Raw genomic sequence first — 72,089 nt, 5'->3', positions numbered from 1 at the left:
AAAATCTAGGTTTGCTATGTACCTTGTGTCGAAACCATTTTTTGTAAGGGGGTCTACTTTGATTTTGAAAATGAAAACGAACATGAGAGTCGCCACCAATCCTTTTTGGTGAGGTGGGATCGGGTCACCTCAAAAAATGGTTGTTTTTAATAAACGGTTTGATTTATTAAAACAAAAATTTTAGTCCATGAAATTCAGAAAGACGGGTTCGGGAGTAGGTTACGCACGAGGAAGGATTAGCACCCTCGTAACGCCCAAAATTGGTACCTAGTTGATTACTTCATGTTTTTTAGTGCCGAGAAATGAAAATCTTGAAGAGATAAAAAATACTATCCTTTGTTAAAATATTGAAATTTTTTCGAGAAATGAGCATATTTCACGTTAATCGAGAAAGAGAATTACATCCCGTAAGTTAGGACACAATGTCTTAAATTCCCGATACGAGAATAAATGCCGAAAAATTTACTTATTTTGAAAGGTATTTGATTATCTCGGTTTAGAAAGAAATCATATTCCGTAAGTTGGAACACAATTTTTTCCTAACCGCTGAGATTATTTAAAATCCATTTTTTTTAAATGTTTGTTTATTCGAATTCATCGAGAAAATCGAAACCCCGTAAGATAGGAACGATGTTTTGAATCTCGAAATACAAAATATCGCTTAGTATAGAAAACAAAATTTTATGTATCGGGTAAAAATTAATGTAACACAAATTTGTAGTAAAAATATAAAAATATATCACGATGCTAATATGCGTAAAAAATAATAATAAATGCATTAATATGAATGACAATAAGAAGGATGAATATAAAATAAAATAAATAAATAAAACAAACAAGCTTATTATAACTAAAAAGAAAAATAATAAGTAAAAAATTAAATTTAATGAACAATGGTAAACAAATACATAAATAAATAGTATGTAAAACAATTTAAAAATAATAATAATAATAATAATGATAATAATATTAATAATGATAATACAAATAATAGAATACCTAAAGTTTGAAATTATATAAGAGGATATAAATAAATAATAAAACGAATAAAATAAAATAAGTGTATTTAAAAATAATAATAGGAAAACAAATACAAAATATATATAATAATAATAATAATAATAATAATGATGCTAAATTAATTAATTTAATAATAAAATGACAAAAATAACAAAAAAGACTAAATTTAACTTTAAAACAGAAATTTGGGGCAAATCAAAAATAAATAAAAAGGAAAATGACTAATCTGAACGCGAGAATAACAAGGAGCGACCAAAATGAGAAATAATCCCCACCCTCCAAAACGCGCAGCTTCAAGGTGGACCAATTTGTAACTTGAAATATATTATAGGGCAAAAATGAAAAAAAAAAGAACTTAATTGCAAAAACATTAAAAAGTGGAAGGGCTAAAGGTGCAATTAGCCCCAAAAGCAAAAACACGCGGATCCTCTCTGGCGGGTCGGGTCAACACGCGAATTTGAAAAGAAAACGACGTCGTTTTGGGTGTCTGAGACCAGTCCCAAAACGGCGTCATTTTGGGGCCTATATAAATCCAAAAATTCCAAAAAAAATCATTTCATCCCATTTTTTTTAAAAAAAAACATAAATTCTCATTTTTTTTTTTCTCCGCATGGCCAGTTTCGCTCAGCTCGTGAACCGCCATTGCTTGATCGCCGATCGTCGACGACGGTGCCGTCGTCCATGACGGTTGAAAAATCACAAATTTTGTCGTCACTGGTAGTCAAAAAATCGCAAATTTCTTTTTTTTCTCTGGTGGTCTAAAAAGGTAAGCCCTCTTCCTTTTTTTTATTATGTACATGTATTAAAAAAGAAAAAAATAGATTCGAGAAAGGAGAAAATAAAAAAGTAAAATGAACACCTTTAACCTTCTGAATCGGTTTCCTTTCTTTTTCTTTGCTTGATGTTTTTTTTTAATCTCTTTCCCTTTTTGATTTGATTCTCTGTATTTTTGTATTCAATCGTCTGTGTTTGCATTCAAAATTCGTATAGAGATCCCCATTACATTGAGTCTCTTTTTCGTTTGGTAGCCTCTTTCAATACAATATTATATATTTACTACTGTCTAACGTCTTTTCTACTGTCAATTTTGCAGGTGGCGGTGGCAAGTGGCGAAGATAGTGGTAACAGTGGACTAGGGGCGGCAGCAGACCTAGGTGCGACGCACCTAGGGTTTTTCTTTCTTTTTTTTCTGAAAATTTTTAAGATTTTGGGCTAAGTTTTCTTATTTGGGTTTGGGCTTAGTTGGTTGGGTTTAGGTTTGGGTTTGGGTTTGTATTAGTTTGGGTCTGATTTGGACTTTGGATTGTGTTTGAAATTGGGTTTCTGCTGTTGGTTTGGATCTTAATGGGCCTCGGGCTACATTGGGCTTGTACAGCTTCCCCTCTTTGCTCATTGTCGTGTAATAGAAATAGAGCAAAGACTTTTAAGAAAGACCAATTTTACTCGGTCTTGCCGAGTCTCGATTTCTCTAGGGTTTCTTTTTCCCAAGTGGCTTCGTTCCAGTCCACCGCATCTTGTTGCTTTGATCCACTCCATTGCCATTTTAGAGAGATAAGACTTGTAGTTCCAATCTACTCCGCTGCAACTTCAGGGAGATGAGATTTTTGGTTTTAGTATGCTCCACTACAATATTAAGGGGATAAGATTTTCTATGGTAGATTTAATCCAACCTACTACAATTTCATGGGTATTGGATTAGTCACTTCAATCTGCTCCACTGCTATTTCAGGGAGATAAGATTTATACTTTGATAGCTTTAATCTGTTCCACTACAACCTCAGGGAAATAAGATTTGCTGTCTTCTACCTGCTCCCCTACAACTTCAGGGAGATAAGGTTAGCCATCTTTAGTCTGCTCCACTGTAACTTCAAGGAGATAAGACTTCTAACTTCAACCTACTCCATTGTAACTTTAGGGAGATAAGGTTAGTGGTTGTAATCTGCTCCATTGCAACTTCAGAGAGATAAGATTCGCCATCTTCAGTCTGCTCTAGTACAACTTCAAGGACATAAGATTTGCCATGATAGATTTAATCTGACCCACTGCAACTTCAGGGGTATAGGACTTGTTACTTCAATCTACTCCACTGCAACTTCAAGGAGATAAGACTTGTAGCTTTAATCTGCTCTACTGAAACTTCAGGGAGATAAGGTTTATAACTTTAATCTGCTCTAGTGCAACTTCAAAGAGATAAGATTTTCTATCTTCAGTCTGCTCCACTGCAAATTCAGGGAGATAAAACTTGTGGCTTTAATTTGTTCCTCTACAAATTTAGGGAAATATGATTTATAGCTTTAATCTGCTCTACTGCAACTTCAAAGAGATAATATTTGCTATATTCAGTCTGCTCCACTACAACTTCAGGGAGATAAGACTTGTAATTTCAACCTACTCCACTGTAACTTCAGGGAGATAAGGTTTGTGGCTTTAATCTACTCCATTGCAACTTCGGGGAGATAAGATTCGTAACCCATCTTCAATCTACTCCACTATAACATCAGGGAGAAAGATTTGTTTATTTTTAACCTACTTCACTGTAATTTCAGGGAAATAAGGTTTGTGGCTTTAATCTGCTCTACTGCAACTTTAGGGAGATAAAATTTTCCATGATAACTTTAATCTATCCCACTATAATAGGATTTGTAATTGTTTGATCTGTCAACCATTTTTGGGGAACATGACTTGTAGAATCCATTTCATAGGCCTATTTATGCCAAGTGATTAAGATGCCATGATCAGAATGAACCAAATGCTCCTAACGAAATGTGTATGACTGATGTTTGCATGAATGCAGAATGTCATTTTTCGAGAATGATCCCTTTTTAATGCTTGGGTTGACATTGCTCGTTGTTCATCGAGGTTTTATCACTGACGTATTACACTGCCTTCTTGCTCAGCTGGTATCTTTGACAGAAAATCCAAAGAAATGGTCACAGTTTAGACTATTCTTTCTCAAATATTTCCAACTCTTCGGTTTGGTTAGTTCTAACTAGCGATCCTGTTTCAGGTCCCTGTACTATTTAGAAACTTTTTTTAGCAATATGCAAAACTCATTTTATCTTAACATTATGAGTCCATTAACCGTTATTTCATTGAAAAATGCTCGAAAAATATTGAAACAATGGACAAGACTGAAATTTATCAAAAGTAAAGCTTGAAATGAATGAAATTAATCAAAATAGCAAATTTTTCTAAAATACAAAGCGGATAAGATGAAAGTCGGTGCCTCAGATATCGCAGCACGAACTTCTTTGCACAACCTTCTTGAGGACCGTTTTGAGCTCAATTTTTTGTTTAAGGGATCTAGAGTACTTTGTCGATGCCCTAAGATGTAATGTTCTTCTTTTTGTAGAGACCCGACCATCATATGTTCAATCTTCAATCCATATTTGAGCTGCCTTTTTCTAGGTTTTCAACTCAAATCCCTTTGGTCTCAAGTGAGCCCTTTGCGAGTTTTCGCCTTGGCCTCTTTTTTTGTTTTTTTAGGAAAAGTATTTCTTGACTGAATCTGAATTCACAACATTAGGCAAGTTCTTGCCATCCATCTCGGTCAATATCAACGCTCCTCCAGAAAAGGCCTTCTTTACCACATAAGGTCCTTCCCAGTTTGGCATCCATTTTCCTCTAAAGTCCTTTTGTATAGGGAGGATCTTTTTCAATACTAGGTCTCCCTCGTGGAATTTTATAGGGTAAATCTTTTTGTTGTACGCTCGCATCATTCATTTTTTATACATCTGACCATGACGGATGGCTTTCAACCTTTTCTCTTCAATCAAATTTAGCTGATCATAGCGGGATTGAATCCATTCTGCTTGATCCAACTTTAATTTTCACAAAACTCGGAGAGAAAGAATCTTGATTTCAATAGGAAAAACCACCTCCATTCCATAAACCAATGAGAAAGATGTTGCCACGGTGGAGGTCTTGACAGACGTTTGATAAGCATAGAGGAAAAATGGTAACTTCTCATGCCAATCTTTATAAGTCTCAGTCATTTTTCCCACGATCTTCTTAATATTTTTATTGGCTGCCTCGACTGCACTGTTCATTTTTGGGCGATACGCTAACGAGTTGTGGTGTCTGATCTTAAACTTACTGCAGACTTCGGATATTGTGCTGTTGTTCAAATTCAATGCATTGTCAGATATGATCCTTTCTGGCATTCCATATAGACAAAATGATTTCCTTCTTTAGGAATTTGCTAACTGCCAACTTTGTAACATTAGCATATGAAGCGGCCTCTACCCACTAGGTAAAGTAGTCGATAACCACAAAGATGAATCAATGTCCATTTGAAGCTTTTGGCGAAATTGGCCTAATGACATCCATGCCCTACTTAGAAAAAGGTCATGGAGAAGTCATAACATACAGAGGCGAAGAAGGTATATGGATCTTGTCTCCATAAATTTGGCACTTATGGCACTTCTTGGCATAACTGATACAATCCCCTTCCATTGTAGACTAATAATACTCGAATCTCATGATTTTCCTGGCCATTGTAAAACCATTGGCATGTGTTCCACAGACACCCCCATGGACTTCTTCCAAGATTTTCTTAGCCTCGACAGCGTCTACACATCTTAGTAGCACTTGATCCTTTCTTCTTTTGTATAGGATCTCCCCATTCAAGACATAATATTTGGCCAGTCTTCTCAGCATCCTTTTGTCATTCTCAGTTTCTTGGTCAGGGTATTCACGATTCTTCACGTATCGCAGTATATCGTGGTACCAATGGTGATCGTCCTTTTCTTCTTCTTCTTTGATGTTGTAACAATGAGCCGGAACCTCATAAATACTCATCTGGATAGGTTTTACATCATTTTGTTTATTCACTTTAATCATGGAAGCCAAAGTAGCTAAAGCATCAGCCATCTGATTTTCATCTCGCGGTAATGTCCTCAAACTCTTCAATTAGCTCCAGAACCAGCCTTCGATAATTGATCAACTTGAGGTCTCTAGTCTCCCATTCTTCCTTAAGTTGATAGATCACTAGTGTAGAATCCCCATATACATCTAGCACTTTGATCTTACGTTCTTACGCGGATACCCATAATGCATGCTTTGTATTCCGCCATATTATTTGTGCAATCAAAATCCAATTTACTAGTAAAGGGAGAATGATATCCATTTGGGGATACCAGAACTGCCCCAATTCCATTACCCACAGCATTTAAGGCTCTGTCAAAATTTAGCTTCCAAGGATAACCTTCTTGAGAGTCTTCTTCAGTGGTTGCCACGTACATTAGATATTCATTGGAGAAGTCAAAGTTCAAAGGCTCGTAATCTTCTAAAGCTCTATTGGCTAGAAAATCTGCTATTGCACTCCCTTTTACAGCTTTCTGATTCACATAGACTATATCAAATTCGGAAAGCAGAACTTGCTACTGGGACATCTTTCCATTCAAAGCAATCGAATCCATCATGTACTTTAAAGGGTTTAGTTTCGAGATGAGCCAAGTTATGTGGTACAACATGTACTGTCTCAATCTTCGGGTTGTCCAGATTAAAGCACAACACAAATTCTCAATTGGCGAGTATCTCGTCTCACACTCAATGAACTTTTTACTGAGGTAGTATATCGCCCTTTCTTTCCTTCCTGACTCATCGTGTTGGCCAAGCACACATCCCATAGAATTTTTAAATACTGCCAAATCCAGTATCAGTGGCTTATCTGGATTGGGTGGCGTCAGCACTAGGGCATTGGACATGTATTATTTAACCTTGTCAAAAGTTTTCTAGCATTCGTCATCCCATACACCTGGATTGTGTTTCTTGAGAAGACGGAATATGGGGTCACATTTCTCATTTAGTTGTGAAATAAACTAGGTAATGTAATTTAACCTCCTTAAGAAACCTCAAAGTTCTCTTTAAGTACGCTTCGGAGGTAGCTTCTGTATAGCCTTGAGTTTATCCGGGTCAATCTCAATCCTCTTTTTGTTGACTAAGAATCCTAGCAATTTCCCTGACCTAGCCCCTAAGGCACGTTTTGCTGGATTGAGCTTTAACTGGAATTTCCTCAATCTCGAGAATAATTTCCTCAAGACTCGCACATGCTTCTCTTTTGTTCAGGATTTGGCGATCATATCATCGACATAAACTTTAATTTCTTTGTGCATCATATCATGGAATAGGGTTACCATAACTCTCTGATATGTCTCTCTCATATTTTTCAGTCAAAATGGCATCACCTTATAGCAAAATGTTCCTCACATGGTTACAAATGTGGTCTTATTCATATCTTCAAGATGAATCTTTATCTGGTTGTAACTGGAGAAGCCATCCATAAAGGAGAACAGTGAATAACCTGTCCTGTTGTCCACTAAGATGTCGATGTGAGGCAACGGGAAATTATCTTTCGGGCTAGCTTTATTTAAATCTTTATAGTCTACACACATTCATACTTTCATATCTTTCTTAGGGACAGGGACAATATTGGCTGCCCATTCTGAGTATTTGACCACTTGTAAGAAAATAGCATCGAATTGCTTTTTGACCTCTTCTTTTATTTTTAGCGAAACATCGGGCCTCATCCTTCAGAGCTTCTGTTGAACTGGCTTACACTCTTCCTTTATAGGGAATCGGTGTACCACGATATCAGTACTTAATCCAGGCATATCTTGATACGACCATGCGAAAACATCTTTGAATTCTTCGAGTAACTCAATGAGGTCTCACTTTGTCTCTGCGGGTAATGCAAGCTCCAATTTTCACTTCTTTTCCTTCTTCTAAAACCATAATCTTTGCTGACTCTTTATGAGGTAGAATCTATTTCTTATCTTGTTCCACCATCCTTAACAAATCAAGAGATAGGTTACAATCTCTGTCATCTTCAAAATCCGGAGGTTGCTCTAAACATATATCTCACTCAAATGGAGATTCAGAGTTAATAGCAGCATCGCTCATATCATTGACATCTGGAGACCTATTATAGGGATGAAGAAAAATCTAAAGAACAAAAGAATCTAAGATTAATTATTGTATGGTATGATCATGAACGAAATGAAAGAATAGAAGAATATTTGCTCGGAATAAGACAGAAAGATGCATTTCATTGAAATAAAGACATTGGACATAGGCTTATTTCACAAAAGGATTCTTATAACTCCTAGGCTTAAAGTAATAAGCGTGTTTTGAGTGTTACTATGAATTAGCTCTAAAAACTACAGGAATCTCTTCCGCAATCCAATTGTTCAGAACACTTCCAGGTACATAGGGGCAAATGCCTGATAAATTTTCTCCACCAATTCTTTCTTCTGATATGGCGTTGATGTTCATATTTCCTAACATTTCTTCAGTGGTCTCTTTTCTTGCCATCTTTCGTTCAGGGTGAATAGTTCCTCCTGACATGAAAGTTATGGATATATGGGGAAAGATCATCAGTTCCCACTTGACCTCTTCCCCACTCAGTCACGCTCTTCTCCTTTCTTATTTCTTCTCCAACTTATTCTTCCTTTGCTTCGCATCTAGCTTATATCCCAAGCCAAAGCGATCTCATTTTTCCATCAAAATTGGTACCTCAACTCTTTCTTGGAGATATTTCCCGAGTCTATTTCCTGATATGGCTCCCTTTTCAACCGTCAGTCGTAGGCCCATCTTCGTAGTTTTGGATATTTTGGGCATAAGGATCTTGTTTCCTTCGACAATGAAGGTTGCATTTACAAATTCCAACGATCGAAAAGAACATTCTATCGCTTCATCGTCTGCCCCTATGTATGGTGCGTCACTGGTTATGGATGCAATAATGTCTTCTTCTGCATTTATTGTTACCAGTCAACCCTCAATTATCAACTTTAGATTTTGATACAGTGATGATTGTACTGCCCCTGCAGAGTGAATCCAAGGCCTCCTTAGCAAGCAATTATAAGAAGGCTTGATGTCCACCACCAGGAAATCTACTTCATATGTGTTTGGACCAATCAAAAGAGATATCTCGATCCTTCCCATTACCTTTCTTTCGGTACCATTAAATGCTCTCACTATGTTCTGACATGTCTTAATATGAGATTTATACACAGGCAACCTACTCAGTGTAGACAAGGGTAAGACATTTAGGGCCAATCCATATCAATTAACACCCTTGGCAGTGTATATCTCTTGCAGCTGGTGGTAATATGCAAAGCCTTAGTCGATCCCATGCCCTTGGTGGTATTTCATCATCATTAAAAAAGATGAATTTATTAGTGCTTATGTTACTGACCAGACATGTAATATTCCGAAATAGGGCCTAAACGGAACAGTGGTTGCGAAACCACAAATTCAGGGTAAAAAAAAAATATATATATATATAATTTATTATTATTTTGAGGTTCATGGTATGATTACATGATTGTGTGAAAATTTCGTGATAAAATTCTATGCATAAAGTGCTTAAATTGAGGTTCGGGACTAATCGAATAATTTGCAAAACTTGCATTCTAGAAGTTTTTAGTATGAAATTATTTTGGAATATTAATTAGGAGATCTTAAATGGTAATTTGACCAATTTTAAGTTCATGGACAAAATTAGGACATGGAAGGAATTTTTGAAAGTTTAGTAAGGAGGGCATTTTGGTCATTTGGTTATTAACATTAATAAAAGGTAAAAAGATGATAAAATTGTATCATCTTCTTCAAGTTACCAGCAGAACCTTACCTCTCTCCATAGCTAGGGTTTCTTCAACTTTCAAGCTTCATAGTAAGTGATTCCAAGCCCGCTTTTAATGATCTTTACGTTTTGAAATCCGGTAGCTCGATAAAGCTTATGCTAGCAATAATTTAAGTTAGGAATCAAATTTGGAAAAATACCCATAGGTGAAATTTGTGTATTTTGATGTTTTATGATGGAATATGAGGTTTTAAATTATGTTAGACAACTTGTGCTACTTGGTTTTAAGCGAAAACGAGTAAAAGGCTTAATCGGTAAAAATACCTAATAGTCATAAGTACATGTTAGTGTGTGAATTTGATGTTGCCATAGAAGGAAAAATGATCAGCATGTCATAAAACATAAGAAAATAGGATGAAGTTTAATTTACGAGCCTTGGGGCAAAAGTGCAAATATGTGAAAGTTTAGGGCAAAATGTAATTTTCCAAAGTTTGAGTAAAGGGTTGTTTTGATAAATGTTGATATTAAATAAGCTAAATTTGCTATTATAGATCAAGAAGAGTGAAACTCGAGAGTAGATCGGGAAAAGAAAAGTAAAGGACTAAATTGTAAAGTTTAGTCACATTTTGTATCGAGGTAAGTTTCTGATAAATAAATGCAATATTCTTTTATTTTACATTATTATTGTCAATTTCAGCATTTATATATTTATGTTATGAAAATATTTAAAGTCGAATTTAAGGTGAAGTGACAGAGGAAAAGTGTTAGAAAGCCTGGTTGAACCCTAGGAATGTTAGGATATTAGGGTTGACAGTGATGAATCTAAATGAGCCATGTAAGTCCTTATTAGAAATATGGCTTTGGAGACATGATTGAGCCATGTAAGTCCATATTATATATGGCATTGGAGACAGAATAATTCATGTAAGTCCATGTCAAAGACATGGCATTGGCGAGATATTGATAGACAGAGCGACCCTAGTATCCTTAGTATTCCGAGTGGTTCAACGGGTCAGGATACGAGTTAAATTACAGTGAATTAACAGCAAAGGAAAAGTAGATTATACTTATGAAAAAGGAAAGGTCAGGTAAGAAAGAAGGTAAGGGAATAAAGAAGAAGATAGAAATTGAGAAGTAAAGAAATTTATGATGTTAGATGATATTATGCATAATTATCCATTATGTTGAATGTTGTGATTTATTTGCTTGTAAGCTTACTAAGCCTAGTGCTTAATCTCTTTATTTTCTTCTTCTTATAGTACTTATCTAGCCACTCGGGATCGAAGGAAAGCGTCGGAGGCCGATCACACTATCAAAGAAATAACTCGGTATAATTAGACGTTTTGTTTTGTGTATGGCATGTATAGAAACTTAGCCACTTTTGGTATAATATGAACAATGAATGATGTGTAAATACTTGCTAGTGATTAGCTAATAAAATGGCCGATGATATGCATGTTTATTAATATGTATGATTGAATGGTGATTATCACATGAAAATTATGAAAATGTGAAAGTAACCTAAAAGCAGATTCAAGTAATGTAAATGACGTAACTTTGAAAAATCACTAAAATTTCATAAACATAGTTTGAAGATGAATAATATATGAAATTAAATCTTATTATGTCTATTTTCTTATGGAATAATAAAAATAGGTAAAGGTATTATATTTCATGATATATCTGAGTTTTAGTGAAACAGGTCGAGCGATTTCGGAACCCTGTTTCAACTTTGGAAATTCACCATAAATTGTACAAAACTAACTAGAAGGTATACTTTATATGGTTATAATCCTTGTTGAGTCTAGTTTTAATAGAAACAAATGGCTTAGTGATATGAATTTTTTACAGGAAGAAACATGGTTCGTAGTAACAAGAGGTTAGTGCAGTCGAGTTTTGAAATAGGGGAAACTTTAACTAATAAACTGTACTAATTGGCCAAGTAAAAAATCTATGAAAAAAATTAGTAGATAGATATATGAGTCTAGTTTCATGAAAAATTTACGGATCTTAATTTCGAGTTTCAAACTCAAGATATGAATTTTAGGCGACACTGACGCAGAATGGCGATACATTCGAAATGCTTAAATAAACAATTTAAACCTATTTAAGGGATAGAATAAGTTTAGTAATGCCTCGTGCTCGATTCTCGCAAATGATCTCGGGTAAGGAGTGTTACATTTATTGGTATCGAGCAGGTTTAGTCGGTTCTCGGAACAGTTAGTGTGAGAAAAGTCTAACTATACATGCCATACTTGTATTTTGATAGTGTGACGACTCTCGACGATTTTTTTAAATATTTTGTTTTATAGTAATGGATCCGGGTGAGCGGTGATGATGATGTAGAAAGTAATGCGCTGCTTCACGTAAAGGCGGCGCCATCTGAGAATAGGCCAGTAGTAGTTGATCAGGGAGGAGTGACTCGAGAAGCTCTCTTCCGAGCTTTGAATGATTTGTTTACCGAGTTCGTTCATACGAATCCGGCAGTTAGACCTCCACCCTCTCATGATTCTCAGGCTACCCATTTAGCTCAAGCTTCCCGATCCACGTGTGCGGTGGTAAGAGAAAAACCACCAGTTGATAGAATCAGGAAACAAGGGGCAGAAGAGTTCCGAGCAACAAAAGATGATGATGCAGAAAGAGCAGAATTTTGGTTAGAAAATACTATCAGAGTCTTTGACGAATTATCTTGTACACCCGAGGAATGTATGAAATGTGTAGTATCACTTCTTAGAGACTCAGCCTACTACTGGTGGAAGACACTTGTATCAGTTGTACCGAAAGAGAGGGTCACTTGGGATTTCTTTCAGGAAGAATTTCGTAAAAAGTACATCAGTCAGAGGTTTATTGACCAGAAGAGAAAGGAATTCCTGGAATTGAAACAAGGCAATATGACGGTGACCGATTATGAGCGTGAATTTGTCAGGCTCAGTAAATATGCTCAAGAATGTGTGTCCACAGAGGCTATCCTGTGTAAAAGGTTTGAGGATGGGTTAAATGATGATATCCGACTGTCAGTGGGTGTCCTAGAAATAAAAGAGTTCGTTATTTTAGTTGAGAGAGCCTGTAAGGCAGAGGAGCTATTAAAAAGAAAAGGCAAAGTTGAGATAGAGACACAAGATACAAAGAAGAGACAGATGAGTAGATCATTTCAGGCTACATCCAAGAGGCCCAGAGAGTTTTCTACGGATCTAGCTTTTGGCGGGGCAATCTAGTCAGAATAGAGGTAGCAGATTTAAGGATCCGAAGGCTCAGACCACCTCGACTACGAGTGTAGGTAATGTCAGACAGGGTAGATCAGGGTGTCCACGGTGTGGTAGACTTCATTATGGTCCTTGTCGGGCAGGCGAAAATGTTTGCTATAAATGTGGTGCTCCAGATCATTTTGTACGAGAATGTCCAGAAGTGGCTAGCCGAGACGTAACACGAGTGCTAGATCGGAAATGCTCCTACTAGAGGCGATCACCGAGGCAACCGGAGTAGGAGTAGGTAATGAGGTACCTCTAGAGATTCTACTGTGAGACCGGATGTTAGAGCCCTGCAAGGACTTATGCTATTCGTGCACGCCAAGAGGCATCCTCCCCGATGTGATTACGGTACATTTTCTCTACATGATATTAATGTCATTGCTCGATTGATCCGGTTCAACTCATTCTTATGTTTGTATGAAATTGATGCCTAGTATAAGTATGCCTATAGAATCTACAGAATTTGTGATTAAAGTATCGAATCCATTAGGCAAGCATGTATTAGTAGATAAGGTATGTAGAAATTGTCCTTTAATGATTAGAGGCTACTGTTTTTCGGCCGATCTCATGCTATTGCCATTTGATGAGTTTGATGTGATTCTTGGTATGGATTGGTTGACTACACATGATGTGATAGTGAATTGTGGAAAGAAATTTATTGAGTTGAAGTGTGAAAATGGTGAAATTCTTCGGATTAATTGGAAGAGTCAGATAGTTCATTTCCTATAATTTCTGTTATGTCTGCTCAGAAATACTTGAGAAAAGGGTATGAAGCTTATCTTGCTTTTGTGTTGAACACTAAAGATCCAGAATTGAAAATTGAATCAATGCCTGTGGTATGTAAGTTTCCCGATGTGTTTCCGGAAGAACTATCAGGTTTGCCTCCTGTTAGAGAAGTTGAGTTTGGTATTGAGTTGATTCCAGGTACCACGCCCATTTCTATTGCTCCTTATAGAATGGCTCTATTGGAATTGAAAGAATTGAAAGCTCGATTGCGTGAATTAACAGATAAAGGCTTTGTAAGACCCAGTAGTTCACCATAGGGTGCACCAGTGCTATTTGTGAAAAAAAAGACGGATCGATGAGATTGTGCATAGATTATCGGCAACTTAACAAGGTAACAGTAAAGAACAAGTATCCATTGCCTAGAATTGATGATTTGTTTGATCAATTGAAGGGAGCTACTGTGTTTTCCAAGATAGATTTGAGATCCGGATACTATCAGTTGCGAGTTAAAGAGTCAGATGTCCTGAAGACTGCTTTCCGGACTAGGTATGGTCATTATGAGTTCCTTGTGATGCCATTTGGCTTGACTAATGCTCCTGCCATTTTATGGACTTAATGAACTGAATTTTAGACCATACTTAGATAAGTTTGTAGTTGTGTTCATTGATGATATTTTGATTTATTCTCATGATGAGACCGAGCATGCGAGCATTTGAGAACAGTTTACAAATTCGAGAGATAATCGGTTGTATGCCAAGTTCAAGAAAAGTGAGTTCGTTACGAGAAGTTGGTTTTCTTGGACATATTGTCTCGGTGAAGGTATTAAGGTTGATCTGAGTAAGATTTCAACCATTGTTGATTGGAAGCCTCCTAGAAATGTATCAGAAGTTAGAAGTTTTCTTGGTCTTGCCGGATATTACAGACGATTTGTGGAGGGATTTTCCATGATAGCTACACCGTTGACGAGACTGCTACGGAAGGATGTTAAGTTTGAAGATGGCACCTTATGAAGCTTTGTATGGACGTAAATGCCGCACACCTTTATATTGGACAGAGCTTAAAGAAAGCCAGATTTACGGGGTTGATCTAGTTAAAGAAACGGAAGAAAAAGTGAAAGTTATCAGAAATTGTTTAAAAGCAGCTTCAGACAGGCAGAAGTCGTATGCAGATTTAAAAAGAAAAGAGATCGAATATCAAGTTGGTGACAAAGTTTTTTTGAAAGTATCCCCGTGGAAGAAAGTTCTCAGATTTGGCAAGAAAGGCAAACTAAGTCCACGTTTTATTGGACCGTTTGAAGTGATTGAGAGAGTCGGACCATTAGCATATCGGTTAGCTTTACCGATTGAGTTAGAGAAGATTCATAATGTATTTCATGTGTCTATGCTACGTCGTTATCGTTTAGATCCGTCACATGTGATTTCTCAAACAGAGGTTGAGATTCAGCCAGACATGACTTACGGTGAAGAACCGGTAAAGATTCTAGCTCGAGAGGTAAAGCAATTAAGGAACAAAAGTATTGTACTTGTGAAAGTACTATGGAATGACATGGGGTAGACGAGGCTACATGGGAACCCGAAGAGGCTATCTAAAACAGTACCCATATCTCTTCACGGTAAGATTTTGGACGAAAATCCCTAAAGGGGGGAGAAATGTAACATTAGAAATAGGGCCTAAACGAATAAAGTGGTTGCGAAACCACAAATTCAGGTAAAAATATATATATATATATATATATATATATAATTTATTATTATTTTGAGGTTCATGGTATGATTACATGATTGTGTGAAAATTTCGTGATAAAATTCTATGCATAAAGTGCTTAAATTGAGGTTAGGGACTAAATCGAATAATTTGCAAAACTTGCATTCTAGAAGTTTTTAGTATGAAATTATTTTGGAATATTAATTAGGAGATCTTAAATGGTAATTTGACCAATTTTAAGTTCATGGACAAAATTAGGACATGGAAGGAATTTTTGAAAGTTTAGTAAGGAGGGGCATTTTGGTCATTTGGTTATTAACATTAATAAAAGGTAAAAAGATGATAAAATTGTATCATCTTCTTCAAGTTACCAGCAAAACCTTACCTCTCTCCATAGCTAGGGTTTCTTCAACTTTCAAGCTTCATAGTAAGTGATTCCAAGCCCCGTTTTTAATGATCTTTACGTTTTTGAAATCCCGGTAGCTCGATAAAGCTTATGCTAGCAATAATTTAAGTTAGGAATCAAATTTGGAAAAATACCCATAGGTGAAATTTGTGTATTTTGATGTTTTATGATGGAATATGAGGTTTTAAATTATGTTAGACAACTTGTGCTACTTGGTTTTAAGCGAAAACGAGTAAAAAGGCTTAATCGGTAAAAATACCTAATAGTCATAAGTACATGTTAGTGTGTGAATTTGATGTTGCCATAGAAGGGAAAAATGATCAGCATGTCATAAAACATAAGAAAATAGGATGAAGTTTAATTTACGAGCCTTGGGGCAAAAGTGCAAATATGTGAAAGTTTAGGGCAAAATGTAATTTTTCCAAAGTTTGAGTAAAGGGTTGTTTTGATAAATGTTGATATTAAATAAGCTAAATTTGCTATTATAGATCAAGAAGAGCGAAATTTGAGAGTAGATCGGGAAAAGAAAAGTAAAGGACTAAATTGTAAAGTTTAGTCACATTTTGTATCGAGGTAAGTTCTGATAAATAAATGCAATATTCTTTTATTTTACATTATTATTGTCAATTTCAGCATTTATATATTTATGTTATGAAAATATTTAAAGTCGAATTTAAGGTGAAGTGACAGAGGAAAAGTGTTAGAAAGCCGGTTGAACCCTAGGAATGTTAGGATATTAGGGTTGTGAGATGAACGAAATGAGCCATGTAAGTCCATATTAGAAATATGGCTTTGGAGACAGGATTGAGCCATGTAAGTCCATATTATATATGGCATTGGAGACAGAATAATTCATGTAAGTCCATGTCAAAGACATGGCATTGGCGAGATATTGATAGACAGAACGGCCTTAGTATCCTTAGTATTCCGAGTGGTTCAACGGGTCAGGATACGAGTTAAATTACAGTGAATTAACAGCAAAGGAAAAGTAGATTATACTTATGAAAAAGGAAAGGTCAGGTAAGAAAGAAGGTAAGGGAATAAAGAAGAAGATAGAAATTGAGAAGTAAAGAAATTTATGATGTTAGATGATATTATGCATAATTATCCATTATGTTGAATGTTGTGATTTATTTGCTTGTAAGCTTACTAAGCCTAGTGCTTAATCTCTTTATTTTCTTCTTCTTATAGTACTTATCTAGCCACTCGGGGATCGAAGGAAACGTCGGAGGTCGATCACACTATCAAAGAAATAACTCGGTATAATTAGACGTTTTGTTTTGTGTATGGCATGTATAGAAACTTAGCCACTTTTGGTATAATATGAACAATGAATGATGTGTAAATACTTGCTAGTGATTAGCTAATAAAATGGCCGATGATATGCATGTTTATTAATATGTATGATTGAATGGTGATTATCACATGAAAATTATGAAAAATGTGAAAGTAACCTAAAAATAGATTCAAGTAACAGCAATGACGTAACTTTGAAAAATCACTAAAAATTGCATAAACATAGTTTGAAGATGAATAATATATGAATGTCTATTTTCTTATGGAATAAGAAAAATAGGTAAAGGTATTATATTTCATGATATATCTGAGTTTTAGTGAAATAGGGTCGAGCGATTTCTGGAACCCCTGTTTCAACTTTGGAAATTCACCATAAATTGTACAAAACTAATTAGAAGGTATACTTTATATGGTTATAATCCTTGTTGAGTCTAGTTTTACTAGAAACAAACGTCTTAGTGATATGAATTTTGTACAGGAAGAAACATGGTTCGTAGTAACAAGAGGTTAGTGCAGTCGAGTTTTGAAATAGGGGAAACTTTAACTAATAAACTGTACTAATTGGCCAAGTAAAAAAATCTATGAAAAAAAATTAGTAGATATATATATGAGTCTAGTTTCAGGAAAAATTTACGGATCTTAATTTCGAGTTTCGGAACTCAAGATATGAATTTTTAGGCGACTACTGACGCAGAATGGCGATACATTCAAATGCTTAAATAAACAATTTAAACCTATTTAAGGGATAGAATAAGTTTAGTAATGCCTCATGCTCGATTCTGGCAACAGTCTCGGGTAAGGAGTGTTACAAGACAGTCTAGCTTGTTGATGTAGACATCATTAGCGACATAAGTTTCATTTAACACTTTCCGAGCTTAAAAGTAAAGCTACGATGTACCTCTGAGCTTAAGAGTAAAGCTAGCATTGATATGCGAGCTGGTTGTTTATGCAATTGCTCCATAATGCTATACTCGTTATGCTTTAAGAATTTCAAAAACTCTTTAGCCTCCTTTTCAATTATCGGCTCGTTAACAGGCAATTCAAGTCTAGCTGTCTTTTCCCTTTTTATTCCATCGCCAAGGCTTTTCCTTTTGCAAGCTCAGCTCTTGCATTTGATGGATCATAGCGCCTTCTATTGCACGTGTAGAAACCCACATTTTGACCTTCTGAAGCGCTAATTGGGTTCTCTTTTCCCGGTAACATCACGTTGCAGTTATAATTCTAGGGAACCCTCTTGCTGTCCTTGTAGGGAAAGGCTACAGGTTTCTAGATTATGACCCTCTACAGGTTTCTGGATTATGACCCTTGATGCAATTTGTACTCTGGCTGTATTGCTCTTTGGCTGTGAAATAATAACCACTAGGTGGTTGACTTTATGGACCTTCTCCGTTGATTTTTCTTCTGAGGCGCACACATATTCTCCTTCTAGGCCTTTGGTGTACTCAAAGAATTTTAGCTCCTTATTATCCATCAGACCTTATACTAAGGCCCTGAATTCAATACATCTTTGAATCTCATAACCTTTCTCATTATAGAACTCACAGTAGTTTCTTGCTTCTCGGGATTTCTCCCCTAAATCTTGTGTAATTAATCCACTTTCTACCATTTTCTTCCAAACCTCTCTCAATGGGGTTTTCACTTCTTCTATATTCATCTTGATTCTCTTTCCCGCATTCTCGATTATCACGTTTTCCTCTTTGTCAGAATGGTTGGGTAACAGATTCTCTGCACCAGATTGATCATCGAATCTCACAATGCCCATTTTGATAAGTTTTTTGATTAACTTTTTAAAAGCGGTGCAATTTTCGATCGACTGTCCCGTGATTCCTGCGTGGTATTCACATTGGGGATTCGCATCGTACCATTTTGGGAATGGAGGTTGCATATGTTTTAAGTAGAAAGGGGATACTACACGTGCATCAAACAAATTTTGGTACAACTCCCTATACGTCATCGGGATGGGTGTAAACTGGAGTTTATCCATATTTTATTTTATATTGGATTCTTGACTTGGGGGGCCTTGCTGGCTAGTAGGCACTGCCCTTAGCTGGCTTACAATAATCGGCTTTGAATAGCTATTTTCATACACACTCGCATTATTTACCTCATTTTCCTTCTTTCTCGGGGCCATTCTCTTGGCATTTTCCCCGGCTTCTATTTTTCCACATCTTATTACATTTTCTATCATCTCACCGGATATTATTATGTCTGAGAAACTCTTAGGTATGCTTCTCAGCATCTGATTAATGAATGGAGCCTTTAGGGTATTAATGAAGAGCATTGTCATTTCCTTTTCTAGCAGAGGTAGTTGGACTTGCATGGCGACTTCCCTCCACCTTTGAGCATATTGCCTGAAGCTCTTGCTTGGCTTTTTCTCCATGTTTTGCAGAGTGATTTTGTCAGGTACCATATCTGTTACATGACCATATTATTTCATGAAGGCTTGTGGTAGGTCCTTTGATAAACCGTAATTTATACATATTTCTATCCCATGCTTAACACATTTTATGGATGATTTTTCCTTAAAATTGGTGAATTCGATGCTCCTAATGCCTTAATTTCATATTTTATACTTAGGTGAGTATAGGAGAGTGAAAGTAATAAGAAACGAACCAAAAATGGAGGAAATGGGCCAACGTACGAAATCAACATGGCCTGGACCTCCTCACACGGGCAGACTACATGGTCGTGTCAATTTGGCAGAATCGAAGCACGACTCATACGATTGGACCACACGCTTGTGCCTATTTAACAGGCTTGACCATGGCCTGAAGTAATCACACACGGGCGTGTCCCTATCGAGCCCAAATTAAGTCCAATTCGAAAAAGTCCAATTTTGAGGGTTCTTAGGCATTCTAAATCCTATAAAGACACCCTAGAGGAGGAGAAAAAGGGGACACACAGAGAAGGAAGTAGGGAACTACTCAAGGAAAGCTGATTGATCCATCTCAGAAGCTGGATTCATCATCAAGACTGAAGATCTCCCCTCAATTTCCCTTCAGAAGTTTTGGGTTTTTCTTTATGTTTTGTATTCATTATTCTTCTGAGATGTTTACCTTTTTAGTTATAAACTAAAACCCCTCAATACCTAAAGGGAATGAAACCTAAGACAGATCTTGTTATTATTATCTGAATTGTATGATAAATATTTGACTTGCTCTTAATTATGTGTTCTTAATTCTTGTTTTGATATTCCAGGATATTGATTCAAGTTAAGCTCTTATTTAGAGGAGGAATAGACCCCGTCTAATAGTACATTTGTCATAATTAAGCAGAGTTGATTGCGCGCCTAGAGATAGGGTGACAAGATTTTGTCAGATTAGGAGGCAAGGAATTACTCAAGGAAAGCTGATTGATCCATCTTAGAAGTCGGATTCACCTTCAAGATGAAAGATCTCCCTTTAATTTCCCTCATGAGTTTTTGGGTTTTCTTTATGTTTTGTATTCATTATTCTTCTGAGATGTTTTCTTTTATAATTATGAACTAAAACCCTAAATACCTAAGGGGAATGAAACCTAAGACGGATCTTATTATTATTATCTGAATTGTATGATAAATATTTGACTTGTTCTTAATTATGTGTTCTTAATTCTTGTTTTAATATTCCAGGATATTGATTCAAGTTAATACTCTTATTTAGAGGAGAAATAGACCCTGTCTAAGAGTAAAATTGTCATAATTAAGCGGAGTTGATTGCACGCCTAGAGATGGGGTGATAAGATTTCACCGGTTTAGGGTGAAACCTAATAAGGGGATCCATAGATCAAGTTAATGCAACACTAGGGCGTTGATTAGAAAGAGATTTCAGTTAATCAACCCGGGGTTAGACGTTATTAGTCTCGAGAGAGATAATAATATAACTTAGGGATTTCTACGGATCAAGTCAAATGAATAAATCGTCTAGTTCAGAGTCAAATAACAAGTGAAGTCTAGGTGGATTTTTCCTTAGGTATTGTCTTAATTCAATCGTTTTTTTCAAAAGTAATTCCCCAATTCTATTTTCTGTGAATTCTTAGTTTAGTTAATTAGTTAGTTAAAACAACCCCATTATTCTTAGGCTAGATAATAAAAAGAAAGTCATTACTAGTACTTTTAGTTCCTTTGGGTTAAACAATCCAATCTTACTAAAGCTATACTACTGTTCGATAGGTACATTTGCCTTCATCGTGATAATAGTTAGTTTCAATAACGATTCATTATAAATATTTAAAACCTATCACGAATATCACGTATCATCCTTCCATGAATTAATTTGGGCACGGCTTAGCAGATTATACCATTTGGCCGCAGCCCCGGTCAGGCTGACTTGGAAACAGTGAATTAACAACTGATTATTATTGACATATCCTGTCATCTTACGACAGAATATCATAATGTGAGCTTCGGGTAGTTGGTCCCATTATATTTCTCAAACTCTGACGTCTTAAACTTGGGCGGGAGCACTAGATCTAGAACCAAGTTCAAGTCTTTAGCATCAATTCCACAATGGTAATCAGCACTTTCTAATGCATTAAATTTCTCTTCTAACCATCTACATCAATCTTCAAGTTGCTTTGGGAACTCCACTATCGCCTTTTCTATTTCTGCTACATCATCAAGATTAGGGACAATGGGATTTGCTAGATTGTCTCCTGGGTTAGAGCCTAAACCTGTCAGGAAACTTGTTGGTGTCGAGGTACCTGTCTAATATTGGGGCCTGATGTTAACGGATATCCTTTGTGGATATGCATTTGGTTGTGGTTGGGTGTTTTTTGGCGTAAAGCCTGGAGGATAAGCAGGGTCCTTGTTATTGTCCCCGGAATTGACCATAAGGCTCTTTCCTTTTTCTAGCCCTCCAGTCAGCAACTGGGTTAATTGGCTCATCATATTCTTTTGGGATTCTAGCATCTGATCCCTCATGTCTTGTTGAATTTTGGCCAATTGTTATTGCATCTGTATTTGCAGCTGATCTTGTATTTCTTTTTGCATTTACTCTAATCTTTCCAATCTTTGGTCCATTGCTTTAGTTTTCCTTCGTGTACCATAACGATATTCCAGGGTAACTGCCATGATTTTAGGGTCGATTTTAGGGTCTCTTTGTGAGATTTAATGCACATAATGCAATGTAATGCTAATGCATGAAATGTATACAAAAAAGGCACTGATTTTGATTCAATTTCATTAGAGTAACTTTTCTATAAAATAAATTTATTCACATAAAACGAATTACATATAAGGTCTTACCCTAATACTTAAGGCCTTGACCTTCCTAAGAAGCCAAGCTAACTCTCTGCCTCGATCTGACTCTGACTCGTATTTCAAACTGAGTACATCAGTCTGGACTGCTAAGGTTTGTAAATGATCAGCCACCTCTCTTACTTGAGTTAAAAATGCACCCATAACGTAATCCCTATCCCTAACCTGATCTTGAGATCAATGAAGCTGCTCTTGCCACTGCTCATTATTTGCTTCCAGGAGTTCAATTCGAAGTTCACAGTTTTATAGCGTGATTTTGAGTTCTTCTATCTTTTCTTTTAGCTCTTCAATTTTGTTCTGGCTAGCTTTCAACTTAATTACAGAGTTACGACTATGATACTAATGTAGGGATTTTTCTAACTCTGACACTCAAGTTTTTAACCCCACATTCTCATTTTGACTTTCTACCAAACTCCCTTACAGAATGTCTTCTCATGCTTGAGTATCTCATAATTTCCTTTCCCATTGACTGGCTCTACTTTTCCCTCTTTAATTTCTTGATGCCATTGTTCTGACGTTTTTCCCAGACCGGCAGTTCTTATTGACAATCGCAACTTCTTGTAATTCGTTTTCAAACTATTCAAATCTTCTTCAACTTTATTCTTCCCCTTTCTCAGCTTCTCGGATTATAGTTTCTGGACATCGACATCCAGTCCTAGCTATATTTTCTCCTCCTCCAATTGCTCTATCCTTTTTTTCTAGTTCCAATCTCTTTCTCTCAAAATCCTGTTTGATGATCTCTAGCTCGGACGGGATTACCTACAAGTGTTCTTCTATTGAATGAGTGTATTTTTGGTTTGATGTAGGGATGTTGTCGTTGGTTCTCTGACCCCACCACCGGTCGTACTCAGGGGTAGTCTTCGAGTTGGTAGCAAATCTTTTCATTTTACGAGTTCGGTTCCAGGCGTTCGATATTTCACGAACTTTCTTTTTGTAATTATCTCCCTTGTATTCAAACTCGCACTAAGCTAATCCTTGTGTTACTGGTGTAAACTGTTTTGATCTATATTGTATTAACACGAGCAGAGGGGCATATCCAATAGCCCCTATATTCTAAGTAGGAACCCAATCAAAATCTCCACACTGATATAAAATATCGTCAGGGACCATCCAAAAGGCTTTCCACTCGACGTCTTCGTCTCAAAAATTTTGGAGAATCATTATCCATTTCTCCTCCGTGATATCATCCCGTCTCAAGCATAGCCACTAACACTTTTAGTGGAAAAGATTCGATATGAGATATTTTTCACTTTCTAAAAATGGTTGTAGAACCACGTTAGTAAGAGTTGTGCGCATTTGATGAATCTCCTTTCACCATCTCTTCGGCAAGCATTCAAGGATCTAAAAGTTTCCACCAAATTACGGGAACATGTGTGACCTTTTTATCAAGACGGTGAAATAAATCAGAGACTGCCTCATCTATATGCCCTAAAGCCTTAGGAAAGATAACCAATCCGTAAATGCTTAACATGAAGATATCAACCTTTTTCTTCACATCAGGATATGATAGTATCAAATCTCTCAAATTTCTCTAATAAATGTACTTACTATCACCTTTCTGCTTGATTCGGGTTGCAACCCACTGTTCCCTCATTCTCGTGATGTTCATCAACTTTTTTAAGAAATTTGGGACGTTGGTAGCTCTGGAATAAGCCTTGTTAGTTTAAATCTTTAGGCAACAGAGCAAGGTCGTGTACTCTTACACAGTAGGTACCAAATCCACCTTTTCAAAAGTAAAACAACTATAAGCAGGATTCCAATACTGGGCGAGAGCTCAGAATAAGTGCCTGTCCACTTTGATATCGAGTAGATAGGGCAAATCACCATAATTAAAGTTGAATAGTTGCATTATCCTGCCATCCCATTGAGCCCATATTTCTTTTATCTCTTGAAGATTATTTTGGGTTATGTTGATACAAGTAAAATCCCACAATTCTGACACGTACCCCTCTGTAAGACTATCACTCTTCTCTTGTTGCATTGTCTCAGCCCATATCTAGATGGCCGTATTATCCTCTACTTTATCAAGAAACCCTCTTTCTCTGAAAAGTTATCTATTTAGCAACCAAATGTGAATCAACACCTTTTTTTGTGATGAAAATGCCATACAATTACAATAAAAGTAAAACAAAACAAGTCATTACTTCATACACAGTTTAAAGAAAGTGAAGAATAATAAGTAAAGCACCTACTCGGGTAACCACTAGGGTTTGGTACGGTTCTACCTAGGGTAGGCTCTTAGGGCTCACTATATATGGTTCGGTTCTAAAGTAATGGTACCTGAACCAGTAGATTCCTCGATCCTCGCCCATTACAAGCACATACAGACCGGGTTTAGTTCAGGGGAATACATTTCTCTATGGCTATATAGTGATGAAAATCTCATGAAGACATAGGTACGGATGTATCCCGAAAGCGATTCACTATCCTATACGAAGATGAAGACCTCACGAAGGAATAGTTTCTCACTCCCACTTAAAAGGGTAAAATCGACCGATTATGCCATGCAATATGCAGAAATATATCAAAAACTCAACCCAGTAAAGCAATTATAAACCAAAATAATGAAAATCGCAACAAAGATAGATGAAATGCAATGAAAGGATCGTAAATTTACACCAAGTTTTCAGTTTTCGACAAAAAGACAAAAAGTAATCAACTCGTGGCTTGACTCTCTTATTTTGGTATCCCCAGTGGAGTCGCCAAGCTGTTGAAACCATTTTTTTGTAAAAGGGATCGACTTTGATTTTGAAAACGAAAATGAACATGGGAGTCGCCACCAATCCTTTTTGATGAGGTGAGATCAGGTCACCTCGAAAAGTGGTTGTTTTTACTAAATAGTTTGATTTATTAAAACAACAATTTTGGTCCACGAAATTCAGAAAGACGGGTTTGGGAGTCGGTTATGCACGAGGAAGGATGATATGTGATATTCGCGACAGGTTTTAAATATTTATAATGAATCGTTCTTGAAACTAACTATTATCACGATGAAGGCAAATGTACCTATCGAACAGTAGTATAGCTTTAGCAAGACTGGATTGTTTAACCCAAAGGAACTAAAAGTACTAGTAATGACTTTCTTTTTATTATCTAGCCTAAGAATAATGGGGTTGTTTTAACTAACTAATTAACTAAACTAAGAATTCACAGAAAATAGAATTGGGGAATTACTTTTGAAAAAACGATTGAATTAAGACAATACCTAAGGAAAAATCCACCTAGACTTCACTTGTTATTTGACTCTGAACCAGACGATTTATTCATTTGACTTGATCCGTAGAAATCCCTAAGTTATATTATTATCTCTCGAGACTAATAACGTCTAACCACAGGTTGATTAATGAAATCTCTTTCTAATCAACGCCTAGTGTTGCATTAACTTGATCTATGGATCCCTTATTAGGTTTCACCCTAAACCGGTGAAATCTTATCACCCCATCTCTATGCGTGCAATTAACTCCGCTTAATTATGACAATTTTACTCTTAGACAGGGTCTATTTCTCCTCTGAATAAGAGCATTAACTTGAATCAATATCCTGGAATATTAAAACAAGGATTAAGAACACATAATTAAGAACAAGTCAAATATTTGTCATACAATTCAAATAATAATAAGAAGATCCGTCTTAGGTTTCATTCTGTATTTAGGGGTTTTAGTTCATAATTATAAAAGAAAACATCTCAGAAGAATAATGAATACAAAACATAAAGAAAACCCAAAAACTCATGAGGGAAATTGAAGGGAGATCTTTCGTCTTGAAGGTGAATCCGACTTCTAAGATGGATCAATCGGCTTTCCTTGAATAATTCCTTGCCTCCTTCGGTGTTTAAATAGGCTTTAGAATGCTTAAGAACCCTCACAAATGGCCTTTTCTGAATAGGATTATACTTAGGCTCAGCAGGGACACGCCCGTGTGACACGCCCGTGTGCGATATCTTCAGGCCATGGTCAAGGCTGTTAAATAGGCACGGGTGTGTGGTCTACCCGTGTAAATCGTGCTTTGATTCTGCCAAATTAACACGGCCGTGTGGTCCACCCGTGTGAGGAAGTCTAGGCCGTGTTGTTTTCCCATGTTGGCCCGTTTCTCGCTCTTTTTACTTTCCTATGCTCACCTAAGTATAAAACATGAAATTAAAGAATTAGGAGCATCGAATTCACCAAATCTAAGGATAAACCATCCATAAATGCGCTAAGCATGAGATAAAAATATGTATAAATTACGGTTTATCAAATACCCCCACACTTAAGCGTTTGCTTATCCTCAAGCAAAATCCTCAATTCACAATCAAAATAAATTTTTCTCAACTTATAATTCCTATTGATAATATCTCAAACTAATCCATAAGTAATCATACATTGAAAATTCAACTAGAAGAACATCAAAGTTTCAAACATTCCAAGTTGAGCATTTTATCATGAAAACATAGGTGTCCCCCCTCATTTAAGTAATCACCTTTGATCAAAATATAACAAAGTTTAACATTCTCAATAAAGGTTCACTCAAATCACTCAAGGTATTTAAGGACATCAAATTAAGCACTCCTCAGTCAACATTGAAAAGTTATTACCATAGGCTTGCATGAAAATCAAATCTCCACCACTCCGTAAATTGAGATGATACATCAATCAAAAGGTCTTTAGAGGGTTGTAACGTGGCTTTGGTTAGGGGGTGTGGTCACAAGCTGAAAGAAAAGGTTAGAATCGAGATTGAATTGAAGAAATCACCTAACTAGAAAAATAACTAATTATTAGTTGAATACCAGTGAGCTTCTTCTCAGAATATAGAATTAACACTCAAGCTCAAAAATGACGAATTACTACTAATATGTATGTAAGTATTGTTTCATTGTTGTTTTTTTTTAAGAACAAGTCAAATAGCATGGAACTTAATTATTACAACGAAGAATAAAACATAGCTAAGCAATTAATTCAAATCAAATCTAGACAAAGATCGGGATCAAATTAGAGGATTTTAACAATAATGAGTTAAGGGTTAACATTGAGGGTAAATCAATTAATGGTTTGTTAGGCTCAAAGGGGTTCACTAAGGGTTAATTATGAAGGTAGACTTTTGTAGAGTGAGTGGGTTAAACCTAAGTGCCTTTATCATCTCAACATATCAAATCAAATGATGTAGCCTTGACATGCATAATCAAGCAAGTTCTAGAATAACAAATCAATACTGACGCACTCAAAGCAACAATAAAAGTGAGCATGAAAGAAATAGATGCTCTAAAGGCTCAAGATCTCACAAAAAATTATGGCTTTTTTATGTTTAAACCTGTGAATTTCGACTCAAGATAATAAATAAACTTGGGGAAAACAACCTAAAAGTTTTAAATTCTCAAAAATTAACTTATCATACTTGAACTCTAATGTCTTAAAGTTTAAACAATCAATTCCTGAATGCCTATGTTTTAATTCAAGACATATCAATAAAAATCATAAATTAATTAAAATTCATTCTAATAGTGATATGAGTGATTCACGTGAGAATAAGACAAAATTTAGGAATTTCTGATGATGATATAAAAAACCCCCCCATACTTAAGATGTACATTGCCCTCAATGTACAAGGATAATTATACTAAAAAATGTAAATATAAGATCATAAGATGGGGAGAGAAGTGAAACTTCCTGAGTTATGAATGGACTCTTCGGATTAGCGAGAGTGAGAGTTCAAAAGAAAGCTGGAGGGAAGGCATGATTCTGAGGGATAAAAGGAGAAGACACCACTTGTGAAAGAGAATTAAGGAGATAATCTGATAATAATCGTAAAGATAAGCCGAGTTTAAAAACAAATGAGTTTTCAAAAGAAATAAAATTAAAAATAAAATAAAATAAATAAAATAAAATAAAAAATAAAAAAGATAATCTAATTTGAAAAAAGCGGCACGGCTGTATCACACGCCCGTATGGTTCGTGACCAGCCCGTGTTTGTCGCAATTTTTAAATTTAGCCACGTCTGACATTCGGCCCACGCCCGTGTTCCTTGGGTGTGTGGGTGCACATGGCCATGTTGAACGGCCATGTCTTGCTTCGTTCGCTTCTCCCACGCTCGTGTATATAGGTCCACGCCAGTGTTAAATTCTCAGTTTCAACCACGGTTTCAAGGCACGGGCGTGTCTCACACCCGTGTTGTTTTGACAGTTTCGTCCACGGCCATGTCGCATGGCCATCGCAACTTATCAGATCCCGTGTTGGGGAAAAATTTACCCTATTTTCATACAGCCGTATCACACATTCGTGTCTCCTCCTGTGGTGTGAGCACGGCCTAAGGCACGCCCGTGTGCCTAGCCGTGTGGATGGAAAAACTTTGTGTTCCAAGACTCAATTAGTAGGTTAGATGTGAAAAACTAGGATTTAAAGAAATCAATACTGTTAGTGCTCGGGTTACCTCCCGAGAAGTGCTTATTTATAATTTAAGCTCAACTTACCTCTCTGGTGTGTGATCATGGTGGCTCAAGGAGTTTACATTCCTCATCCCTGCTATCAACTTTATCAATATAAGGTTTAAGACGAGTATTTTTTACCTTAAAAGTGTTGAATTTGGGATGAATTACCTCGACTATACCATATGGGAAAATACTGAGTACCGTGAGAGGAATTTCTTCATTAGGTTCATAAGTGGTAATGCGAGGATCTGCTGCATCTAGTAGTACTTTGTCTCCAACCTTAAGTTGATTTGGTAAAGTATTGAGCTCATACTGGTTCGGTTTCGATTTATCGTGTGTCTTCAATTTATGTGTCTGCCATTCATTTAGTTCCTCGATTTGTAGCCTTCATTCTTCACAGATAAGTCCTTTACTGTTACTTGAACATGGCTCATGTAGGTTCTTCAAACTTATTTCCTGCAAAGTAAGCTGCACCACATGGTCAGTTTTAGTAGAATAATTTATACGACCACCTTCAATCTTTGATGTGTTATTCGTATTACGAGCTTGAAGGGTGATTGTTTCGTCTCCCACACAAAGTGTAAGTTCACCTGTGCCAACATCAATAATTGTTTTAACGGTTGCTAAAAATGGCCTCCCTAAAATTAAAGGAACGTTACTATCCTCCTCTATGTCTAGAACAACGAAATCAACTGGGAATATAAATTTGTCAATTTTAACGAGTACATCTTCAATAATCCCTTTAGGAAATCTGATTATTTTATCGGTTAATTGAATACTCATCCTAATTTTTTTGGGTTTTCCAAGACCTAGTTGCTTAAACATTTTGTAAGGTATAACATTGATACTAGCCCTTAAATCAGCCAAAGCATTATTAACATCTAAGCTACCAATTAGACAGGGAATCGTAAAACTCCCTAGATCTTTTAATTTGTTAGCCAGCTTATTCTGTAGTATGGCTGAGCAAACCGCATTTAGCTCTACATGCGACTCCTCATCCAACTTCCGCTTATTTGTTAAAAAGTTTCTTTAGGAATTTGACTACTTTTGGCATCTGCGAAAGAGCTTCAATAAACGGTAAGTTAGTATGTAACTTCTTTAATAATTTAAGGAATTTACCGAATTGTTTGTCTGTGCGGTCTTTCCTTGTCGCTTTGGGGTATGGCACACGAGGTTTGTACTCTTTACTTACCAGTTTCTGGCTATTGTGGTCCACCTCACCTTTTCCTTTATGTACCACAGTTTCTTGCCTCGGTTCTGGCTCAGGTGCAACTAACCCTTCCTCATCTTGAATGGTAATTGCATTGAGTTGCTCATTTGGGTTAGATTCAGTGTTACTCGAAAGGCTACCTTGTGGTCGTTCAGATATCAATTTAGCGAGCTGACCTATCTGAGTTTTGAGCCCTTAGATCGACGCTTGTTGATTTTTAAGTGTTGTCTCTGTATTCTGAAAATGAGTTTCTAACACTGAGATGAATTTTGTTAGCATCTCCTTAAGGTTCGACTTTTTCTCTTGTTGGTAGGGTGGTTGTTGGAAGCCTGGAGGTGGTGGTCTCTGATTCCCTTGGCCTCCCCATAAGAAATTTGGGTGGTTCCTCCAACCTGCATTGTAAGTATTACTATAAGGATTATTTTGATATCGAGGATTACTATCCATGTAATTTAACTGCTCGTTCTCTATGTTGTGGCCATAAGGTGGGTATTCTGAACTGCTCGATCCACCTCCACTTGCTTCGCACTGTATTACTGGATGAACCTAGGAAGAACCAAGAAAGCCGTCAATTTTCTATTCAAAAGTTCTGTGACAGCCCAAAATTGACCCTAGTCGGGATGTGGTTTCGGGACCACAAAACCGAGGCATAAAAATAATTTATAATTTATTTTGATGCCTATAATATGTGTTAATTCATGTGTGACATTTTTGATGTTTCGATTTAGAGTTATAAATGTGAATTTTACTAGAAAGGACCTAGTAGTAAACTTTGAAAGTATGATGGGGAAATGTGTGATGACTAGTTGATAATGCATGCAAAAATAAGGGATTTACATGTCAAATCCCCCCCTAACATGAAGTGGCCGGCCATGACAAGGGAGTATGGGCTAAACATGTCATGAAACATGTTTTGTTGGTGCATTAGGGTGAAATAATAAACAAAGGTGTATGGGTGATAAAAGAATGAAAAAGAAGGAAGAAAAAAAAATTGTTGTGTTCATCCTTTCTCATCTTTTTGGCTGAAAATCATAAGGAGGAAGAAAGGGATTTTTGCTCCATTTTTGGTTTAGAAGAGAACTAGAAGGAGATTTGGCCATACTTGTACCAAGATTAAGGTATGTATGAGGTTGTGTCATGAAATTCATGCATGTTTTAGTTGCTAACTTGATGTTCATGTTAGCCCATGGTTCAAATCCTTGTTGTGCCATGGAAATGGTATTTGGCCAAGGTTGATATTGTGTTAAAGCCATTGCATGCTAAATGAGAAGCTTGTTGATGATGCATGCAATGATGGATTGACTACTCTTGAAATTTCTTTTAGCATTCTTGAGTAAGACATTGAATTCTTTGTTTAACCATGACCGAAGTTGAAAGGGTATGGTTGTGATGTATTCGGCCATGGTGCATTCATGAGCATGATTTATGCTTGTTATATGATTGGTAAAAATTTGTGTTTTGGATGGTTATGAGCACCTTGAGATTCGGCCTTGCACCTATATGTATAGATATGTTTGCACATGATGTATTGGTATGACATATATGCTATCTCAAAGTATATATTTTCTTGTGATGATGTTTCGATTATAAAGTAAATGATAGATGTGTATTGAGCTACAATATGTAATGCATTAACTAGTAAAATGTGTGCCATTCATGTGTGGTATTAAACATGTAGTTGGCCTCGACATCAACATGCATAATCGCCCATGAAAGAGTACCTAAGATGTTGTGTATATTCGCCATAGCTAAGCATGTTGATGGCTTTACATCGACTTAGAACAATCGGCCACATGAGTAAAATGAGTACTTGATGCTATATTATAATTATTGAGCTTAAGTATGTGAATGTAAGTGTGTGCGGCCTTATAAAGGCTAAGTACCTTGGATTCCCCTTTTGATATTCAAAACGATTAAATCAATTTATTTGTTAACATAAAGCTCAAGAGCAAAGGGGAACTAGCTCCAATAAAGGAAAGGAAAAGGTGATTGAATAGCCGTTGGAAGCGCTCGACAACCTCCAAGTTAAGTTTTCGAGTATCGGAACTTAGATTTTGATTCGATTGGATGAAGTAATAAGCAATCGAAATTGTGCCCTTGTATGTGGCCATTGAGCCGAAATGATATTTCTTATTAAGTGAATTGTGCATAAAAGTTTTGTTATGATATTGAAACAAAGATGTGTATGGATGTGGGAATTGTGATATCCAGCCTAAGCCCGAAGGCAATTGTGCGAGTTATGATATCCGGGCTAAGCCCGAAGGCAATTGTGCGAGTTGTGATACCCGGGTTAAGTCCCGAAGGCATTTGTGCGAGTTCCACAACCGGGCTATGTCCCGAAGGCGTTTGGACGAGTAGCTATATCCAGTTAAACTCCGAAGGCATGTGATTTGAGAATTATGAACTTGCTGTAAAAATTTTCAGTTAATACGCTTGTAAAATTCCCAACAACAAGGTACGTTTCGTGTGTGATTTGCACACTGTGAGTAAGTGTGTATGAGTATTCGCTCTAATGATAAATGAGCTATCGGCCTTGACTAAGCTGTTATTTGTGTATGAATATAAGAGTTGGGATTGTAAAGTAAGCATGTCATTGAGAAATTGTGCATATGAATTATTGTTTAGCTACTTGAATGCTATGCTTTGGTTGTGTGTAAATTTATGGCTCGAAACTTACTAAGCATAAATTGCTTACTCCGTTTCTTTGTTTCTCTGTCTTATAGATTTTGCTCGTTAGCGATCGGATTCGGGATCATCGAAGTTGGAGTCAACCACACTATCAAACCCCTTTTTGGTACTCTTTTAGTCGAACCTTGGATATGGCATGTATAGGACTACCCTCGGTTGTTTTAAAGTACTTTGTGATGTATATGTCACGGCCATGCGAAAATGGTTCGTAAAAGTGGAGTCTGGAATTAGACCATTTGTGGTTTGTAATTTTATATGGTTTCATGATGTTATTATGGATTGGAATGGGAGTGTTGGTCACATGATCAGCCATTGGAATGGCTAAACATGATCATATGTGGACCTATGTATGACTAGACTATAGTTGGTCCATGGAAACTACAAAATAGGTAAAGCCTACCTTAAAAACAGATGCTGCCAGCTGCAGTGATGTGGATATGAAAAATCACCAAAATTTGTAGGAAGGGTATTAAATAGTGAATGAATTATGTGATCGAACCTTGATGAATCTATTTTCATATGAAAGTAACGAAACGATCATATGAACAGTATACTGAGAGATATTAAAGTTCTCGTGAGACAGGCCCAGAACGGTTTCTGGATCCCCTGTCTCGACTTTAAAAATCTACCATAAATTATCCAGAAGGAATTAGAAGTCATGTCTTATATGTGCAGATTCCCTTTTGAGTCTACTTCCGTTAGAAACAAACGGCATGAGCATTTAAGCTTTGTACAAGAAGATATCCAGGTCGTAATGTGCAAAGGTCAGTGTAGTCGACCCCTGTAACATGGGTGACTTATACTAATAAACTGTACTAATTGGCCCAACCAAAAATTCTAGAAATAAATCCATAGATGGATATATGAGTCTAAATTCAGGGAAAATTTATGGAGTCAGTTTTCGAGTTGTGAAACTCGAGATATGCTTTTTAAGGCAACAGTGATGCAGTTCTCCAGCTTGTCTGGAAATGTCAAATTGGTCGGTGCGATAAGTGGATTTGGCCCGTTAACCCCTCGTGTCCGACACCAGCAACGGTCTCGGGTTCGGGGTGTTACAATTTTATTGGTATCAGAGCCACGGTTTAGTCGATTCTAGGACTACCGTGATATGTTTGGGGTCTAGCTATACATGCCATTAAGTGATAAATTGATAGTGTGGAGATTTCTGACAATTTGAATTTGTGTTTGTTTATAGCAATGGATCCCGATCCCAACCGAGCAATAGCTGATGATGTGGAGAGTGTGGCACCTGCTCCCGTACAAGGGACAGCGCCGGCGGACTCTCAACCTATTGCCAGCAATCCGAATGATGAGGCTAGGCAAGCCTTTTATAGCGTGATGAATGATTGGTTCAACCAATACATTCGAACTAACACTACTGTTCCACAACCTCCATTCCCGACTAATGCAACCCTCAAGACCTACAATACCTCCGAATCGACCAAGTAAGGTCAAGTAAGCCCCCAGTCGATAGAATTCGAAAACATGGGGCTACTGAATTTAAAGCTACGGATAGCGACGATGCCGAGCAAGCTGAATTTTAGTTGGACAACACTATCCGGGTGCTCGATGAGCTATCTTGTACACCCGATGAATGCTTAAAGTGTACTATCTCCTTGCTACGCGATTCCGCCTACTATTGGTGGAGTACTCTGACTTCTGTTGTGCCTAAGGAGCAAGTAACTTGGGAGTTCTTCCAAACCGAGTTCCGAAAGAAGTATATCAGTCAGAGATTCATCGACCAAAAACGAAAGGAATTTCTTGATCTTAAGCAAGGCTCTATGTCAGTTACTGACTACGAGCGAAAATTTGTTAGACTTAGTAGGTACGCTCGGGAATGTGTTTCGTCCGAAGCTATTATGTGTAAACGCTTCGAGGATGGGCTGAATGATGATATAAGGATGTTCGTTGGCATTCTCGAAATACGAGAGTTCGTAGTACTTGTCGAGCGAGCTTGTAAAGCCGAAGAGCTTAAGAAGGAGAAACAAAAAGTTGATGTGGGAACTGGAGAATTTCGAAAAAGGTCATCGGGAAAGTCTCTTCAACAAGCATCGAAGAGATTTTGAGAAGATGTGAGCCGGTCTAGAGGCGCTTCGGGCCTTTTTAGACGAGATCGTGATCGACCCCCGGTGGGTATACGAGGCACTTCGGTCTCCGGTGTTGGGAATGATCGTCGAAACCGAATGGAGTGTCAGTATTGTGGTAAATGGCACTCGGGGAGTTGTAGATCCCATGACCGCTCCTGTTACAAGTGCGGGTCAGCCAACCACTTTATTAAAGATTGTCCGAGATTATCTGAACAAAACGCAAATCAAAGGGGGAACCCGAGTGCTACCACAACTCGAGGTAGGCCATTTAGAAATACGGGCAATGCTAGTGGCGGTCAGAGAGGATTGAGAGATGCTGCAACTAGATCCGAGGCTCGTGCTCCTGCTAGGACTTATGCCATACGAGCACGCGAGGATGCTTCCTCGCCAGATGTTATTACCGGTACCTTCACTCTCTTTGATACTAATGTGATTGCTTTAATTGACCCTGGTTCTACTCATTCTTATATATGCGAAACCTTAGCATCCAAGAAGACTTTACCGTTGAGTCTCGAGTTTGTAATTCGGTGTCAAATCCCTTGGGTCATTACGTGCTTGTCAACAAAGTGTGTAAGAAAAGTCCCTAGTATTTCGAGGTTCTTGTTTTCCGGCGGACTTGATGCTTTTGCCGTTCGATTTAATTCGACGTTATTCTTGGTTTGGATTGGTTGACCATGCACGATGCGATTGTAAATTGCAAAAGCAAGACTATTGATCCGAGGTGCACGAATAACGAGATAATTCGGTGGAGTCTACGGACTTAAAGGGGTTGCCGGTATGTAATATCGCAATGTTGGCCCGTAAATACGTAAGAAAGGGTGCGAAGCATACCTTGCGTATGTGCTCGATGGCAAGGAGTCGAAAAGAAACCGAATCTGTACGGTGGTTTGTGAATACCCGGATGTTTTCCCTAAAGAATTGCCGGGTTTACCACCTGTTCAGGAAATAGAGTTTGGCATCGAATTGGTACTGGTACCACTCCAATTTCGATAGCTCCGTATCGTATGGCACCAACGAATTAAAGGAGTTGAAAGCTCGATTGCAAGAATTGGTGGATAGAGGTTTTGCTCGCCGAGTTTTTCACCTTGGGGTGCGCCGGTGTTGTTTGTGAAAAAGAAGGATGGAACTATGAGGTCGTGCATCGACTATCGTCGACTTAATAAAGCGACAATAAAGAACAAATATCCGTTACAGCAGATCGACGATTTGTTCGATCAACTGAAGGAGCCTCGGTGTTCTCGAAAATAGATTTGAGATCGGGCTATTATCGATTCATGAATTCGAGAGTCGGACGTACCCAAAACTGCCTTCAGAACGAGATATGGTCACTACGAGTTCCTAGTGATGCCGTTTGGGCTCACTAATGGCCCTGCGATATTTATGGATTTGATGAATTGGATCTTCAGACCATATTTGGATCGGTTCGTAGTCGTGTTCATCGATGACATCTTGGTCTATTCAAGAAATGAGACCGAACATTTGAACACCGAGGTTAGTCTTTGCAAATTTTACGGATAAGCGGTTATATGCTAAGTTCAGCAAGTGTGAGTTCGGTTGAGGAGGTTAGCTTCTTGGGTCATGTGGTATCTGCATCGGGTATTCGAGTCGATTCGAACAAAATTTCAGCCATACTTAATTGGAAGCCTCAGAAATATTCTCGAGGTTCGACTTTTGGGGCTTGTCGGTTATTACCGACGATTTGTAAAGGTTTCTCAACGATAGCCACGCCAATGACGGCTTACTCCAAAAGGACGTTAAGTTGAATGGACGGAGAAATGTCGGAAAAGCTTGAACAATGAAAACTTATTTGACTGAAGCCCCAATTCTAGTGCAACCCGAATCGGGCAAAGAGTTTGTCATTTATAGTGACTCATCCCTACTTGGGTTGGGTTGCGTATTGATGCAAGAAGGGCGAGTTGTGGCCTATGCATCGAGACAATTGAAGCCACATGAGAGAAATTATCCGACCCATGATCTCGAACTAGCTGCCATCGTATTCGCTTTGAAAATATGGCGACACTACTTATTTGGGGAGAAGTGCCATGTATTTTCGGATCACAAAAGTCTCAAATATTTGATGACTCAAAGAGACTTAAATCTGCGACAAAGACGTTGACTCGAGCTGTTAAAGGATTATGAGCTGGTCATTGACTATCACCCGGGAAAGGCTAATGTGGTTGCGGATGCCTTAAGTCGTAAATCACTATTCGCTTTACGAGCGATGAATGTACACTTGTCTGTTCTACCCGACAATGTGTTAGTAGCTGAATTGAAAGCCAAACCATTATTGATACATCAAATTCGTGAAGCTCAGAAAGTCGACGATGAGTTGGTTGCAAAACGGGCTGAGTGTGTTCCGAACAAGGAGTCGGAGTTTCAAATCGATGATGACGATTGTTTGAGGTTCAGAAGTCGTCTGTGTGTTCCAAAGAATTCGGAACTTATTTCGATAATTCTGAACGAAGCCCATAGTAGCCGAATGGCAATTCACCCGGGGAGTACGAAAATGTACAACGATTTGAAACATCGATTTTGGTGGCATGGTATGAAACGAGACATCTCTGACTTTGTTTTGAGATGTTTAATATGTCAACAAGTGAAAGCGGAACATCAAGTGCCTTCAGGATTACTTCAGCCGATCACGATACCCGAGTGGAAATGGGATCGAGTCACAATGGACTTTGTATCCGGACTGCCATTGTCAGCGAGTAAGAAGGATGGGATTTGGGTCGTTGTAGATAGATTGACTAAGTCGGCTCACTTTGTCCCCGACGTCATGATTTTCAATGGACAAACTAGCCGAATTATGCGTTTCTCGATTGTGAGATTACACGGGTGCCTATTTCCATCGTGTCGGATAGAGATCCGAGATTTACCTCGCGATTTTGGAAGAAGTTGCAAGAAGCTTTGGGTACCAAGTTGCATTTCAGCACCGCCTTTCACCCCCAAACCGATGGTCAATCCGAGCAGATAATTCAAATACTTGAGGATATGTTGAGATGTTGCGTCCTCGAGTTCAGTGGTTCATGGGAATGGTATTTGCCTTTGATTGAATTCGCTTACAACAATAGTTTTCAATCAAGTATTAAGATGGCACCTTACGAGGCCTTGTACGCAGGCGTAAATGCCGTACACCATTGTGTTGACTGAGCTCGGTGAAAGCAAAATTTTGGGGTGGACTTGATTAAAGATCTGAACAAAAGTGAAAGTAATCCGTGAAAGTCTGAAGATAGCCTCCGATCGTCAGAAGTCGTACGCGGATCTGAAACGTAAAGACATCGAGTATCAGGTGGGAGATAAAGTGTTTCTTAAAGTTGCGCATTGGAAAAAGATACTCAGATTTGGCCGTAAGGGCAAGTTGAGCCCGAGATTCATTGGGCCGTATGAAATCTCCGAACGAGTTGGTCCAGTTGCGTATTGTTTGATTTTGCCCCCTGAACTCGAAAAGATTCACGACGTCTTTCATGTTTCGATGCTTCGACGCTATAGATCTAATCCATCGCACGTGATTAGTCCATCAGAGGTTGAAATTCAAGCCAATATGAGTTATGAGGAAGAACCGATTCGTATCCTAGCACGTGAAGTGAAAGAGTTGCGAAACAAGCGGGTTCCGCTAGTGAAAGTGTTATGGCTCAAAAACGGGATAGAAGAAGCTACTTGGGAACCCGAGAACTCTATGAAAGAGCGATACCCAAACCTATTTACCGGTAAGATTTTCGGGACGAAAATTTCTTAAGTGGGGAAAGTTGTGATGACCAAAATTGACCCTAGTCGGGATGTGGTTTCAGGACCACAAAACCGAGGCATAAAAATAATTTATAATTTATTTTGATGCCTATAATATGTGTTAATTCATGTGTGACATTTTTGATGTTTCGATTTAGAGTTATAAATGTGAATTTCACTAGAAAGGACCTAGTAGTAAACTTTGAAAGTATGATGGGGAAATGTGTGATGACTAGTTGATAATGCATGCAAAAGGGATTTGCATGTCAAATCCCCCCTAACATGAAGTGGCCGGCCATGACAAGGGAGTATGGGCTAAACATGTCATGAAACATGTTTTGTTGGTGCATTAGGGTGAAATAATAAACAAAGGTGTATGGGTGATAAAAGAATGAAAAAAAAATGTGTGTGAGTGTGGTAATCCCCCCCTTGCCGTGAGTTGAGAAAGAAGGAAGAAAAAAAATTGTTGTGTTCATCCTTTCTCATCTTTTTGGCCGAAAATCATAAGGAGGAAGAAAGGGATTTTTGCTCCATTTTTGGTTTAGAAGAGAACTAGAAGGAGATTTGGCCATACTTGTACCAAGATTAAGGTATGTATGAGGTTGTGTCATGAAATTCATGCATGTTTTAGTTGCTAACTTGATGTTCATGTTAGCCCATGGTTCAAATCCTTGTTGTGCCATGGAAATGGTATTTGGCCAAGGTTGATATTATGTTAAAGCCATTGCATGCTAAATGTGAAGCTTGTTGATGATGCATGCAATGATGGATTGACTACTCTTGAAATTTCTTTTAGCATTCTTGAGTAAGACATTGAATTCTTTGTTTAACCATGACCGAAGTTGAAAGGGTATGGTTGTGATGTATTCGGCCATGGTGCATTCATGAGCATGATTTATGCTTGTTATATGATTGGTAAAAATTTGTGTTTTGGATGGTTATGAGCACCTTGAGATTCGGCCTTGCACCTATATGTATAGATATGTTTGCACATGATGTATTGGTATGACATATATGCTATCTCAAAGTATATATTTTCTTGTGATGATGTTTCGATTATAAAGTAAATGATAGATGTGTATTGAGCTACAATATGTAATGCATTAACTAGTAAAATGTGTGCCATTCATGTGTGGTATTAAACATGTAGTTGGCCTCGACATCAACATGCATAATCGGCCCATGAAAGAGTACCTAAGATGTTGTGTATATTCGGCCATAGCTAAGCATGTTGATGGCTTTACATCGACTTAGAACAATCGGCCACATGAGCAAAATGAGTACTTGATGCTATATTATAATTATTGAGCTTAAGTATGTGAATGTAAGTGTGTGCGGCCTTATAAAGGCTAAGTACCTTGGATTCCCCTTTTGATATTCAAAACGATTAAATTAATTTATTTGTTAACATAAAGCTCAAGAGCAAAGGGGAACTAGCTCCAATAAATGAAAGGAAAAGGTGATTGAATAGCCGTTGGAAGCGCTCAACAACCTCCAAGGTAAGTTTTCGAGTATCGGAACTTAGATTTTGATTCGATTGGATGAAGTAATAAGCAATCGAAATTGTGCCCTTGTATGTGGCCATTGAGCCGAAATGATATTTCTTATTAAGTGAATTGTGCATAAAAGTTTTGTTATGATATTGAAACAAAGATGTGTATGAATGTGCGAATTGTGATATCCGGGCTAAGCCCGAAGGCAATTGTGCGAGTTATGATATCCGGGCTAAGCCCGAAGGCAATTGTGCGAGTTATGATATCCGGGCTAAGCCCGAAGGCAATTGTGCGAGTTGTGATACCCGGGTTAAGTCCCGAAGGCATTTGTGCGAGTTCCACAACTGGGCTATGTCCCGAAGGCGTTTGAACGAGTAGCTATATCCGGTTAAACTCCGAAGGTATGTGATTTGAGAATTATGAACTTGCTGTAAAAAATTTCAGTTAATACGCTTGTGAAATTCCCAACAACAAAGTGCGTTTAGTGTGTGCTTTGCACATCGTGAGTAAGTGTGTATGAGTATTCGCCCAATGATAAATGAGCTATCGGCCTTGACTAAGCCGTTATTTGTGTATGAATATAAGAGTTGGGATTGTAAAGTAAGCATGTCATTGAGAAATTGTGCATATGAATTATTGTTTAGCTACTTGAATGCTATGCTTTGGTTGTGTGTAAATTTATGGCTCGAAACTTACTAAGCATAAATTGCTTACTCCGTTTCTTTGTTTCTCTGTCTTATAGATTTTGCTCGTTAGCGATCGGATTCGGGATCATCGAAGTTGGAGTCAACCACACTATCAAACCCCTTTTTGGTACTCTTTTAGTCGAACCTTGGATATGGCATGTATAGGACTACCCTCGGTTGTTTTAAAGTACTTTGTGATGTATATGTCTACGGCCATGCGAAAATGGTTCGTAAAAGTGGAGTACGGAATTAGACCATTTGTGGTTTGTAATTTTATATGGTTTCATGATGTTATTATGGATTGGAATGGGAGTGTTGGTCACATGATCAGCCATTGGAATGGCTAAACATGATCATATGTGGACCTATGTATGACTAGACTATAGTTGGTCCATGGAAACTACAAAATAGGTAAAGCCTACCTTAAAAACAGATGCTGCCAGCTGCAGTGACGTGGATATGAAAAATCACCAAAATTTGTAGGAAGGGTATTAAATAGTGAATGAATTATGTGATCGAACCTTGATGAATCTATTTTCATATGAAAGTAACGAAACGATCATATGAATAGTATACTGAGAGATATTAAAGTTCTCGTGAGACAGGGCCAGAACGGTTTCTGGATCCCCTGTCTCGACTTTAAAAATCTACCATAAATTATCCAGAAGGAATTAGATGTCATGCCTTATATGTGCAGATTCCCTTTTGAGTCTAGTTCCATTAGAAACAAATGGAATGAGCATTTAAGCTTTGTACGAGAAGATATCCAGGTCGTAATGAGCGAAGGTCAGTGTAGTCGACCCCTGTAACATGGGTGACTTATACTAATAAACTGTACTAATTGGCCCAACCAAAAATTCTAGAAATAAATCCATAGATGGATATATGAGTCTAAATTCAGGGAAAATTTATGGAGTCAGTTTCCGAGTTGTGAAACTCGAGATATGCTTTTTAAGGCGACAGTGATGCAGTTCTCCAGCTTGTCTGGAAATGTCAAATTGGTCGGTGCGATAAGTGGATTTGGCCCGTTAACCCCTCGTGTCCGACACCGGCGACGGTCTCGGGTTCGGGGTGTTACAAGTTCTACCTAATTAGAGAGCATGGTGGCTGAATTGACGTTAAAAAGGTCGACTGTTTTTGTTGGCTTTGTCCTCATGACTTGCCACTGATAATTATTCAGTGTCATTTTTTCTATAAATTCATAAGCATCCTCAGGTGTCTTATTATTGATAGGTCCACCAACGGCTGCGTCGATCATCTGTCGAGTCAAAGGATTCAGGCCATTGTGAAACGTTTGAACCTGTAGCCAGAGTGGTAACCCATGGTGAGGGCACATTCTTAACAGATCCTTGTATCTCTCCCATGCGTCATAGAGTGTTTCTAAATCCATCTGCACAAAAGAAGAGATATCATTACGTAATTTCGTTGTTTTAGTCGGTGGAAAATATTTTAATAAAAACTTTTCAGTCATTTGTTACCAAGTAGTGATTGACTCTCGTGGTAACGAGTTCAACCATTTTTTAGCCTTATTCCTTAACGAAAAGGGAAACAACCGAAGGCGAATGGCTTCATCAAAAACGCCATTGATTTTAAAAGTGTCGCAAAACTCTAAGAAATTTTTCAGGTGAGCGTTGGGATCCTCGTCCTGCAAACCATCAAACCGAACAAATTAGTGTATCATTTGAATTGTGTTAGGTTTCAGTTCAAAATTATTTACAACAACAGCAGGCCTAACTATACTTGACTCAGTTCCTGTTAATGAAGGTTTAGTATAATCATACATAGTACGTGGAGCAGGATTCTGATTAGCAGCAATTGCAGGAGGTAGCAGATTTTCTTGGTTTTCAGCCATCTCCTCGGTTGTGGTTGAAGTATTGTCCTCTTGCTCTTCCTCTGTGTATCGTAAACTTCGCCTTATTTCTCTTCAGTTTTTGCGAACTGTGCGATTGATCTCACTATCAGACAGTAATGGTCTTGACGGGTTTCTTCTAGTCATACACTATAAAAACATGCTAAGAACGAATAAAAGAAAAATTAGAAAAGAAAATAAAAATTTAAATTGCAAATAAAGTTGAATGGCTAAAGTAATAAAAATCGAGTGTTCCTAATATCCTAGTTCCCCGACAACGGCACCAAAAACTTGATACGTGATATTCACGACAGGTTTTAAATATTTATAATTAATCGTTCTTGAAACTAACTATTATTACGATAAAGGCAAGTGTACCTATCGAACAGAAGTATAGCTTTAGCAAGACCAGATTGTTGAACCCAAAGGAACCAAGAGTACTAGTAATTACTTTCTTTTTATTATCTAGCCTAAAAATTAAGGGATTTGTTTATCTAAACTAATTAACTAAACTAAGAGTGCACAGAGAGAAATTGGGGAAAAGCTTTGGGGAAAATTCGATTGATTAAGACAATACCCAATGAAAAATCCATCTAAACTTCACTTGTTATTTGACTCTGAACCAGACGATTTATTCATTTGACTTGATCCGTAGAAATTCCTAAGTTATATTATTATCTCTCTCGAGACTAATAACGTCTAACCCTAGGTTGATTAACTGAAATCTCTTTCTAATCAACGCCCTAGTGTTGCATTAACTCGATTTATGGATCCTCTTATTAGGTTTCACCCTAAACTGGTAAAATCTTATCACCCTATCTCTAGGCGTGCAATCAACTCTGCTTAATTATGACAATTTTACTCTTAGACGGAGTCTATTTCTCCTCTGAATAAGAGCATTAACTTGAATCAATATCCTGGAATATTAAAACAAGAATTAAGAACACATAATTAAGAACAAGTAAAATATTTATCATACAATTCAGATAATAATAATAAAATCCGTCTTAGGTTTCATTCCCCTTAGGTATTTAGGGGGTTTAGTTCATAATTATAAAAGAAAACATCTCAGAAGAATAATGAATACAAAACATAAAGAAAACCCAAAAACTCATGAGGGAAATTGAAGGGAGATCTTTCGTCTTGAAGGTGAATCCGACTTTTGAGATGGATCAATCGACTTTTCTTAAGTAATTCCTTGTCTCCTACTCCGCTTGTCTATTCTAAGTGCTTCCTGCGGTGTTTAAATAGGCTTTAGAATGCCTAAGAACCCTCACAAATGGCCTTTTTCGAATAGGACTATACTTGGGCTCAGCAGGGACACGTCCGTGTGACACGCCCGTGTGACACGCTCGTGTGCGATATCTTCAAGCCGTGGTCAAGGCTGTTAAATAGGCACGGGCGTGTGGTCTACCCGTGTAAATCATACTTCGATTCTGCCAAATTAACACGGCCGTATGGTCCACCCGTGTGAGGAAGTCTAGGCCGTGTTGTTTTCCTATGTTGGCCCGTTTCTCGCTCTTTTTTCTTTCCTATGCTCACCTAAGTATAAAACATGAAATTAAAGAATTAGGAGAATCGAATTCACCAAATCTAAGGAGAAACCATCCATAAATGCGCTAAGCATGGGACAAAAATATGTATAAATTATGGTTTATCAAAGGATTAGTACCCTCGTAACGCCTAGTTGATTACTTCGTGTTTTTTAGTGCCAAGAAATGAAAATCTTGAAGAGATTTAAAATACGATTCTTTATTAAAATATTGAATTTTTTTGAGAAATGGGCATATTTTACGTTAATCGAGAAAGAGAATTACATCCCGTAAGTTAGGACACAATGTCTTAAATTCCCGATACGAGAATAAACGCCGAAAAAATTACTTATTTTGAAATGTATTCGATTATCTCGGTTTTAGAAAGATATCATATTCCATAAGTTGGAACACGATTTTTTCTTGACTCCCGAGATTATTTAAAATTCAAGTTTTTTTTTAAATGTTTATTTATTCAGATTCATCGAGAAAATTGAAACTCCGTAAGTTAGGGAACGATTTTTTGAATCTCAAAATACAAAATATAGCTTATTTTAGAAAATAAAATTTTATGTATCGAGTAAAATTTAATGTAACACAAATTTGTAGTAAAAATATAAAAATAAATCACGGTGCTAATATGCTTAACAAAATAATTATAAATGCGTTAATATGAATGACAATAAGAAGGACGAGTATAAAATAAAATAAATAAATAAAACAAACAAGCTTATTATAACTAAAAAGAAAAAAGATAAGTAAAAAAAATAAATTTAAAGATCAATGGTAAACAAATACATAAATAAATAGTATGTAAAACGGTTTAAAATAATAATAATAATAATAATAATAATAATAATAATATTAATAATGATAATACAAACAATAGAATACCTAAAGTTTGAAATTATATAAGAGGATATAAATAAATAATAAAACAAATAAAATAAAAATAAGTGTATTTAAAAATAATAATAGGTAAATAAATACAAAAAAGAAATATAATAGTAATAGTAATAATGATGCTAAATTAATTAATTTAATAATAAAATGACAAAAATAACAAAAAAGACTAAATTGAACTTTAAAACAAAAATTTAGGGCAAATCAAAAATAAATAGAAAGGAAAAGGACTAATCTGAACGCGCGAATAACAAGGAGGGACCAAAATGGGAAATAACCCCCACCCTCCAAAACTTGCAGCTTCAAGGTGGACCAATTTGTAAATCGAAATAAATTATAAGGCAAAATTTAAAAATAAAAAGAACTTAAATGCAAAAACATTAAAAAGCGGAAGGACTAAAGGTGCAATTAGCCCCAAAAGCAAAAACACGCGGATCCTTTCTGGCTGGTCAGGTCATACGCAGATGTTAGGGGCAAAACGACGTCGTTTTGGGCGTCTGAGGCCAGTCCCAAAACGGCGTCGTTTTGGGGGCCTATATAAGTCAAAAAATTCTAAAAAAATTATTTCATCCTATTTCTTTTTTTAAAAAAATAGAAATTCTCTCTTTTTTCTCCGCACACCCAAATTACTACCGACTCTTATGAACCGCTATCACATGGCACGCAACAACAGCACCACCATCCACGGTGGCCAGAAAATTGCAAATTTCCCTTTTTTTTCTCCGGTGGTCTGAAAGGTAAGCCCTCTTCCTTTTTTATTTTTATTATGTATATGTATTAAAAGAGAAAAAAAAAAACAGATTTGAGAAAAGAGAAAAAATAAAAAATAAAATGAACACTTTTAACCTTCTGAATCGTTTCCTTTCTTTTTCTTTGCTTTATGTTTTTTTAAATTTCTTTCCCTTTTTGATCCGATTCTCTGTATTTTTGTATTCAATTGTCTATGTTTGCATTTAAAATTCGCGTGGAGATCCCTATTACATTAAGTCTCTTTTTTTGCTTTATAGCCTCTTTCAATACAATATTATATATTTACTACTGTCTAATGTCTTTTCTATTGTCAATTTTGCAGGTGGCGGTGGCAAGTGGCGAAGGCGGTGCTGACAGTGGACTAGGGGCGACAGCCGACCTAGGTGCGGCGCACCTAGGGTTTTTCTTTCTTTTTTTTTTTCTCTAAAAATTTTTAGGATGTTGAGCTAGGTTTTCTTATTTGGGTTTGGGCTTAATTGATTGGGTTTAGGTTTGGGTTTGGGGTTGTATTAGTTTGAGTCTGATTTAGGTTTTGGATTGTGTTTGGGATTGAGTTTCTGCTGTTGGTTTGGGTCTTATTGGGCCACAGGCAAAATTGGACTTGTACGCCTTGAATCTTTGAAATAAAGTAAAAAGGTATTTTGAAACATATATTAATAAATGATTTAGAAAACTTTAATATAAAAGTGGAAAACACAAATATTTTTATCACAATCTATATTTAAATCATAATAAAGATCATTATACAATTATTCCTCTCTGTATTAATCCTATTTGTTTATCAAAATAATAATATTAATCCTATTTATTTATCAAAATAATAGTATTTGAGATTTAAGTTATATTAGAATTTATTTTTTAGATTTAGTGATATTTAGATGGTATCTTTAATAAAATTTACAAATATAATTTCATTTATTAAAATTTATTTTATTTAATAAAATATTACTAATATATTTTATATAAAATTTAAACATTTTATTGAAATACTATATTGACTAAAATTTATTATTTTATTTCGCTTAGGAATAAAATTAATTTACTGAAATTTAATACAAGAGTTTGTGGATAGTTTATTTACAATATAATTGTTACCGTTACACATGAAAAACTTATGAAATATATCATAAAATATCGATTTTATAACAAACTTGATTGTTATAATGAAATATTGTTATAGAGAGTGTATGTTATGAGAAGGCAGATTATATTTTAAAGAAAGGGTAAATTACAAAAATAGTCACTTATGTATAATGTAAATTACGTTTTGATTACCGAATTTTAATTTGTCACAAAATGGTTACTAACGTCGTCTATTTGTAACATTTTGGTCACTTAACTATTAACAGTATAGCAAGAAGCTAATGTGGTATTGTTGATGAGAATCTAAAGATGATAAAGGGAATAGGCATTCACTACGGAATGATTTCTTTTTTCTTTTTTTTTTTTTTTACATCATATCCTCTTACACTCTTCTACATTCTTTTACTTCATTTTTCTACAATGACTTCATCACTTTCAATCCTTTATATAGTTGTTGCAACTGACTATTAATCTCTATACATGCATCTTAATTGGACTCTTGATGTACTACAAGCATTAGAAAAGCACATTCATGCATCTAGATTTCCTAATTCATTCATTCTAAATACATTCATTGAATGACGTCATATTATTCAACATACTCTCCCTTAATATGATGATCTTTGCCTATAATCGATTATCAAACACGAGTTTGAAAAAATTTTGAATCGACAAAAGTATTCTTTATTGTTCATTATTTTACTTATTTAACATTAATATATATTTTATTTGTATATCAATTAATTATTATATATTATTTTAAATTAATTATCATTTAATAGTGCTACATTCATATATAAATTAAAATTTATCATTATAAATAATATTTAACATTGGCTTAAAAATATCAGCATGATTCATGCAACTCCACAAATATAAAACGAAATTTAAATATTGAAGATGGAACATTTGTAATATAAAAAATCATCAATGTAAGATTCTAATGATAAAGTTTGTTTGCATTTTGATTTTATACTTTGCACCATCACTTTGTGATTTATTCAAATCAATTATCATTAGTTATTTTTATAGGCTTAAAAAATATTATTAACATTAATAAATTAGAAGAATGTAAAAATAATGGAGTATTAAAATAATTATTTTAATTATTTTATAAATTTTAATTATCTTTAAGAAATTTAAGTTTTTTTCTTTAATTTGTTTCATTTTTTTTTATAATCTTGGATGATTTAATGTCGATTCTTATTTTACTTACAAAAATAAATTATTATAAAATTAAAATATATTAAATAATCTTATTCCAATTAGACAAGTTAAATTTGAAAAGATTCACTTTTTAACTGATAATATTATTAGTTGGTTTTAAAATAAAATATATTTATATAAAATGTTAAAAATAATTTTAATATTAAAACTAAATTGACATTAAATTTAAAATTTAATGGTTAATTTAATCATTTTAATAAATTAAAAGCATAGTTAATTTTATCTATTATTATTGTAAACATACAAATTAAATCACACTCTAATCTTAATTCTCTAAATAATTTTTATTTATTAGAATTCAATCTTTAAGATATTACATAAAATTTTAAGATAGAGTTATTTTTTTACCTTTATTCAAATTTATAATAAGAGTTAAAACTAATCCACCTTCAATTATATGAAATAAAAATATTTCATTAGATAATAAAATAGTTGCACGTAAATACCGAAACTAATATATATAAAAGCACAAGTTTGAAAAAACTTTTGAACCGACGAGGATACTTTTTATTTTTAATCATACTATTAAATTTACATATAAAAATAATTATATTATTTAATTTAAAATTATTGATTAAAAAGTCAAAATAAAATAAAATTTTGATAATTATACATTTAAAATAATTATTATAATTTAATAGAAGTGTTACTTGAATAAAATTCTAAGCATCAAATATAGGGAAGAAGTTGTGATAATTATAATTTATCACCATTAGTTAAAAATTTTGTGCTAATTTTTTAAGTTATTATTTGAATAGAATTTTAAACATATTAATTATCACTTAATTAATTATATAAATGATTATGTTAATTATGATTTTAAAATGCTTTGATTATTAATTAAAAATTATATTTAAATTGATATGAAGCACTATATATAATGCATCTAAAATATAACTAAAACACAACCACTAAGTAGAATTTGTAATAGCAAAATTTTAGTTAAACCAAATCCAGAGAGAAGGAATAAATGATGCTGATCTACTAATCTACTCTATTTACTCAATACATAAATCAAATGAGATTGATACACTGTTCTTGCTCTCTCTCTCTCTTAACACTCTTCCATTCCTTCGACGTCTCGAATCACAGCTATGGCGAGCTTATGGCGAGCAGCGACGGCGCTGACGGAGAAACTGAACGGCTACGACGGTGTGGAATTCTGGTCGAATCCCGAACGAACCGGCTGGTTAGCTAAACAAGGTGAGTACATAAAAACCTGGCGTCTCCGCTGGTTCGTGTTGAAACAAGGGAGGCTGCTCTGGTTCAAGGAACCATCAATCACGCGCGCCTCTCGCCCGCGTGGTGTGATCCCAGTTGCTACCTGTTTAACCGTGAAGGGAGCCGAAGATATCTTGAACATGCAGTACGCTTTTGAGCTTTCGACAAGGAAGGAGACCATGTACTTCACTGCCGATTCGGAGAACGAAAAGGAGGATTGGATCAACTCCATCGGACGCTCCATAGTTCAGCACTCCAGATCCGTTACGGATTCCGAGATAGTTGATTATGATAACATGTGTTGATCATCCACAGTCAGTCAGATCTATCATAATTCTGCTGTTTGTATATTTTGCTTTTTCTGGCAATGATCAGATTGGTAATTGTTTGCTTATTCTTTTATATGTATATATATTAAAATTTAAAATATTTGCTTGTTTGATTTTAGTTTAGACAGGATGATTGATTTTGATAATTTTAGTTTAGACAAATTTCGGAAATTTATCTGTAATTCATATGGAAGATAATTTTCTTACATAACCGACATAAAATTTAAATTATCTACCTTCGGTATTTCTTCTTTTTCCCTAGCTTCCCAGATGAGGCTGAAATATATTTTCGTACTATTGTTCCAAATAACAGAAAGAAAACTTGAGCTGATCATGTTTAGCTAACAACTGCTGTGGTGAATAAAAGTTTGCATGTCATTTATGAACGAATGCAGCCTCCGCTAGGTCAATGGAACGAGCAAGGCCCGCAGCTTTGTTTTGACATTCGAGGTGCTCGGCATCAGGATCACTGTCTGCGACTACACCAGCGCCGGCTTGAAGATAAGCTACCCATTCTTGGCGTCTGCTGGAACCTTTGTACGAGTACATTGTGTCATAGCGGCTACCTGTAGGGAATACCATGGTCCTGAGAGCCAACGCAATATCCATATCCCCAGTGAAGGAAATGCCCCCAAATCCTCCGCTATAAGGGCCTCGTCTTGACACCTCTAACTCATCGATTAGCTCCATCGCCTTCACCTATACCAATATCTCAATTTCATCAAAACCTAGAGGGGAGGGGGGAATTACTTCCTAGATTAAGGAGACTGTCAGTGATATGCAATGCCTGCTTTGACTCATAAGCTGTCCGGGCTGGACCGTAATGCCAGAATCAAAGGAAAGATTGAAAGCATTCAATCATTATTTGAGAAAACAGGATTTGTGCAAAACATGTAAAAGTACAACAGGTATGGTACCTTTGGTGCTCCACTAACAGTTCCAACGGGAAGCGCAGCACGGAGGACATCCCAACTAGTGAGATGATCCTGCAACTCACCAGTAACCTGCATAATTTACAGCAATTTAAAAACAAAGTATTGCACTCGATTAACATAATATTAAAAAGTTCGAGCCGAAGGGCAATTTGGAGCTACCATAAAGGATCTAAAGAGTTGTTTAGATGTTTCAACTGGTAATGCATAGAGGCAACAAAGAAAATAATAAAGTTGGAACCAATAGGAACCATATATGTTCCCTTTCACATAAATAAGTCAATAAATGTTTAGACGATAAAAGCATAGTTTCAAACCGTGGAGCTTATGTGCATCACATGGGAATATCGTTCAATATTCATCAGCTTCTCCACCTTTACAGAACCATATTTGGAGACCTACATCAATAACATGCAGTAAAAACGATTGGCCACATACCTTTCTGCGCTAAAAAAAAGACAGACGGTGAAGTTTCAAGTCTGTCATGCACTACCAAATACAAAGATAGAGCAGAAAAAGACATAGTTGAAATTGCTGAAGGAAAAACCTTTCCAACATCATTGCGACCCAAATCAACAAGCATGATGTGTTCTGCACATTCCTTTTCATTACTTAGCAATAGCTTTTCTGCCAGCTCATCTTCAGCCTGAGTCTTTCCTCTCCTTGTTGTTCCAGCCAATGGCCTATTCACAATCTTATTCTGCTCATGCCAATCACAAAAACAAAATTGAGAGCCTCAGATCCCAAAGACAATTTAAAATCAGGAAAAAGAAAACAGTAAGAAAAAAAGTGTAAAAGATTACCTTCTTTACCCTGGTAAGAATTTCGGGACTTGAAGCAACTAGAATACTTCCTCTAGCCTGAAAGGGGCATGTGAAATAAAAATGAAACAGTTCACAACTAAAAGGTAATTAAAGAACAAACTTACTTGCAAGTAGGCCATATATGGACTTGGATTCACAACTCGCAAAGCTCTATATATTTCAAAGGGGTCAGCAAATGTTCTTCGTTCAAAACGTTGGCTTAATACAATCTGGAAAATATCCCCTGCCAAAATATGCTCTTTCGCTTTCAGTACAGCTTTCTTGAACTCTTCCTTTTCCATATTTGAGTTCTTTAAAGAAGGGCCAAAGTGCTGGGTTTGTAACGCTACAGAGCCTGGAGATAGCTTTGGTCTAAGAATGAAATCAGAAAAAAAATTATGTCAGAGAAATTAAAAGGAATCTAAACTTAATCAAACCAGTAGAACAGTATAAATGTTCTCACAGCTCAACATCTTGTACTCTAGCTACCAATTTCTCTAGGTGGTCAACTCCTTCATTATAAGCTTTCTCAACAGACGAGTGTTTATCTAGCCTCACCCAGTGAATTATATATGCTTTCTGCAAATAAAAGCAACTGTTAATATTACTCCATCTCACTGTCATTTCTAGCAGACTTGATTGATAATCGGAACTAAAATCCTGAACTTTAGTCCTGCTGGAAAGAAAAGGTGCATTGTTGATGGAGAAAATGGAATACCTTTTCCACATGATCAAATACAATCACGTCGTTGTAGAGTCCTAGATGTATATCTGGGAGGTTTCTGTCATCACGTGGTGCCTTTGTGAATGGAAGCTTTTTCTTCTCCACATAACGAACTGTATCATAGGAGAAATAACCAACCCATCCACCTACGCATTACAGGAATTACTAGAAAATGTGAGCATAAAGATTTATAAAGAAACCATATGGATCCACAATAAAATGACATCAGAGTTTTCCTACACTGTCATGAAAACCAACTACTTACAATGGGAAAATCTTAATAAAATCCTGCACCTAGCAGGTTAAGAATTAAGGCACCCAAAATGTTGCTGGTTGAATACAATAAAGTAGCTTAATTTCAAAATACTTGATTACTATTGCATGTATAAATCTATATATTTGCAAAATAGGATACCTTCATTCAAGTTCACAGAACTTAAGAGTGGGTTTGCACCCTATTTAATCCACAACTCTAACCATCCTTTGCCTGAATACGCAATGCACACATCACATACTTGTAGTGCTAAAATTTTACAATTTCTTCAATCACTAATCACTAATCACTTTTTAGATCCCCCATAATATAACAGATACTTTATGCTAACCCCATCATGCACTTTTGAACCATTCAAACCCCTGAACTTTCTTAATTCACACATAACTCACTAAGTCTGACAAACACACAGCATTCTACATGTGGCATAAAACGTATTACAGCCATAAAACCTGCTAGCAAATCATGAGAACTACGGAATTCTGTCGTGCTATATGTCAAGCTGTAGTCCTAAAAGCCCACATACCTAACCAGTCATATTGTAACCGTCACAATAATAACACAAATTCAAGACAGCTACACATGTTGAAAATCTTTCAATTGTCTTAATTGCTTTATGACAAATGATCATGTTTTTTTCCGCACTATGAATATTAACTCTATGATCATGTTTTGTTGGTACTATGTAATATTAACTTTTAGTCACTTTGTTTCCAACTAAATACGAGCACATGTTTTGAACAAAGCAGCATTCCAAATATGAGAGGTAGCACAAATAACTCCAAAACCAGAATTTACTGCATTGCTATATCAATCCCTTGATTTTCAAGTGTCATTCAACAATAAAGGAGCCGTTAGATTACAAACAAGCCAAAAACAGCCAACTAATTATTAATCGACTTTCCTTAATCTGAACATAGCAGATAAAAACAACCAATCAAGAAGAGAAATGCCAAAGCCAAAGTTATAAAACATATCAAATATATATTTGTGGCAATTAGACATGCACAAGAGGAATCATTCTCACCACAAAACGCATCAGGTAGATCTTCAACAAGTCGGGGTTTCCAAGTCTCTGAGATTCGCTTGGGAATACACATCGGATCCTCAACAACCTCCTCAGTCAAATTCCCTGCCTCATGATCTATAATCATAACTTTGTTTTCTTTTGCCACAATTTCCATTGTCGGTTGAGCTCCAACCACGCTATAACGACCCTAACACAATCAAAATCCAATTCATAAAAGTAAATATAACCCTGCATATAGGAGGAAAAAGAACCAAACAAATAAGCATATGTTAAAGCTCGTACAACACTAGAAACCCGAGAACCAGGCTCCACTGACTCAAAGAGAAAACTTGGAGCCTCTCTATCATCTTCTTTAACCAAACACCGGTATGCAAGCACTGGAGTCAGTTGATCAGAGAAAATGCAACGATAAAGGGGGACTAAATTTGCCTTTTTGGCCGCCTCCACAAACTTCTTTTCATCATTAACTGAAAAAAATAAACAAAAATAAATGGAGTCAATTTGCACTCACTTTAATTAGAATCTAAAATATAATTATACATATGGAGAGAAAACCCCAAAAGAAATCTACTGTTCTTTCTTAACTCTACTCCTTAAATCGTTCCTTATTCAATCAGAAGAGTTTCTTTTTTTTCTTTTTAATTATTTTGAGAATTTAAATCCTCCTTTCCCGCATTTTCTCAGTAAACAAAAGGATGGGGAATTTATTCACATTTCAGAACAGTTCAAACTAAGCCCAAGAAAAAAAAGAAAAAGATTACTATTTAGCATTTCTATTAATAAATGATAAAGAAAATAAATACAAACCAGATTCGTTTTCGCATTAATTTTTCTTTATTAAAGCAGTTCACAGTCATCATTTCACTTCAATCATTTCTTTCATTCTATAATTTAAAAAAAAAAAAAGACTGAAAATTTTCTTCAAATTTCCCGCATTTTCTCAAACGCCAAACAGCAAAAGGAAAAAAAAAAGAGTTGAATCTTTCACTTAAAAAAAAAAAAGTTTACCAAGTGGAAAGCTTGAAAGAGAGCCCCTGCATTTGAGTGAAGTAGGAGCGGGAGAAAAGCGGGTGATCGGAAGTTGAGAAAACCGATGAGATGAAGGAAGGAAGCGGTGAGAGAATCCAAGGCTGCTTTGCATTGGCATTGCTAATGTGGAGTTCGTCGAGGTAACCGACATGGATGCCTGCATTCTGTTGATTAGCACTATTCTAACAAATAAATAGAGACGAGTTGGGAGAGCCGTGACCAGCCGTTTCACTCATTTCACACACTTTTCACAATCTATATATAATTAATTAAAAAATAAAAAGAAAAAGTGTCCCCCCTTCATCTAATGTTAAGATAGGGATTTGACCCCCAAAATCACAATAAGAAACACACTCCTTTTTTCCAAGCAAAATTATTCTTTCCATTACGATTTCTTTTCTAAAAAAAACTACAATTACAATACAATAATTTAGATTAAAATAAATTCCCAAATAACATAAAATATAATAATTTTTTAACTCACAAATATACAAACCTAAATATGAAACCTGTTTAGTTGAAATGATTAGTAAAAATCATTCATATTTTTTAGATTTATGAAAGTATATTAAATTTATAAAATTATGAAATTAGTAATTTTTAACTGAATTAGGACATGTTTAATAGATGTCACAAATAGAATAAAACACATTTTAATATTAGATAATTACAATAATGAATAATATATATTCAAATAATTATAATTAAAATATTTTTGACATATCTAAATCACTCGTAACTCGTAATTCAGCTTGTTCAAACCTTGTGCTACCCACTTAAACTTAAAAGTTTGTCTAAAATTTTAGAGAATTTAGACAAAATATTAATTTCAAAAATAGATTTGGGTTAAAAATTAAATTTTTAAGATATAAACTAGACTCAAGCTAGAATATCCAAGGTCTGAGCTGATCCATTTCTAACTTTGTAATATATATATTTTTATTATATTATAACACATATAATATATAATACTACAATGTAATGTTAAGTTGTTTATTAAAAAATTTAATAAATGAAAAATATATAAAATATTAGATTTATAAATATAATTATTTTAAAAATAAAACTAATATGGATGAACCTAGAATAGATTGAGTTAATCATTTACAAATATAATTGAATTTTGATAAAATCCTAGACTTCTATTTCAGAGTAGATCAAGTTTGAACAAGTATAAAGTGTTTTAATATTATATTTAAACTCAACCCAGTCTAACCTATGACCACCTTTATAGTCAATCCTTAAAGCGCATTTAAACTCACTTAATTTAGTTTGCTGTAGTAGAAAAGATACTAATCAAATTAAGGTTCAATCGATACTAATCAAATTAAGGCTCAATCTTATATTATACTTAATTTTGTTTTTCACAAATATTTGCATTATGCTTTAATTCATCTCATATTTATACCAATTAAATTTTAATTTTATATTTATTTATTTAAGAATCAAATTATTGCATCTAATATTCATTAACTAAAATTAGATTCAGAACTTTTATACAGTAATTTTTCAAGTAAAGCGTTTTATAGGAATTTGTGATTGTCATTTTCCAATTTATGGTATGAAAATTAAGGTTTTTGCTTGTTTTCTTTGTTAAAGCAGCCAGATATGGTAACTTACATCTCAGGTTTTATTCGGTCATCCACAAATTTTGTAATTAATTTAGAAACAGATTCTTCTTTTTAGTATGAGTTTGGTGAAATATATATTATAGGTTTTTTCCTAAAAATAACAATTTTCAATTTTTTATGTAACATTTTCCAAATTAAAATTTGCATTTAGATTTAGATTTAGATTTAGATTTAGATTTAAAGATTTTAATTTTAAAATTTATGATTTATCAATTATTTTTTATAAATTCTTTGTCTCGAAATTAAAATATTTAAATTCAATATTTTAAATTAATTTAAATTTATTATTTGGATAATTCAAATTTAGATTTAGATGTCAACTCATTCTAAGCATTAAAAATATATTTTTTAAAATTTTAATTATTTTAGGAGGATTTTGAACATTGTTATCTAAATCGGACTAGACTGATCGATCAAACTAGAACCAACTAGAATATCTTGAAATTTAGAAAATTGTTAAAATAAAACTTTAATTGAAGTGGTAAAGAAAAGATGTTAGGTTGAGAGTATGAGTTAAAATCTCAACATCATTAACTTATTTATTGATTTTTAAATAAAAAAGATAAAAATATTCTCATAATAATATAACTTGTTTAAGATTTATAAAATTATTTTAATATTTTTTATTGAGTCACACTCTTAACTAATAATATAGAAATTATTTTAAAACTTTATTTTTAATTTTAATAAAAATATTTTAGATTATTGTTAATAAAAGAAAAGACTATTTTCTTAAGCACAAAGTGGTTGACATGAAATCTAGTAATAAATAAAGAGTTGATTTTTGGTACTGTTAATTTTAATTTTGCAAACAAAATTCAAGTATTGTCATATGCTTTTTTTTTCTTTTTTTATTATACTTTAAATAGGACAAGTGCCACTCTTTGAACTTTGTGACTTCAAATTTTTCTTTCTTCCAAAAATACAATATTCTTTGTAGCGACGTAGAAGTTTTAGCTTAGTTTGGTCGCTAATTGTGGCAATTTATTTGAAAATTTAAAAATCGACTTTCGATTTTATTAAAAAGGGAGTCGCCACCGATCTTTTTTCTAAGTGTGACCGGACACCTAATAAATCATCCTTTTTTAGAAAAGAAAACTTATTCTTGCACAAAAATGAAGGCCGTATTTAGGTCTACGTCAAAAGTCCAGAGAAAAATTAGGGTTCGGGAGTCGGTTACGCACGAGGAAGGTATTAGCACCCTCGTGACGCCCAAAATTGGTATCTTATTAAACAAGCGTTGTCTTAATTTTCAAAATTGCAAGTTCAAAGTAACATTGAATCGTGACTGAGTAAAACACGAGAAATTTTAAGTTTCGTTTTCTTTTGAGAAGGATATACCGTTTTAATACGAGTCGATTGATATTCACCCAACATAGCGATGAAATCGATGACATAGTGTTTAAATCGGTACGTTGCCTTGCTTATTGAAATAAATAAAAACACGAATAAATATTTTAAAATAATGAACAACGAGGTAATATATAAAAATGGGAGGGAAACGAAAGATACTAGTTGGAAATACATCAAGGCACATAATATATAAAACAATAAAATAACAATGACAATGCACGCGATATTAAATGTAACAATAGTATCAAATACGAGAACACAATGAGAATACAATGAATATACATATGTAAAAAAATGACATTAAGAGTATGTACATAATATAAGAGTGAAAAAAAATGTTTACATAATAATACTAAATATAAGTACAAATATATTTAAAATGAACACATACGATATACTTAATAGTAACAAATATAAATAAAACTATATACATAATGGTATTAAAAGGATAGATATATAATATAATATGAAGAATGTATATACATAATATGATCAAAATACGTAGATGGAATAGTTTAAGAAATATATATGCATGAGAACATAAAAATAAGTGCATAATAAAATATATACAATATGTACTGTACTAGAATGATAATAGTATATATATAAAAAACTGTACACATGCTACATAAATACGTATATATATATATATATATATAAAATAAAAGCGTGTTAGGAATATGTACATAAGATGGTATTAAGGCCATAAAAATATAATATTGAGAGCATATATACATAATATATAACACATAGATGATATATACATATACATTAGCAAAAATAACGATATAAAACGAACTCATTAATACGCTTCGTAGATATATACGTATATGGGTATAAATAATAAGAATAAAGAAATACTTAATATAATACTTGAAGTATATACATAATATGAATTATAATATTAAAATATATACATGAGATATACATATATATACATATATATATATATATAATTATGCAATGAGATATATCAATAGTGATGATAGTAATATTGAAATAAAAAGCAAATATAATAAAGATATTAAAATAAAATAATAAGGTAACACCATCAATATATATACATATACGTATATGATAAATATACACTACTACATGTAATAGATAAATATAATAAATATATATAGAGATTATAAATAATAAATAAAAAGAATGACAAAATTAATTATTAAAATATCAAAATGATGAAGAGGGGTTAAGATGTAAACAAAATAGAAAGCGCGGGATAAATTTTAAAATAAAAAATCAAAGGAGAAGGACTTATTTGAATACGCGCACAACAAAGAGGGATCGGAAGCGCAATATTTCAAACTATCAAAAACTGCACAGTGAGAGGGACTCAATTGAAAAGTGTAACAAACTTCAAAGTCGAATTAGAAATCCAAATAAACTTGATTGAAGAATAATAAAAATGCGGAAGGGCCAAAACCGCAATTAGCCCTTCCGCTAAAAACACGCGGATCCTAGCGGGTAGGGTTGGGTCGACCCAACCCAGGGAAAAACGACGCCGTTTCAGTACTTAAGTGCAGGGCCTAAAACGCAGCTGCGTTCAGCACCCTATAAAAGTTAAATTTTTTTGAAAACTCAGTCATTTGTGCGTGTTGAAGAGAAAAAAAAGGAAATAGGCTTATTTTCTCTCTGGGGAAACCTAGAAGCCGGCCAGGAGGGCCACCGCGTGCCATCGTCGCCCCGTCGCCGCCGGCCACCGTACACGGTGGCCGGAAATAGCAAAGGTATGGTTTTTTTTCTATATTTTTTATTATACTTTTTATGTATTATGATGTATATATATATATATATATATATACAAATTAGCAGATTTGAAAAAGAGAAAAAAAAATCAAAATAAAAGTAAAATGAATAAGAAAACAGAATCACCTTTAGGTATTTTTTTTTATTTTGATATCTTTGATCTTCCGACTTGGTGTTATACCTGTGCTTTTTGTTTAGTTTCTTGAGTAAAAATTCCTCTTTTATTGATGAAAAATCCTCTCCCCATTTACAACTTCTCATTCGGGCTTTATAACCCTTTTACATTCATTTTTATATTATTTCTACTTTGTCTTCTTTATGGATTGCAGCGGATGGGTGTAACGACGTAAAAAAATTTTAATTTCGCTTGGTCGCTAATTGTGGCGATTTATTAAACATTTGAAAACCAACTTTCGATTTTATTAACAAAGGGAGTCGCCACCGATCCTTTTTTATAGGTGTGATCGGACACCTAATTATTTTAAAACAAAAAGAAGGCCAAATTTAGGTCTACGTGAAAGTCCAGAGAAAAATTGGGGTTCGGAGTCGATTCTGTGAGGAAGGTATTAGCACCCTCGCGACGCCCAAAATTGGTATCTCACAAACATGTGTTGACTTGATTTTCAAAAATATGAGTTCAATATAATATTTAATCGTGATCCGATTGAAAAATGAGAATTTTTAGTTTTCGATTTTTTTTAGAAAGGGTGTCCCATTTTTTAACACAAGCCGACAAATTTCACCCAACATAGCGATGAAATAGATGGCTTAATATTAAATCGGTACATTGCCTTACTTTTGAAATTAATTAAAATATGAGAAAAATATTCCTAAAGTGAGAAATTAAAAATAGATAAAGGATTAAAAAAAAATGATATCATTAATGAAAAATATTAATATGGAATACTAGAATATTAGAATAACAATAATAATGATATTTACAAAATAAAACAAATCATGTACTAATAATAAAATAGGAAAAATGATATATTTGGTAATAATAATATAAAATAATAATATGTACATAAAAATACATATATATATATATATATATGCATATAATAAAAGTATGTAATAATAATAATAATATCTACAATAAAAGAAAATATTAGGAAACATACATAAAAAATATATACATAAAAATTTACAATAATAATATAAAATAATGATATGTACAAATATATATATATACATATGTACATAAAATATACACTAATATAATAATAGTTATAATAATACTAGCAATAGTAATAATTTGTAATAATAATATATACACAATATGGTATTTAAAATATATATATATATATATATGTATATATAATAGTATTTAAGAATATATACATAAGAAATATATAACTAATGGCATTAAAAATATAAACATAATATATATAAAATACCTAAAAAAGAAGGGGAAAGAAGAGAGAAGGGAGGGGGAAAGGAAATCCGGCCAAAGGGGGGTCACATTGTCAATCATCGTTGTTGCCTGTCGTCGCCAAAAACACCACCACACCCACACTGATGACGGAAAAGGTAAAATTTTTTAACAATATATGTATATATAAAGAAAGAAAAAACAACACAAAAAAAGAAAAAAAGATTCGAAGAAGAGGAAAAAAGAAAAAGATGCAACCTTTTTATTGATGTTTCTTTTGTGTTCAAAAATTGAAGAGATTTTTGTGTTTTTTTTTTCAATCTTTGTAAAAATCCTCCCTCTTTCTTACATGATTTTTGAATGGCTTTTTATAGCCATCTTTTACATGATTTTCTATTATTTCTTTTTCTATTTTGTAGGTGGTGGTGGTAGACAATGGATATAAAAAATGGGAGGAAAAATGGGGCAAGTGGGAAAGTGGTTAGGTGGCTAGGTTTTTTTTTTTTTTTTTTTGGGGTTAGGTTTTTCTTTTTTCTTCTTTTTTTTTTGGGTTAGGTTTTTCTTTTTTCTTCTTTTTATTTTTTTGGGTTAGTTTTTTTTTGGGGGGGCTTAATGGGCTTTTGAATTGGGTTTAATATTTGGGTTTTGTAATGGGTTTGGGTAGATGTAAATGGGTCATGGGTTAAGAGTTTTAGTGGGTTTAGAGGTTTGGTTGGGTTTTGATGAAATCGGGCCCGGGCAATTTGGGCTTCTACAATGGGCACGGACGGTGGAGTGTGTGATGGCTCAAGATGCTGCAGGCGTGGTGGTCGACATGGTGGAGCGATGTCAAAGATATAGAACATGCAGTGCGAAACCTTAGGGTTTCCGGCTTTCCAAAATTTTTTAGAGTCTTGGGCCTATCGGACTTCACTGTTTTGGGTTGGTGTTGGGTTTTAAGTGTTAGGTTAGTTTGGGTTTTGGTTGTAACTGGGTTTTGGGTATTTGTATTTGGGCCTGGGCAATTTAAATGGGTCATTTGGTTTTGATTATAAACAGGCCAAAATTGGCCTACAACAGCTGCCCCTCTTTGCTCATTGTCGTGTAACGGGAATAGAGCAAAGACATAAAGAGAGGCCAATTTTGCCTGGTCTTACTGAGTCTTGACTTCTTTGATGCTCTTTTTATTCAAGTAGTCTCCTTCCAGTCCACCGCATCTTGTAGCTTTGGTTCAATCCACGGCATCTTTTGACATATGCCTTGTAGCTTCAATATACTCCAATGTAATTTCAAGGATATGAAATTTGGCTTCGATCTGCTTCACTGTAACTTCAAAAAGATAAGATCTACAACTTCAATCTGTTCTTCTATCGCTTTAGTGGGATAAGGTTTATGGTGTTTTCTTCAGAAAGTTAAGATCTGATATCTTCGATCAGCTCCAATGACAATTTCAAAGAAACAAAAATCTGGTGTCTTCAATCAGCTCCAATCTTTATTCTTTACTTGGCATGTGATCCTGAGCTCAACTCATTTCTCGCGATATGAATTGGCTTTTTTGAAAACAGACATTAAAACAGAAATAGCTCAGCACGTGAGCTAAGGCTCAACTCACCTCTCGCAATATGAGTTGGTTTTTTGAAACTTAATTTGAAAAGAAAATTTTGAAAATACCTCGACATGTGACCCGAGGCTCAACTCACCTCTAGCAATAGGAGTTGATTTTTTTTTTAAAAAGCAGAATTTGAAAAGCATAAATTGAAAAAAAATAAAAAATAAAAATACCTCAGCGTGCGAGCCGAGGCTCAACTCACCTCTCGCAATATGAGTTGATTTTTGAAAACATAAATTGAAAAACAAAAATTGAAAATACCTCAGCATGTCCTGAGGCTCAACTCTCCTCTCGCAGTATGAGTTGATTTTTGACAAACAGCAATTGAAAATACCTCAGCGCGCCCCGAGGCTCAACTCGCCTCCCGCAATATGAGTTGATTTAAAAAAACAAACATAAAAACAGAAAGTGAAAGTGACTCAACACGTGAAGGCTCAACTCACCTCTCGCAATATGAGTTGATTTTTTTGAAAGCATAAATTGAAAAAACATCAATTGAAAATACCTCAGCGTGTCCTGAGGCTCAACTCACCTCTCGCAATATGAGTTGATTTTTTTTTAGGACAGAAATTGAAAAACAGAAATTGAAAATACCTCAGCGTGTCCTGAGACTCAACTCACCTCTCGTAATATGAGTTAATTTTTAAAAAGCATAAATTGAAAAAACATTAATTGAAAATACCTCAGTGTTCCCCGAGGCTCAACTCACCTCTCGTAATATGAGTTAATTTTTGAAAAGCGTAAATTGAAAAAACATCAATTGAAAATACCTCAGCGCGTCCTAAGGCTCAACTCACCTTTCGCAATATGAGTTGATTTTTTTTTGAAGGACAGAAATTGAAAATACCTCAGCGTGTCCTGAGGCTCAACTCACCTCTCGCAATATGAGTTGATTTTTGAAACATATAAAAAATTGACAATACCTCAGCGTGTCCCAAGGCTCAACTCACCTCTCGAATATGAGTTGATTTTTGAAACATATTAAAAATTAACAATACCTCAGCGTGTCCCGAGGCTCAACTCACCTCTCACAATATGAGCTGATTTTGACAAGCAGAAATTGAAATTACCTCAGCGTGTCCTGAGGCTCAACTCACCTCTCGCAATATGAGTTGATTTTTTTGAAAACAGAATTTGCAAAATAAATTTTGAAAATACCTTGGCATGTGACCCGAGGTTCAACTCACCTCTCGTAATATGAGTTGATTTTTGAAAAGCATTAATTGAAAATACCTCAGCGTTCCCCGAGGCTCAACTCACCTCTCATAATATGAGTTGATTTTTGAAAAGCGTAAATTGAAAAAACATCAATTGAAAATACCTCAGCGCGTCCTGAGGCTCAACTCACCTCTCGCAATATGAGTTGATATTTTTTTTTGAAGGATAGAAATTGAAAATACCTCAGCATGTCCTGAGGCTCAACTCACCTCTCGCAATATGAGTTGATTTTTGAAATATACAAAAAATTGAAAATACCTCAGCGTGTCCCGAGGCTCAACTCACCTCTCGCAATATGAATTGAATTTTGAAATAAAAACATCAGAATACCAGAACATGTCATCTGGTGGTACTCATGTGTCTTTTCAGCTATCATCACATCCTCTTGCTCTACTGGAGTACCTGTATATGTCATGCATGATGTTATCATGATATGCACATGTTTGTCGTAAATGATTTTATGCCTACATGATTATGCTATGTGTCTTAGGCATGTTTGTCGTATGCCCTTTTTCATCATAATTTTCGTGATGATCTGTATTCATTACTTCGGCTCCTGACTTTCTCTTCAGGCCCTGTACCCGTCCTCAAGTTTCACGAGTAATCAATGTTTCTCAAATGTCACTCTTTTGCCCCTGGTTGAACTTTGTCCTTACTTTGAGGTTCGTGTACTTATCAAATTCTTACCCGGGTAATGCTTAACATTTCTTTTGTTTAGAGTATGTCATTTCACTATTTATCATGTAAGTGAACCACATAATAAGATGCATGAAAATGGTCAGGTAGGAACAAAAAGATACCTCACATTTATTCATTTCAAATGTAGAAAACAAAGAAAGTTAACCAATGATAGTAAAAAGTGTCATAAAGAGAAAAGGGATTGCATTTAACGAATACAAATGCTCTAAATATTCAACACATGAACTCTTCTATGTTTCTTATTACGAATCTTTTCGAGCATGGCTTCTTGTGTAGAAGACTTTGAGCTACTAAAAAATGCTTCAAATGTTGTAGTCTCGCTATTTGACCCACCCATCAAAACGCCTTGTTTTTTTAAGCCAGTGTTTGCTTCATTAGAACGCCCTTTCGGGTTTTCATCCTAATCTTTCGTGTTAATCAAGACGCCCTTTTCGGGTTTTCACCTTGATCACCCTTTTTTTTTAGGCATAATATTTCTTCACAGCATCTGAGTTCACTGGATTCGGTAACTCCTTCCCATCCATCTCAGTGAGAATCAAAGCTCCACCCGAGAATGCCTTCTTTACGACATATGGTCCTTCCCAATTCGGTGCCTATTTTCCTTGCAGGTCTCTTTGTATTGGGAGAATCTTTCTCAGCACGAGTTCTCCTTCGTGGAATTCTTTTGGCCGTACTTTCTTGTCATGGACTACAATCATTCTCTTCTGGTACATCTGTTCATGGCAGATTGCCCTCAGACGTTTTTCTTCGATGAGGTTTAACTGGTCATATCGAGCTCGAACCCATTCTGCTTCCTCTAATTTCGACTCCATTAAGACTCGTAGAGAGGGGATCTCAACTTCGATAGGTAGCACAGCTTCCATTCCATAGACCAGAGAGAAAGAAGTTGCCCCTATAGATGTCCGTACAGACGTGTGATATGCATACAAAGCAAATGGTAGCTTCTCGTGCCAGTCTTTATATGTCTCGGTCATTTTCCCAATAATCTTCTTAATATTCTTGTTGGCCGCTTCAACAGCTCCGTTCATCTTTGGGCAATAGGGAGAGAAGTTATGATGCTTTATTTGGAATTGCTCACACACTTCTTTCATCATCTTGTTGTTCAAATTCAAGCGTTATCTGAAATGATTCTTTCAGGCAAACCATATCAACAAATGATTTCCTTTTTCAAAAACCTGCAAATTGCAGTCTTCGTCACCTTGGCAAACGATGCGACTTCTATCCATTTTGTGAAGTAATCAATAACCACAAAAATGAATCGGTGTCCATTAGAAGCTTTTGGGGAAACTGGCCCTATAAAATCCATGCCCCACATAGAAAAAGGCCACGGAGAAGTCATGACGTGAAGAAGCAAAGGGGCTACATGAATTTTATCACCATAAATTTGACATTTGTGACATTTTCGTACAAAATTAATGTAGTCGCTTTCTATCATCAGCAGTAATATCCGAGTCTCATAATCTTCCTGGCCATAGTAAAACCATTGGCATATGTCCCGCAAATTCCCTCATGGACATCTTTAAGTATTTTTCTGGCTTCAACAGCATCTACGCATCTCAAGAGCACCTGATCTTTTCCTCTTTTGTACAGGATGTCCCCATCAAGAACGAATCCAGTTGCCATTCTTCTGATTGTTCTTTTGTCGTTCTCATTTGTTTGTTCGGGATACTTTTGATTCTTGATATATTCTAAGATATCATGGAACCATGGCTGTCCATCTGGCTCTTTTTCAATGCTGAAACAATGTGCAGGAACTTCATATATGGTCATTTGAAGAGGCATTATTTCTGTTTCTCTGTTTGCTCTGAACATTGAAGCCAAAGTGGCCAAGGCATCAGCCAATTGGTTTTCTTCTCGTGGGAGGTAATTAAAAGTTATTTCTTCGAATTCTTTAATCAACCCCGCCACTAGATCTCAGATTTAACCGGTTTGAGTCTCTCACTTCCCAATCTCCACGGTTTGGTAAATCACCAAGGCTGAGTCTCCGTATACCTCTAAAGTTTTGACGTTTCGTTCAATAGCTGCACGAAGTCCCATGATACATGCCTCATATTCTGCTATGTTATTAGTACAGAAGAAGTTCAGCCTGGCAGTGAGTGGGTAATGGTTCCCTTCTGGCGATACTAAGACTACTCCAATCCCATGCCCTAATGCGTTCGATGCACCATCAAAGCTCATCTTCCATGACTTCTTTTTTGATGACTCGCCCTCTTTTTTTGTAATGCACATCAAATCTTCATCTGGGAAATCAAATCTCCATGGCTCATATTCATCCATTGTTATGGTTGCTAAGAAGTCAGCTATTGCACTTCTTTTTATTGACTTTTGACTCACATAGACAATGTCGTACTCCGATAGTAAGATCTGCCACCGTGCCATTCTTCCTGAGAGTGCAAGTGATTCCATCATGTACTTTATTGGATCTAGCTTTGAAATTAACCATGTCGTATGATACAACATGTATTGCCTAAGTCTCCGAGCTACCCAAACCAGAGCGCAACAGTATTTTTCAATGGATGAATACTTTGCCTCATATTCAGTGAACTTTTTATTGAGGTAGTAGATCGCCTTTTCTTTCTTTCCTGACTCGTCGTGTTGCCCCAGTACGCAACCTATTGAATTTTCGAACACAGTCAAATACAATATCAATGGTCTTTCCAGAGTTGGCGGTACTAGCACTAGAGGACTAGACAAATATTGTTTTATCTTATCAAAAGCCACCTGGCATTCCTCATTCCATTCTCCCGGGTTATGTTTTCGAAGAAGCCTAAAGATTGGGTCCCATTGGTTGGTAAGTTGAGCGATGAATCGGGCGATGTAGTTTAACCTCCCTAAAAATCCTCTGACTTCCTTTTGCGTGCGCGGAGGTGGTAACTTTTGAATAGCTTTTATTTTATCTGGATCAACCTCGATACCTCTTTCACTGACAATGAAGCCCAGCAATTTTCCCGAGGTAGCCCCAAACGTACATTTGGCCGGATTGAGCTTTAGCTAGAACTTTCTCAGTCTGTCGAACAATTTCTTTAGGTTCACTACATGCTCTTCTTCCCCTCGGGATTTAGCAATCATATCGTCGATGTAGACCCCTATTTCTTTATACATCATGTCATGGAATAACGTCACCATAGCCCTCTGATATGTTACCCCAACATTCTTTAACCCAAATGGCATCACCTTGTAGCAGAATGTTCCCCACATTGTTACGAAGGTAGTTTTCTCTATATCCTCAGGGGCCATCTTGATCTGATTATACCCCGAGAATCCATCCATGAAAGAAAACAATGAATGTTTTGCTGTGTTATCCACCAACGTATCAATGTGTGGTAAAGGAAAATTATCTTTAAGACTTTGCTCGATTCAGGTCACAATAATCCACGCACATTCGTACTTTGCCGTCTTTCTTTAGTACCAAGACTATGTTAGCCACCCATTTTGGATATTTGGAGGCTTGTAGGAAGCCAGCATCAAATTGCTTCTTGATTTCCTCTTTTATCTTCAATAACATCTCAGATATCATCCGTCTTAGCTTTTGTTGAATGGGCTTGCATTTTGGCTTTAATGGGAGCTTATGGACCACTACATTTTCATCCAGCCCTGGCATGTCCTGATATGACCATGCGAATACATCTTTGTACTCACGGAGCAAAGCAATCAAATTATGCCTGGTGCCTCCTAAAATAGAAGTCCCAATCTTCACTTCTTGCTTCCTTTTTTCAGTTCCCAGATTTATTGTTTCAACAGACTCTTGATAAGGCAAAATCTGTTTATTCTCTCGTTCCATCATTCTTAGCAAGTCAGGAGATGAGACATAGCCTTCAGCATTTTCTTCGGCTTCGAATTCTCCTAAACAAACTTCTCAAAACTGATTTCATGACCCATTACAGGTTTGTTCATGCTGTTGACATCTGAGCACCTGAAAGTTTAATGGAAAAGGAAACTATAGAGGGGCATCCAAGTATTGGAACCAACAAACGAAATGTTATGGCATGGCATGAGGCGAATGTAAGGATTGGCTATGAAATGAGAAAATGATTATGAAATTAGTGATAATGTGAAAGATCATGACAAAATGCATCTTCATTGATATTCATTTGAATGATAAAGAGCGAATGCAGGCTCTTACAAAAGAATTCTATTATATCTAAGGACATAACAGAATGTTAACGTTTGAGCATTACTCTAAAGACTTATAAACTACAAGAAGGTCCTCGATAGTCTAATTGTTCAACCTGAAACCCAGGGGACAAGGGCGTATCCTTGAGACGTCTTTACTTGCGTTAGCTCCTTTGTCAATGACATTTATACTGACATTCTGAAGACCCTTTTCGATCATTAACATTGTGCCTTGTGCATTACCCTGCCCCAGGTATATCATTCCCGCAGACATAAATGTTCTTGACAAAAGAGGGAATTCCATAGGCTCCCATTCTAGTTCTCGGCCTAAGGTTCTCGCGATCCTTCTTTCCTGATCTTTCTTCCACTGCCTTCTTCTTTGATGCATGTCTGGCTAGAAACCTAAACTGTACCGGGCCTTGTGGTGTACTGGCCTTAGAACCCTAACTATTCCTTGCAGATATCTCCCTAAACCTCTTCTCGCTCGAGCTCCCCTTCCTATAGTCAACTTGATACCAATCCTGGTATTTCTCGACAGTTTTGGCTCGGGAATTTTGTTTCTCTTAGCGACAAATGTGGCATTCACAAACTCAAGGGATCGGAAGGAGCATTCTATAGCATCTTTACTTACTTCAATGTATGGTACGTCGGTGGAAATAGATGCTACAATGTCTTCTTCTCCCTCAACAGTGACCAAACAACCATCTATGATAAATTTCACCTTTTGATGGAGGGATGATGAGACCGCTCCGACGGAATAGATCCAGGGTCTTCCCAAAAGGCAGTTATATGATGGTGTAATATCCATGACTTGGAACTCGACATCGTATATGTAGGGACCCACTTCTAGAGGGATCTCGATTTTTCCCATGACCTCTCATCTTGTTCCATCGAATGCCCGTACTGTGGAATGGGAAGGCCTTTGGTAGGACAAATCCATCGGAATCCTAGAAAGTGTGGCTAAAGGCATGACGTTGAGTGCCGATCCATTGTCGATAAGCACATTTGGTATTATGTAACCCCTGCAGCGGGTTGTGATATGCAATGCTTTCACAGAGCCTCTACCATTGGGCGGTATTTCATTATCACTAAAAGAAATGAAATTATCCACGTTTAAATTATTCACCTATCTGTCAAGCTTCTCAATGGATATATTGTTTGCCACGTAAGCTTGATTCAACACCTTTAACAAGGCGTTCCGGTGGGGTTCTGAATTTAACAGTAGAGACAATACCGAGACTCGTGCTAGCTGCTTGCTCAATTGTTCCACCACATTATACTCACTATGTTTGATAAACTTTAAGAATTCCCGTGCTTCTTCCTCATCCACCGGCTCTTTAGTTTTTTGTTGCTTGGGCGGAGTTTCGTGCTTAGTTTCAGCCTCATACATTGGTGCCTTTCTTTTTTGTTTCAAATCACTATTCTTCTTCACTGGTTCGACTTCTTTCGAATAACATCTTCCACTACGAGTGAAATAACCTACTTCTCAAACGTTTCCAGTTACAGCTTTGGATTTTTCATCTTCAGGTGTGACGATATTGATGTCGTATTTTTATGGTACTGCTTTATTATCCTTGTAAGGGAAAGGAGATGGTACTTCAATTATCATTTTTGGTTTCACCGGTTCCTTCCTTGTATCGTAATAAATTACGAATGGTCGATCGGCGCTATACGGAAAACCTGACGATTGATTGTCAGAGGCACATACTTCTCTCTCATTGGCCTCTCCTTCATTAATGATCTCAATCTCCTTATTATCTATCCGGTCTTGCAGTAACCTTTTAAATTCCTCACATGATTGAATGTCGTGCCCTACAATTCCATGAAAATCACAAAAAACCTGACATTCTTTTCTGAGATTATCGTCGGGGCGATAGAGCAATCCATTCTTAACCAGTGCCTCCCAGATTTTCTGCAGAGGCATCTTTATTTCTAAAACACATCTTCTGACTTGCCATTCATCTTTTTTCCCCACTGTGCTCACATTTCCTTCGGTATGGTTAGGGAACAGGTTCCCGGTTGTACCGTCAGTACCATCAAATTGTAGAATACCCGCATCGATGAGTCCTTCAACTCTCCTTTTGAAGGCAAGGCAGTTTTCCGTAGAGTGTCCCTAGTTCCCGGCGTGGTACACGCAACTAGCATTTGGGTCGTACCATTTCGGGTGTGGGGGCCTCAAGGGTGCCACATAATACGGGCATATCAATTGCTTCTCCAAAAGTTTTGGGTACAGTTTCTCATATGACACAGGAATAGGGGTAAATTGTGGTCTCTCGGAATTGGATTTTGCTGGCCTCTGCTCGTTTTTGGGTTGACCTTGGGCGTGTATTTTATTTTATGGGAATGTGGCGGTTGGTCTCGGGTTACTTGTGGAGTAAATGGGGTAAGAAGAGTAAGGAGGCGGTGTTTGGTAGTAAGGGGTTTGAGGAGGATAATAGAAATTCGGAGGTGGATAATTCCGAGGTCGGGGTTGGTTTAGATACAAATTAGGGTATAACGACTTCCCATTCCCACCATGTGGGCTTCTGGTTCTTTCTTCTTCGTGGGTGCTACCCTTCTTGAACTTTCTTAACCTTCCATTCTACCGCTCTTGACGGCGTTCTCTATAAGCTCACTGGATATTACAATATCCTTTGAAGTCCTTCGTGGCACTTCCCACTAGTTTGTTATAAAACGGCGTCTTTAAGGTGTTGATAAAAAGGACGGTTATCTCCGTTTTCGTAAGTGGGGGTTCCACTTGAGCTGAGACGTCCTTCCATCTCTGCGCATACTGTCTAAAAGTTTCTAACGGCTTTTTCTTCATCATTTGTAAAGTCATCCGATCAGGCACCATATCTGACACATGCTTGTACTGCTCACAGAATGCCAATGCCAAGTCTTTCCAGGATCAGATCCTTTCCTTACTGAGCTGGTTGTACCATCGAAGAGCCGATCCTACCAGACAATCTTGAAAACAATGTACAAGTAGCTTATCTTCGTTCACGTAACCGGTCATTTTTCGGCAAAACATGACAAGATGTGCTTTTGGACATCTTGTCCCATCATATTTTTCGAAGTCAGGCACCTTGAACTTCGGAGGCAGAATTAGATCAGGTACCAAACTAAGTTCTTTAGCACCTAGTACCGAGAAGGCTTCAGTGCTTTCTATTACCTTGAGTCTTTCTTCCAAACTCCTATACTTCTCTTGAGCCTCGTGATCATCTATTTTCAACTTGGCTATTTCGACTGGATCATCTAAATCTGGAACTACAGGATTGGCAGGGGTTACTCTGGGATTTGACATAAATGTTCCTTGCCCTAGATGAGCAAATGGCATAGGTCGTTGTTCCAAGCATGTGGATTCCCCTTGAGTATACCCTCTTTGTGCTACGTGGGCGTGTGGTGGAGTGAATCTTGAGGGATAGAGTGGATCCTGGTCATGATTAATTCTTGATTGAGGTTCCATACTGTCGGGGTTCTGCATGGGTCTTTTTCCTTTGACCAAAACTGACATCATCTCCATTATTCTAGCCATTTGATCCTTTTGTTCAAGTGATTCCTCTCGAGATCTTACTATCAAATCCCTTGTTTCTTGCTGTGACTTAGCCAGTTGTTCTTATAATTCCTTCTGGACTCTTTCCATCCTTTCGATTCTTTCATTGAACTCAGCCTCCATTGCTCTAACTTGTCGACGCGTTTTATACGAATGGCGTGGTTCCAGATTTGAAGTGTTGCAACTGCGAATTATATGATTCTAACCTTAGCGAATGATTATGGGATATGTATATGCAATGAATGAATGAATAAATGTTGAATGAATGAAAGAAATGCGAGAAGTTGGTGTTGATCTCGAGATAGTCCCTATTAGGCATTTCATTCATCAAAAGAGTTCATTACAAAATATTTCGCCATTTTTGATTCAGCCATCACACAAACTTCCTAGCTATATCGCTATATTTCTTTACTCACTCTAAGAACTCCGATATGCTCGATTGTTGGCTCAGCGGGAATTGGCAACTGAGATCCTCTGCTTCATCTGATAGTTGTACCATGTGCACAGCCGCTTCACGGATTTTGTTGATCAAAAAGCCAAGTTGCATTTCTCTTTCTTAGAGGTCCGTTTTATAAGCGTGAGTGTCTCTATCATATTGATCATTCTTTTCTTCCAAGGCTTTTAAGAGAGTATCC

At 36.0% G+C, this 72,089-nt stretch overlaps 2 protein-coding genes and 1 non-coding gene across 3 annotated transcripts; 2 read left to right on the top strand and 1 right to left on the bottom strand.

Annotated features, from left to right (window-relative positions):
* Window positions 1-41,826: 41,826 nt before the first annotated feature.
* On the top strand, window positions 41,827-41,933 carry LOC128293393 (small nucleolar RNA R71). Its single transcript, XR_008283576.1, has one exon. It is a non-coding gene; the product is annotated as a small nucleolar RNA R71 (small nucleolar RNA).
* Window positions 41,934-48,733: 6,800 nt separating this feature from the next.
* Window positions 48,734-49,575, top strand: LOC108489945 (pleckstrin homology domain-containing protein 1-like). The gene has a single exon (XM_017794707.2). It carries the CDS (start codon window positions 48,949-48,951, stop codon window positions 49,378-49,380), a length of 432 nt encoding a protein of 143 aa, XP_017650196.1. The 5' UTR covers window positions 48,734-48,948; the 3' UTR covers window positions 49,381-49,575.
* On the bottom strand, window positions 49,567-54,599 carry LOC108489944 (anthranilate synthase alpha subunit 1, chloroplastic-like). Its single transcript, XM_017794706.2, has 11 exons — window positions 54,176-54,599; window positions 53,450-53,634; window positions 53,165-53,354; window positions 51,858-52,009; window positions 51,603-51,718; window positions 51,265-51,511; window positions 51,140-51,196; window positions 50,884-51,036; window positions 50,654-50,734; window positions 50,322-50,408; window positions 49,567-50,103 (listed from the first exon to the last, which is right to left on the bottom strand). Exons 1-11 carry the CDS (start codon window positions 54,357-54,359, stop codon window positions 49,780-49,782), a joined length of 1,776 nt encoding a protein of 591 aa, XP_017650195.1. The 5' UTR covers window positions 54,360-54,599; the 3' UTR covers window positions 49,567-49,779.
* Window positions 54,600-72,089: the final 17,490 nt, after the last annotated feature.

The sequence above is a fragment of the Gossypium arboreum genome, chromosome 5 (assembly GCF_025698485.1).
Source record: "Gossypium arboreum isolate Shixiya-1 chromosome 5, ASM2569848v2, whole genome shotgun sequence".
NCBI lineage: Eukaryota > Viridiplantae > Streptophyta > Magnoliopsida > Malvales > Malvaceae > Gossypium > Gossypium arboreum.
This window is presented reverse-complemented; position numbering and strand designations above follow the sequence as displayed.

What these genes read in the sequence shown, in the direction of transcription:
- LOC108489944 (XM_017794706.2), bottom strand. Translation starts at nt 54,359, where the DNA reads ATGCAGGCATCCATGTCGGTTACCTCGACGAACTCCACATTAGCAATG. An exon ending in TCTACCTGATGCGTTTTGTG is followed by an intron (nt 52,010 to 53,164) that starts GTGAGAATGATT and finishes TGTAATGCGTAG; the next exon opens with GTGGATGGGTTGGTTATTTC. An exon ending in GTCGCAATGATGTTGGAAAG is followed by an intron (nt 50,735 to 50,883) that starts GTTTTTCCTTCA and finishes TTATTGATGTAG; the next exon opens with GTCTCCAAATATGGTTCTGT.
- LOC108489945 (XM_017794707.2), top strand. Translation starts at nt 48,949, where the DNA reads ATGGCGAGCTTATGGCGAGCAGCGACGGCGCTGACGGAGAAACTGAAC.